This window comes from Ambystoma mexicanum, chromosome 6q, assembly GCF_040938575.1.
Source record: "Ambystoma mexicanum isolate Mex_15411 chromosome 6q, UKY_AmexF1_1, whole genome shotgun sequence".
Taxonomy (NCBI): domain Eukaryota; kingdom Metazoa; phylum Chordata; class Amphibia; order Caudata; family Ambystomatidae; genus Ambystoma; species Ambystoma mexicanum.
Window position 1 is genome coordinate 973,620,746 of NC_090937.1, and position 72,089 is coordinate 973,692,834.

The window sequence follows — 72,089 nt, forward strand, 5'->3', positions numbered from 1 at the left end:
AAGGATTAGTAGATTCCCTGCCAGCACAAGCATAAAGATTATCCCCGTCCTCCATTTTACATTTTCTCCATAGACACATTCTTTTCCAAGTGGCATAGGTAGATAGCGATATTAGACCAAATTTGTACTTTATCAATTCAAAAGGAATACATTTCGGTAAGAAGAATAACACAGACCTCCAAATAATACCTTCTATATAATTAAAGTATTCATTCATTTCATTTGAAAATAATTCCATACCATAAGTAAGACGAGGTATGATTTTTTTTACATAAAACTCCCTTAATGGAACCATAGGGAATTTCCCAAATTTAGTTTCAAAAGCGCGCATTTGCCTGATTGCAACTTTCACTTTTAATTTGAGCTGGCTTTTATTCAGGGTAATAGAACCAACCCCAGAAAAATGATAGCCTAGGTACTTAAAAGCGGGTTGGGCTTTGATCTTTTTGTCTCCACATGTCCATCAAAAGGCATTTTCCCTCTTGTTAGGTCTCGCAAAACGAACAATTACTGTTTTAGATGGATTCATTTTGAGTAGTAAACTAAGTATAAACATCTCAAATGCCTTTAATAATCTTTGGAAACCGATCTTCGTGTTATCCATCAACAGGAAATCATCTCCATAGGCCAACCAAGACAAACAAACGTCGTTCAATTTGGGACAAACCAGACCCTTATTACTTAATGCTTTGTTTGCACCGCTCACAAATAAGTTAAATATAGTGGGAGCCAACATGCCTCCCTGTCGAAGACCGTTAGGAATAATGAGTTCTTTGGAAAGGAGGCCCTCAGAATTGAGTTGAACCTTCAACCTGGTGTCAGAGTACAAGGCCATAACGATATCGAGTAAATGTATAGGAATATCGAGATCTTTTCACAACTGCCATAAGATTTTCCTGTCAACCAGGTCAAAGGCTGAACTCAAGTCCATAGATGCAACACAGATGGGTCTATTTCCTGATTTCATTGATTTGGCGATTAAAGATTTTAAAATTAGGCCTCCACAATCGGTGCCGATGTTCTTTTTGAAACCAATTTGTTTGGGATCTAGAATATGTTTTTCCGTGATCCATTTTTGTAAGTCTAGTAAGACAAGGGAAGCAAACAGTTTAGACTCCGGATCAGCTATAGCGATTGGCCTATAACTAGATGGACACAAATGAGAACCTTTTTAAAACATTGGTATTACAATCGAGACTCTCCACGATTGAGGGATGCATTTACATAATAGAAAATTTTCAAATAGCAAAAACAAAACATTGGCCTAAATGACTGGATCCAGTTTCAAAAGTTTATTCGAAAGATTGTTCGGGCCAGGAGTACCTGAATTTATAGATTTTTTGATAAGACCAACTATGTCTTCTATGGTGAACTTTAATGTCCAATTTGCTCTCCAAGTGGTCTTAATAGATTCCACAGTATCATTATTGGTGTAAAGTTTTGAAAAGTGACGCAGCCATGTATCTTCATTAATTACGTTCAAAGAAATGTCCTTCTGCGGTCTTTCTAACTCATTGATTAGGTTCCAAAAGTTAGTACAATTAGAACCCTGCAAAGATTTTAACATTGCTTCACCATCCAGTTATGAATGAGTTCCTCTATGGTGTATTAACCAGTTTTTATAACTTCGTTTGATTTTCTTTTCAAAATGTTAGATGGCGGTAGACCAGATTTGTGTAAATGTCTAAGTTCTTTCCTGAGAGAACATTTGCGGTCGTGGACTTCAATATCAGTATGATGGTTATGTGATTTATTTGGGCTAGAATTCTTACGTGAATGTTCAACCAACTTCTTTAAAGTAGTATTGATGTAGTATGTAAAATTTTGGGCTGAATAACGGTCCATCCGTTGGTAATGGGACATGATATCATTATCTTTCATCATAGTTGCAGTAAATTTCACATTTTTTTCTTGGGTCCAGTCCATTTGATTCTATTACCCTTAAGGTTGAACAGCAAACCTTGATAATACACATTTGCAATAGATCTATAGTAATTAACAGTTATTTCAATGGTGAGAAAACTATGATCACTGCAACTTGACTCCTTAATTTCAGAATTACGCATGTCCTTTGACAAGCCAACCGACAGGAAAATATAGTCAGTAATTGACTCAAAACCCCTCGCCTTCCACGTAAAATGGTCATTATGCAGGAGATCCAAACCCCATAATTCAGCAAAGTTGTCCATATTCTCCCAGGCAATTTAGGGTTTCCCCCTAGTCTGACCTGAGTTTCACAATTGGCTAAAGCAACATCACCAGACAGACGATCACCATAGCAGTCAGCATTCATATCTCCTGCAATGACAAGCTGCCCACCAAGATTTATTTGGAGCCAGAGTTCAATTGTAGATCCCAATTTTCAATAATTCTTTCACAAATTGTGGATCAGTCAATTTGTTGGGATTCCAGTATACATTTACAATAAGTATAGACGTACACTCTTTTTTAGCCCCCAGCTGAAAAGAGGCCACAAGGAAATGATGGGAGAAACACCATTCTCCAGTTTTTTATCAAGTCGTTGGAGTCTTTAGCAGCTATAATAAGACCTCCCTTAGGGCGGCCCTTGTTTACACCATGTGCACAATTAGATGTCACAATGAAGCCTTCCCAGCATAGTTGAACTCTAGACCATGTTTCCTGTATAAGGATAAAATCAAACAGAGCCAAATAGCAAATCAGTTTTTCATTGTGCATTAGGTTGACTACACTGCATATATAAAAAACAATTGTGGATGGGTCAAATGTAATGATACTAACATTACTGTGAAACAGAGATTACCAGCAAATCTTGTAAACGCTTACTTAATATTCTTAAAACCAACATTTACTAACTAATCTGTGTATGAACTTAAACAAAACGTGACCTTCAAAACTATGACCAGTTAAAAAACGCCAACAGGTACCTAACTGCCCCAAGATTCTGCAACATACAAACAAATAAATGAATACCATTAAAATGAAACAAGAAATAAACAGTTACAATATGCCAACAGGTATCTAACTGCCCTAGAAATCTGCAACAAACCAACAGATAGATAAATACCACTAAAATGGGAAAAGAAATAAACAAATAAAATACACCAACTGCTATCTAATTGCAACAATACTACCACCACCTCCAAATCCAAAACCATACACATATTCAATTCCTCCTACTGAACTCAATGAAAGAAATGTATTGTACCACAACTTAGAAAGGTTTTTTTTATCCAGCATGGTTTCTTTTCCCACACACCCACTAATTTAATCAACTAACACAGGAACTGAGCAAATTGCACAGTACACTGGTTTGAACTATATCACTTCTAAAGTGCTAACTATGAGGGTCTACAAAATACAGAAATATCTACTATGCAATGCAATACTCATTATAAACTACCTACACTATTATGTGTTTTTTTCTTTTATTACAGTGATTGAAAAAAATGTCTGCTCGAACTACCCATGTCATGAAAAAACTGCAAAAAACAACGGGGTTGCTGGGAGTCTCTCTGCTAGACATTAGTCCTGGGTACGAGAGCCTTACCCAGATACTTTAGCTCACTATCTTTCATAATATCCCAATCATATCAGTCTTTGTCCTGCCCAGGGGCAGTCCAGCACCGAAATGCTAGGCAATTCTCCTCTAAACAAGAGTGCCAACAGCAACCCCAGACACGTGTTTCTGTCTGGTTGGACCTCATTAGTAGCGTGGAGGTGTACCTCTCTCAGAATAGTGAGCAAGGGGTCCACGTCTGGGTTCCCCTGTTAACTTAGGGTGAGACCCAAAGTTACTTAAATATGCAAAAAACAAGGGGGATCCTGGGAGTCTCTCTGTCACACATTAGTCCTAGGTGCGAGAGCCTTACCCAGAATCTTTAGCTCACTATCTTTTACAGAAGAGAAATATCCCAATCATATCAGTATTTCTCCTGCCCAGGGGCAGTCCAGCACCGAAATACTAGTCAATTCTCCTCTGACCAACAGTACCAACAGCAACCCCAGACACGTGTTTCGGTCTGGTTGGACCTCATCAGTAGGGTGGAGCTGTGCCTCTCTAAGAATAGTGACTAAGGTATCCAGGTCTGGATTCCCCATGTAACTTAGGGTAGGACCCAAAGTTACTTAAAAATGCAAAACAAAAAAACAAGTGTGTTCCTGGGAGTCTCTCTGCCAGACATTAGACCTGGATGCAAGAGCCTTATCCAGATTCTTTAGCTCACTACCTTTCACACAGGAGAACTATCCCAATCATATCAGTCTTTGCCCTGCCCAGGGGCTTTCCAGTACCGAAAACCTAGGTAATTGTACGATGAACAAGAGTACCAACAGGAACCCAAGACAAGTGTTTTGGTCTGGTTGGACCTCATCAGTAGGGTGGAGCTTTGCCTCTCTAAGAATAGTGACCAAGGGGTCCACGTCTGGATTCCCCTAGTAACTTAGGGTGAGACCCAAAGTTACTTAAATATGCAAAAAACAAGGGGTGTCCTTCGGCCATGCACCCAAGACTCTAGGCCCTGGCCACAACCACAGCAGCATAACACACCCATAGAAACAAACACCTACCAAATAACCACAACCCAAAAACATAATACATCCACCTCAAAACCTACCCACTTCAATTGACATTCTAAAAAAGAATTACAACCAACATAGAAACTCTTCAATACATTCAATACATACCCTCTTCACCCAATGCTCTTCTAATGACCGACTTTTGGTCATTTCTTAAAAAACGACTTGACGGACTTTCACCAAATTTACAAAAGCACGCTTTCGGGACCAAGCCACTGCTCCTGCTGCAAATTTGGTGAAAATCCGTCCAGCGGTTTGGGCTGTAGACGTGACAGAAATGTTTCCTCCATTCAGTCTATGGGAAAAAAAGAAATGTTGGGACCCCCCCTATAACTTTGTCCCCCCGGACCAAACCTCAGCAAACTTTTCAGAGTGGGCCATATACCTTTTCTGCAAAGTCTGGTAAAGATACGTCCAGGGGGAGCAAAGTTATAAACCGCCTAAAAAGTGCTCTTCCTATGGGTTTAGCAACTTAACCATAGCTCCACGCCCACTACTGTGGGCCGTGTAATATATATGAAACCCTCGTTTTATGATAAATGTGTTTTTACAGGAAATTGTATTAATTGAAGTAGGTAATTTATCAATCGGATTATGCAGTTCGAAATTATGTGTTTTATGTGTATTGTAATCATGAGTTATGATTGGGTTTATGAAGTTGTGTGGGTAGTGTTAAAGGTTTTTGAAACTATAAACACAAATATAAAATCCTTAGAGCCCCATGAGAGAACTGAGACTATGGCATGGACTAGGTGTAACTGGAAACCACTTCCTGTGGTCCAGCAGGACAGGAAGTGGTGGGACCGCAGTCATTGAACTTGAGGGAATGAGAAAAGGTAGCTGGCATTTGAGGAGTAGCCTAACATCAACAGGCAATTAATGTAACTACAAGAAAGTGTAACAACGGAGTTGTGTCATTACCATGGGAGTATTATCTGGTGCACCTAAGGTAACACTATAAGCAGAGAATACAGCCACAGCATTTGGGTAGGACACAACATATGCTCACAATAGAGCACATGGTTCCACGGGTCAATGTTACTATATCGAAGCAGTATTGATGCAAGTCTTCCTTGAACAGACTTTATTTACAATAACGCGACATGGAACATTTTCAAAGCTTATGAATGAAAACATATAAAGCCAGCGACAGCTACCAAAAATAGGCCAGAGTTTGTAACATGTTATACCCTCCCACAAACTTCAGAAGCATAAGAAATGCCATGGTATGCAGGAGACAGCATTCTGGCCTCCGAAATACAGTTTGGTATTACAAAACAAAGTACAGATAAAGTTGTTATAAGACGCCAGGAGAGTACCCTGTGCAGCGAGAGGGCACAGCAAAGCACAATTTACAATATCCAATATTATAGGTTATTTATAACAAGCCTAATACCCACAGGTTTCTAAGCGCGGACCCGGGGATAGAATCTGTGCTGCTCCGTGTTGTCTTGTTTCCAAAGCGAACACGTTGCCTCTGAGCTATCCTCCCGGGAGTTACAATATGGACAAGGTTTGGAATACATTTGTTAGTAGAAGAATTAGCACTTTTAAAAATCTTTCAAACTGTGCGTTGATTGGTTTAAAAAGTTCTGGAAGGGAAATGCAACTGAAAAACGTACCCTAGCAGCTAGTGGGGTGCACTAAGTCTTGTGGTATCATATTCGTGGTTGCAGTGGCTTCCAGTGTAAATATCTGATCATGTGTGATGAACTGGACACCTTTATCTGTTGCAGGAGCACTAGCCTACAGACAATTGGTGGTAGATTTTGTACTGTATTGCACTATTTGTCCCAAAATGTTCCAGGGTGTGGGATTACCAACCCCAATCTCGCTGAATGATGTGGGGGTGTTGGGACTATATGCATAATCGGAGGCCTCCTGTCTTGACATGGAATTGAGGCTAGCATCTGGGGGGCACAACCTCTGAGACATTGAACGCTAAATCATGCACAGCAGGATCCACATATAGATGATATCCATGCTAGGCATAAGGGGAATGCGCATTGGGTTACAACAATATGATACAATGCTCGACTTAACTCCTGAATAATGATGGCTTTTGACTGAGAGCATTAAAAGACAATACTAAAACAATCTTAACTTAATCTTAGGTTGCAAAGGAGTGGCCATCTTTGAACTATACCTATTCAGTTGATGAAAACAAATAGATGCATTACATCTGTTTCTTTCTTCGTCTCCTCAGTGCTCAGCTTTGCAGTACCATCCTCCATCGCAGGAACCAATTTCCAAAATTCTTTAGCTGTGCCCTCTCCCCTCTGTGGAGGTATAAAAGTGCTGGCATGCCACAATCATTCAGTTAAAAAATATCCTGTCTGGAAAGGGACCGATGGAAGCAGTCTGTCTTCAACTCCCTGCGGCTGGGCTTTAGGGAACAATTTCAACAGGCTCTCTCCCAGAAGGATTATTATTTGTGAGACAAGATGATTGAAGAGAAGAGGAGATTTCACAGGTCTTCTGTGGGGCAAGGAGGCCCGGTTGAGGTTGAGGGAACAACATGGCCAAGGTGAATGTTGTGGCCTTGTGCACCAATAAATGACTGAACACTCTGTACTGGTTTTACTTACTATGTTTTATTTATTGAGACAGGTTGTAAATCAATCTTGTATGCAAGTATGAAAATGGTCTCTTCATTTGGAGACTCAGATGCGTAGCATACTGCGGGCCAAGCAGCCGCTCTATCCAGTCTCTTCATGCAAATGCCATCCTGGGAGCGCTGTTCACACTCATGCCGCTCTGCTCACACGGGATGGAGTCTTGAGGGGCAACCAAAGCCACCTCCATTGACAGTCTTGACTAAAGCGCCAAGAAGCCACGCATGACATCGTTAGAGACACCATGACATACGAGCATTAGACATGAATCACACGTGCCATGCGCACATCTGGGCACGATCACTCACCCGAATACATGAAGAACACTTGAGTACAGTTCAATAAGTTAAGAGGACAGAAACATCTACATACTGTCTTCAGTTTATTATTTTGCCATTAGCTTGACCACAGCAATGCAGAAACCGCAAGAATCAAGAGATCCTGTGCAAAAGCTTAGATGCTTATATGCAAATAACCCTATGGAACTGCAGGAACACCTGAGGGACCTGACAGAGCCACAGCCATCTAACCTATGGAAACTATACAATAGGACAATGTCGAAGCTCTGTTGTGGTCTATGAAATTACAAAAGACTGCAGACCTTAGGCTGGAGCCGAACGGGGCGAATTCAGGCTGCACAGAGAAGCGAACGAGTGGGACAGGGCTTGCAGCCAAGCCCACCAAGATACGAGTGACATTCCATTCCCTGAACTGCAGTAACACCGGCAGAGCAAATGCAAATAAATCGGAGTAATTCAGAGCTGCAGAAGCCCAAAACACAGTCTCTAGACACGTGACCCGCCGAGCCGATGATGAACAGAAACTAGCAGCTGGGAAAGCGAATCAGTCTCACACAGCCAGACAATGGCTTGCAACAATGTTGTTACAGAAGAAGCCGAGTGTTGCATGATAAGAACAAACACTCTCATAGTCTTTGGTGGTGCACACATGTTACAATGCAGACACATAGTTGTTCTTGTTACCTTGAAAAGGCACACATCGTGCTGAGAACTGATTTGGGTCCCAGGCCTGGGGCGACAGCTCTAGCCAATCACGGTACAGGACCCTAGGGGTGGGTAGCGATGGGCAAGAACCAATGGTAAGACCCTCACACTGCAACATTGTAGAAGTATCATTTTTCGGGGATGATTCAGGCCAGCCATCTGACTTTGGAAAGACAATAAACTAACAGATATAGGGTCCGCCATAGGTGGACTATCACTCAGCGACCAATCCACTTGCACGATAGGTTTACTGGAGAGGGCCATGGTTGTGACATCATTGTGACTTGGATTTGCCTTACAACTGGCCTGCGAGCCAGAGTTTCCTGAGACGTTCCAGGAGCGTGTTCCTTGTTCTGATCCCTGTTGGTTTTGGCTGCAATAAACCACGGTTTGGACTTGCCGCTTGTCTGGGCGTGTGTTCTTTTTGGGAAGGGAAGGGGTTAGGCCTTCCATGAACTCCTAGTAGCCTTCCTGCTTACTTGGGAGTTTATCCTAACAGTATAGTCTCATTATTCGAATTGTTGCATGTTGGGTTTGTTGTGGACTTGAGGCGGGTAGTTGTAGTTGACCGGGAACGTGTGGGGGTGTGGTCACATGTGCTGGTTGTTATGACTGAATTGGTCGAGACCAAACATCAGGTGTCAGTACCTGCAGCAGAACTCAAAAGGTGTAGCGTGTGCAAGGCAAGGGGGTGGGCATTTCAAGTAGAGGGGCATGTTTCATGTGCTGTTTTCATAAGGTGTGATATAGCAGACGCTTCCGTAGGGATATCACCCTCTCGGATTTTAACCTCTCGTATTGCATCATGAACTGTTTGCTGTCCTCTTTAAGTAATTCAAGCTTCACTTTGTGCTCCTGGTTGTCCGCAAATGCAGAGTTACGGGTTCTCGAGTACCGCCACCAACAGCTGCATCAGCTCCTTGACTACATCTTTGGCATGCTCGCTGATGAGCCGTTCAAACTCACTGTACATAGACCTGGCCAGCCTCTCAGACATGACAACTGCGCCCTCACGGTGAGGCAGGCTGGGTCTGAGATCCGGGGACACATATGATGCCAGATCACGGATCCGGCAAGATCTGGCCCATTGACCAGCGCTGGAACTCTAGTAATTTTGCTACAATGCGTGCTAACGTTAGTGTGAAGGTCTTTGTACAACCTAAACTCAATATGTGTATCAATGGTTCATTGTCTGTCACCAAATAGAACTTAATTCCCCACATGAATGTCCTAAAGTACTCAATTGCCCCCTGCACATGTTAGTATATCCTTCTCTATGGTGAAGTCGTTTTTTCTTTGGATCCGACAGTGTCTTGGCTGCAGAGGCAACTATGTCTCCCTTTTTCTGTCTTAAGGTGCCTCCAATGCCATAGGTACTAGCAGCAGTAGTGATTAACGTTTTTATGGTGGATTGAATGGTCTTAAACACAGTGCTTCTTGAATGCTTCTTTTTACATCTGCAAATTCCTTTTCCTGCACACCTGCCAATTCATATTCCTTTTCTTGTTTCAACAGTTCTCTCATTCGTGCTGTCATCTCTGAGAACTGCAGCACAAGCTTTGCATAGTATTCTCTGAGGCCCAAGTAGGAACGCATCCCATCCTTATTGTTTGAATTGAGTCATTTACTGTTGCCTTTAAGATGTCTCTTTTGGATTTAATGTCTTTTGATGATTTTCTGTATGTTAGTTGCTCAGCTTCTTCTCCCTTGATTGTGCATTTTTTGTACCTTAATTTAACTAAGGCATCTTGTAACTATAATGAAACCTCTCAGAGTACTTTGTCATGTGTTCTCATCTTCTGCATAGACCAGAATGTGCAGAAGACATTTCCAATTCTGCTTAATAATGAATCCATCATCCTTTAAAACACTGAAGCAGCTGAGGGCAGCTTGAATAGCATTCAGGTGAATTGGTCTATAACAAATGATGTAATGAACGACTTGAGTGGTTGAGATTCCTTGTGGAACGTGATTTGATGGTAATCATCTCTTAAGTCTAATTTGGAAAAATATTTTGCTTCCTTCATCATCACGATGAAGTCCTTTATACTCGGATTGGGCTAGCTGTCAGTAACAACCTCCTCAATTATGGTGCAAAATTCTATACATAGCCTTAGTGTCTTTGACTGAGGTTTCTTTGTCAGAACTACTGTGCTTAGCCATTTTGAGGGTTCCAGTGCTTCTGTGTTTCCTTCGTTCGACATCTTCTGCAGTTGCTCCTGCAGCACTGTCCTGGTAGTGACAGGTACTGGCACGACCTTGTGCTTGACGGGAATCGCTCTCTGTCATAGACATATTGGGCCTCATAACGGGTCCGGCGGTAACCGTGACGGTACTACCGGAAGGTTACCGCCAGACCCATAATGATTTACCAGTGTCTGACTTCCCGGTTACACTGGGGGATTACAACCCCGGCGGTCCGGGAAGTCAGGCGCCGGCAAATGGTAAGTCCCCATTAACATAGAGTCCTGTCGGACTCTACATGAAAGGGGACCACGGAAGCACCGGCAACGTTAACAAGGGTGCTGGTGCTTCCGTGAAGACTCAGAGTTGTAATATGCCGCTCCGGAAACAACAGTGCTGGTAAGCTTACCGGGACTGTTGTTTCTGACCGGCATAGTTGTAATGAGGACTATTGTGTGCACATAGTTTTTATGAAACCTAACATTTCTGAGAATAAATTGGGGAACTTTTCCTTGGAGAGTGAGGTCTCTTCACTCCTTAAGGAAAATGCCTGTTCCGTTACATTTGAATCGAATTTGATATTCAGTTTAGCTTGATCATCCCATCCCAGCATGGCTGGTCCCTTTTCTGAGAAATACACCTTGGTTTGGTTATCTGACCCTTAAATTCCACACAGCCCGTTCTATCCTAGTAGTCGTATGCTCGCTTAAACAAAGACTTTTGTTTGTTGTTTTGTTCTAAGTACTTACACTGTTTGTTTTCCCATCATTTCCTTACACATATCTATGGGTAGTATGGTTGGGTCTGACCCTGAGTTGGCGATTGCTTTGATTTCCTTGCCATCAACCTTTATGACGTATTGGGGCTTTCCTCTTCTGCCACCTTGTATGCTCACTATTAGTACAGTCGCTTGATATTTTTCAGAGGAATCTTCTTCAGCCTATCATCTTTTAATTCAACTGTCGTCACTTTTCTCTGCTTCCACCTGCACACTCTTTTCTCTTGCTGGACATTGTTTTTCATTGGCCGAATGTCTAGTCTACCAAACCAATGGCATTATAGGGGGTGCCCCCTTTTGTCTCTTTCCTTCCTGGCATTATTCCTTGTTCTGGTCATTTTTCAACCATTGCGGTATTGGAGCTTCAAGTCACTGTTCAGTGTGCTTCCCACCATTTCCTTGTATCTCAGAGTTGTTGCTTCAGCAGCTCTGGCTATTTGAATGGCTTTGTCTAGTTTGAGTTCTTTCTTTAACATGAATTTATCTTGGGTCATTTTGCTTTTTACATACACCCTTACTATTTACGCATTGTTCCCGAAGTCACATAATTTCGCCATTTCTTGCAGTCAGGTGACATCATCATCAATCGGCTCAGTGTTCTCTGGCTTCCTGGTGGAAACCTTATCCTTGGAAGCACTGTGTTTTGTTTATTGGAAAACCTCTTAACTATTCCCTTAATATCTGTATACATGATTACATGTAATCCCTAAAAATATTCTCTGCCCTTCTACGTCTATGGCATTCAACAACATTGCTTTCTTTCTTCCTGGGGCATAATCATCTCCTCCCAATGCATCCAGCAGTTGGGGCCATGGAAATGTTGGCCTACGTGGTGTTGGCAAGAATGGCGGTTTAGGTGTCACTCCTTGCATATTGCTTTGCGGGGATCACATCTTGTTGATGTCCAAATCTTGTCCTCGTCGCCAAATATGTTGCGGTCTTGCACACCAATGAATGACTGAATACTCTATACTGGTGTCACTGTGTTTTATTTATTCACGAATGTAATTCAATCTTGTATACAAGTATAATAATTGTCTCTTTATTTGGAGTCTGGGATGTGCAGCACGCTGGAGCGCCTGAGCCGAGAAGCTGCTCTATCCAATCTCTCCGTGCGAGTGCAGTGCTGGGAGCGCTGTTCGCTCGTGCCACTCTCCTCACACGAGATCTCGTGTTGATGAGATCTCACGAAGTTGCCCCCTTACTTTGAATTATGCAGGGCCAGTGTGTGTACAGTTCAGCAGTTGGGAAAGGGAATCACTCTGCACCCAGAATAGGGGCGAGTCACGCCATTCTCAGTGGCAGCTTGGAGATGAGGCCAGGATGGCATTGAGAGGGCTGAAAAATCCTGTAACAATTTTGCCCTGCAGGGGGTTTGTGACATGCTGACGTTCACCTTAAACAATCTGACAGGTGAGACCACGTGATAGAAGAGTCGCATGGCGCTATCAGGTTTCAAGCATCCATAAAAAAGGTTTATGATTATCCGTATTCACCACTCTATATACAGGAACTATCGGTGCAAACACACAATTTATGAGTCCCCGGGAATGGGGACTCAGAAGTACCGGCACCGTTGCTAATGGTGCCGGTGCTTCCGTGACAACTCTGCCTGCAGGGGCCCTTGCACCCGGCAGGGTCAGACCTGCCGGGCGGAACGGCCCCTGCAGGCAGACTTGTAGTGTGGCGTCCCGGAAACAAGGGTGCCCCTTAAGCTTACCAGCACCCTTGCTTCCAGACCGACACACTCATAATGAGGCCCAATGGGTTTTTTCATTCTTAAAAATGTTTCATACGTATCTTACCTACAGTCTTGAGAAAGCCCACTGAGGGTGAAACACATGTAGACTTACATCATCTTGTTAAGGCCCATAACAATTGGGATCCATCAAATAAATAATGACAGTGTATAATGAACTACAGTAATTATTGATTTTGAAAAAAAAATTGCAAGGATTTTCAAATACTAAATATTTCTGTGTGATTCACATATTTAAACAATGGGTTGATACATCAGCAACTTGTATATTGAATAACAGGTTACAAGAACAATTCTACATGGGTACTGAACTACATAATGTTTGGATATTAATGGAAACAGAGAATGATATTTGGATGATAATTATACATTTGAAGGGGTCTCTGTAGCATAACCTAGAATCCAATACCCGCAGCAATCTACTATCCCTAGAAATTCCCTCATCCGTGTAATCATCTGCGGTTTTGGAATTTTAGAAACATCTTCTTTCCAGGAAGGCGATCTCAGCTGATAACCTTCCAGGAGGTCATGTCCCCAATATTGAACCCTTCACGTGCACACCTGTAGTTTCTGTTTAGAAGCTTTAAGTTCTTTTGTTGCCAAAATCAGTCAATAAAACATGAGTATCATGTTTACAAGCTTCATGAGAGGGAGACGCTATGAACAAATTGTCCACATACTGGATAAGCACTGACTTCCCAAGTAATTTTATGTTGTCCAAATCCTTTTTCATTTGCTGCGAGAAGAGAGTAGGAGACTCGGTGTACACCTTGCAGTAATCTTGTCCTTCTCCACTGGAGTCCTTTATGTGAAAATGCGAATAGATACTGGCTATATTTATGAACAGCCACAGAGAATAAAGCTGAACATAGGTCCACCACAGTAAAATCCGTGAGCTCAGGAGGGATGCAGTAGAGATGGTGGCAGGGTTCAGTACTACTAGGAAAGATGGTAGCACTACTGGGTCAACAGCCCTTATATCTTGAACAAATCAATACATTGATGTCCTGGGCTTTCTTTGCTGGAGAAATCAGAGTCTAACATGGAATACTGGTAGGGACAATAATTCCCTGATTTAAGAGGGATTAAATGACAGGAGTGATACCCGATTCAGCCTCAGACTTCAGTGGGTATTGAGGGATACAAGGTAATTTCTTTATTGGATCTATCTTAATCTGGCATGTCTTCCCCTACATTTGCAGAGGGCACACTCATAAACACTCCATCCGAGGTATAGCATGTGGCACATCCAAGCTTACACTGAAGATATGTGCTAATACATTTACTGGTACAGTCGGACTCCAAAGGGATGCAAGTTGGTCGGTTATAAGTCTCAGTGAAGATGTATGTTATGAGGTGCACCATAGGAGTGCCTGATATGTCCACGGCCTTGACATTTTCTTTAGAGATAGGGATATCCAGGAAAGCATCCATCTGCAAGGCTGATCTATTAGCCCCAATATCTAAAAAAACAGGCAATAGCGTTCCCTTGTTCACAACATCAGAAATATGGGCCTTCTTGATCTACTGGGATCAAAGGGGCTTACAGTGTCCCTCCCTCTTCTGGTTGTCAGAAAGTACCCCGGTCCATCATTGTAGTGTTAGGTTCCTTAGGAGCAAAATAATTGACATTAGGAATGGGGAAAAAGGGTAAAGCCCCCTGTGGGGATTCAGGAATAGTGGTTAATCCTCCATGATGCGGAGTCGGGCCACTCATAGGTCACTCATTTTTGTAATACCCCTCTTGCCTACAATCGTTGTAGACTAAAGGGACAGGTATGGTTGCCCTCAGACCTTGCTGATTCAGCCAAATTCTTGGTCTCCGTCTGCAGGGCCCCAATACCTCTGTTGATCTGGTGGCCCCTTCATCACTGTTAGGCTGGCTGCCCTGGGTAGCCACCCAACTGCCCTGCCTGCATTGTCGGTCCCATTGGAGGCCCCCCCCGACCCATATTCTTCGGTCTGTCCCCCTTTGTTGATAGGCTTATGCATTCTGCATCTGTCTCTGTACCAGCAAGAGCTCTACATCTGTATGGCCATGAGCTTACTCTCAAATGTCTCTTTTTTCTTCTGTTCCTGACGTACAACACAGTGATTCACAATTGCCACCAGCCCCCCCGGTGTTTTTCGTCTGCCATCCAATATGCACATTCTTAAACTGCGCTTGCATTTTAGGTAAGAAGCCAGTAACAAAACAGTTAGCTATTGCTTCCTGTACAGAATCATCTGGTTTAGTGATGCTGAAATGATGGATGAACACCACCACTTTCAATCTGTCCAAATAATTTGCCAGGGATTCACCTTTCTTCTGTTTACAGTTTGATATTTCAGCCCAGTCTGTTTTTCTTGGGCATATTTTGGGAATTGCAGCTACTAGTCTCTCCCTCGTCTGGACTAGTCCGACCCCAGTACCCAGCTCTATTATCCGCTGTCTTACTTCGGGCGGCATAACTATCCTCATAAGCAATTCATGTCTACCCAGAGAAGGGATGTAGTACTGTAAAATCATCGGCAATTCTTCCACAAAGTGGTGCAGCTACTCCCTCATATTTTGGAATTCCCTCACCAAATTTCTTAGATCTCTGGGTGCCCAAGGAACATGTATGCTAAAGAGGTGTGACTGTTGTTACGCTTCTTCCTCATGACCTGTCGGCACTTGCCTAAGAGAGGAGTGAAAGACCTGAAGGTCTATTCAGTACACTGTGCTTCCCCTTGTCAAAGACGGAGTATTAGAGGGAGATGTATCTATTAACATGTGTCCTCCGGTGGCATCCTGACCACTCGGTACTGGTGCCACTGTGGCAAAAGGTAAAACGGATACAGGATCCTGAGTCAGTGCTTCCCCTTTTGGTGGCTATCCTGATTGCAGTTGTCTCTGCCCTGCTCTCAAAGCCGCTTGCATAATAACAAAGAATCCAATAATGCCTTCCATTGAGTCACTGTCCTGATTTCCCTTGTTTGTCTTCCCTGTTGTTACTTTCCTTCTCCTGCCCTATTTGGGGGCATAGATGTGTGTTCTTATCTGCTGCCCCTATTGATTTCAAGACCTTTATCTGTCCTCACAATCTGTCATTAACTTCGCTCAACCCTATGCGATGGTGCCGCTGTCACAGCCTTGTCAGGAGAGCGTGGGAGGGAACAACCCCTGGTGCCCCATTTCTTCCCCTCTTTACCTGTGATTATGACGTCACCGCACCGCAGGAGAATGCTGGCAGTGAAAAGCTGCAACAGGACACCAGCAAAGAACCGATGATCAACGTCACGAGAAGCCGTGAACGTCACCATACGGCCAAGAGAAGGTCTCAGCGGTGGATCTATACCCGGGATATGGCGGATGGAACAACACCGGCTGCTGCAGAGGGAAAAGAGGCTACGCATACATAAAGGCCCCCACTAGCCCACCAAGGATCCGTATATATGAATCAAAGCCTCCACAGGGGCCTCATGGATAGAAATCCCACTAATACACCAGGGATTTTCTAAAGTAATTTTGGTGGAGACCTCCAAGGAGGCCTGGGAAAACACTAGGTACCTGTGAGCCGCTACAGGCTCCAGGTTAGAAGTGCAGCAGAGAAAGAGGCAGGACTTACAAGCCCTTATGAAGCCTCCTGAAACCCAGCGCTCAAGGAAGGTAAGTGATTGGTAAGGTAAGTTGACCAATCCTAGGAGGGGATAGGGTATTTAAGAAGGTGTGTGTGAATGTTTGAGTGTGGGTTAAAAGGGTGCTTGTTGGGGGTCTGTCCTTGGTCCCCCCAGGCGTGCCCGTGAGCCCCCAACCCAACAGAGCTCAGACGCACACGTCCGTTAGGTTCGGGCTCCCCGGTCGCTCTGCGGTTCCGGGAACGCCCCGTTTATTTAAGCCGCACGCGGCGACGTGCAACGTCACGCCGCCGCGTGCGCAGCCCTTACGGGGCAACGCCACACTCCTCCTTTTTCAGGAGGACACACAATTACTTTATTAGATAAACATAACATATCACACATCAAACAAATTGCCCATCCTGGACCCAGGCCTCTTTAATGTCAGCCCCCTCACCCCGGATGACTCTCCAACTGTCCCAACACATACTCACTGAGGTAAGCGGGTTTCCCTCGCCCAGTCCTCTGGGGGTACCTCCCGCTCACCTCCGGCACCGACAGTCCGTCAACAGTAGCCTCCCGACACGGAGAGCCCGGGGCACCGAGAGGGGGGCCATCTTCCTCAGGGATCTCGGCAACACCAGGGTCCAGAGGGGGTTCAGTTCTCGAGTCCCCCAGCTTCTTGAAGAAGCTGACGTTGCGGGTGACAGCCGTCCGCCCATCGGAGGCCGTCACCATGGACCCCTTCACAGCGACCACATCCAGGGGCGCCGGTTCATAAGGCAGTGACAACTTCCCGTGAGGATGGCGGTTCCGGATGAGCACCTCATCCCCGGGTTCCAGCCGCTGGGGCCGCAGGCCCCGTCGCACGTTCTCTTGGCTGATCCTAGCCAGCCGGTCGGCCTCCACCTGCTGGTCGTTGATGACCCCAGGCTCTCTCTCCTGTACCTCCGGCATTAGACCCCGGGGGCATCGCCGGAACAGCACTTCCGCCGGGGCGACACCAGTGGAGGCATGTGGGGTGGTGCGATACACTCGCAGGAATTGATACAAGGCCCGTTGGAGGGGCTGGCCTTGTCCTTGCGCAATCCGAAATGTCTTGTTTAGTGTTCGCATCAGCCTTTCTGCATCGCCGTTGGCCCTCGGCCACAGCGGGGATATCTTTCGATGTTGTACTCCACAGCTGGCCAGGAACTCCGAGAAGCGTTCGCTTTGAAATGGCGACCCATTGTCCGAGCACAGTGTCAGGGGAAACCCATGGGTTGCAAAGATCTTTTCCACGCCGACCACCACATGCTCGAATGCCACCGATTCCACGAACTCCACCTCGGGGTACCGGGAGTACTCATCGACTATGGCCAGAAAATGGGTGCCCACGGACGTGGACCCAAAGTCGGCATGTACGACCTCCCAGGGTCTGGTCCCCCGAGGCATTGCCTCGATAGCCGGTTCCCTCTGCACCGGGGAGGCTGCCTGGCACCATACACATGCCGCCACAAAGTCATCGACCCTTCTCTCTAGCTCCGGGAACCAGACCTTCATCCGCAGCCTCGCCTTCGTCTTGGCAGCACCCTGATGTCCGTGATGGGCCAAAGCGATCACCTCACCCACTTTGGAGTGGGGGACCACTATGCGATCCCCCCGGAGCAGGAGCCCCGACTCAGAGAAGGACAGCTCATCTTTCACCTTCCATAGCTGTTCAAGGGCGGTCTTCGCCTCGTGGGTCCGCCCTGCGAGCGCTTCCAAGACGAGCTTCCAAGACCCGCTCTGCATCGACTGCTTCAGTATCTGGAAGCACCCATCCTCGGCCGCCGCGGCCTCCAGCTCCGACAGGGGCAGTGCATTTGGTGTTGCTCCCTCCACCACCATCCGGACATGGTCGTCCGCTTCTTCTGCACAGGTGTCTCCTGCCACTCCCCCACGCACTCCGGGATGCCGGGAAAGGAAGTCCGCTGCATTGTTGGCCCCTGGCCGGTATACCAGCATGACCCCGTATTCCAGCAATGCGAGCATCCATCTTTCAATTCTGGCCGGGGGCTTAGATGACGAGCCCGCCAGAATCGGGAGCAGGGGTTTATGATCCGTCACCACAGTCACCGGACGTCCCAGCACATATAGGCGAAAATGACGGCATCCCCACAAGACCGCCAGGGCCTCCCTCTCGATCTGGGAGTATCGCTGTTCCGTTTCCGAGAGCGCCTTACTGGCGTATGCAACGGGCCGGAGATTTCCTTCACGGTCCACCTGGGTCAGGACCGCCCCCAGGCCAAACGGACTGGCGTCGACCACGATCTCCGAGGGTAGCGCCGGGTCGAAGAACGCCATGGTGTCCTCCGCTGTTAGGGCGCCTTTGATGTCCTCGAACGCCGACTGTTCCAGTGGACCCCAGTGCCAGGCAGTGTCTTTCTTGGTCAGAGCTCTGAGCGGCTCAGACCTCGAGGCCAGGTTTTGGATAAACCGACCACAGTAGGTCACCATGCCCAGAAAACTCCTCACTTCTGACACGGATTCCGGGGGATGTGCACTCTTAATGTCCTGAACCTTCCGTGGGTCGGGTGACACCCCACCCTCCTTGAACACGAACCCAAAGAATTCTATTGATGGGCGCAGGAATTCGCATTTGTCCCTATGGAGGGTGAGACCCAATGATTGTAGCCTCTCGAAGGTTTTGGCCAGGCGCTTCAGATGGATCACCTCCGTGTTGGCAAACACCAAAATGTCATCACTGATGTTGAGCACCCCTTCAAGATCAGCAAGTGCACCCCGGATAATGTTCTGAAACACTTCGGCAGCCGACGAGACCCCAAAACTCAACCTCTTGTACCTGTAGAGTCCCCAGTGGGTGGTAAATGTCGTTATATACCGGGACTCAGGATGGAGGACAACTTGATGGTACCCTGCTCTGAGGTCGAGTTTAGAGAAGAACCTGGCCCCCTGTACCTCAGCAATTATGTCATCGATGGTCGGGGTCAGGTGTCGCTCCCTTTTTATGGCCTTGTTGGGCAGCCTCATGTCTACGCAGATGCGAACGGAGTCCGGCTGTTTTGGTTTCCTGGCCACGACAATGGGGGACACCCATGGTGTTGGGCCTTCCACCTTCTCGATGATGTCCAAGGCCACCAGGTTGTCCAGTTCCTTATCGACTTGCTCTCTCAGATGAAAAGGAACTCTCCGGTGTTTCAGGGCGATGGGTTGTACTGAGTCGTCGATGTGTAGCCGGACTGGATCACCGGTCATTCTCCCAATGCCATTGAACAGGGCTGCGTACTTGTCCAGTAGGTCGTTGATGTCTTCCAGGTATACTGAGTACGCAAAACTCACTATCCCGAGCGCCTCCGCAGCCGCGCAGCTTAGCAGGGTGTTATTGCTTATGGGGGTGACGTAGAATCGTGCTCTGATCTTCGATCCTTCATGCTCCACCTTCGCCACGAACGCTCCATCCAGCGGTATGGGCTCGAGTCCACCGAAGGCGAAGATGCGAGCTCTTGGCGCAGCCAGGTTCGGCAATGGGTCAAGAGCGTCATAATGTCCCCTGGCAATAACATTGACCGATGCCCCTGTGTCCACCAGCACGGGGACAGGCGAGTGGTTCACCTCCACTACGCATCTTGGCTGCCTCCTGCTCTTGCCTTTCAGGACCCCCATGCTTGAGACGAAGAAGATGTTTTCCTCCTCCTCTGCTTCAGCCTCCTCTGCCTGAGCCTCCTCTTCCGCTTGATCCACCTGGGCCACGTTGGATGGCCGGGTTTGACGCGGAGTCCAGACCCGGGCAGGACCTCTGGGTACCATGACAGGTAGCGCCGACTTGCACACTCTCGCGAAGTGATCCGGCAGGCCACATCGGCCACATGTTCTTCCTGCGGCTGGGCACTCTGTGGGGTGGGGGAGGTCATAGCCACATTTCTGGCATGATTCCCCCGACCTTCCTGCCCTGTCTCGGGGGGCTCCGCCAGGCCTTCTCGTTCCTCTGCCGCCCCGCCACACAGTGCACACCTCTTCGGCTTTGATCGAGCGTGATCCTGCTTCCATCTTGCTCGCCCGTGCCTCAGCCACTTCGTGACATCGACCCAGCTCTAGTATACGGTGCAGAGTGATTCCCGGCTCCCTGAGGACCTGTCTCCTCAGTTTGCCAGAGGAGCATGCTTGTATCAGCATTGTCCGTATCATGTCCTCCGCGTCCCCCCACGCGCACCCTTGGGAGAGGCGGCGTAGGCGGCCGTAAAACGTATCCAAAGTCTCATCCTCCTTCTGCTTGGCCGACAGCATCACGAATCTCTCGAAATCCACGTTGGCAAGTGGAAGGAAGTGCGCAAGGAGAGCCGCTTTCGCCGCACCATAGGTCTGGTCCGCCGGAGTCAGCGACTCGAAGATCTCCTGAACCGCGGCTCCCGCCGAATACAGCATGGTGGCTACCATGCTGTCATCATCATCCACTCGAGCAGCCCTGAAGTACATGTCCAGGCGGGCCACCCACCTCCTCCATCGGGGCCCCAAACTGGAAGGAGGGCCCGTAGGATCGAATTCTGGTATCGGTTGCAGGGCCGCCTGGGCTCTAGCTTGAGCCATGATGGGGCCGACAGGCTGTGCCCCTGGTGGTGCCTGTGGCGGTGGTTGCAGAGCTGCCGGCTGGGCCACCTGACCTTCGTCCTGAGAATCCTCCCCAGGATCCGCGGTGTCGTCGTCCTGTTCACTGTCGGACATGGGACTGAGCGCACAGGCACCCCACTACCAGACCTGAGGCCGCAACTCAGATTCCCACCACCACCATGCGAAAAGATGAAGATGCTGAAAGATGCAGAAGACCTCTGAAACTGCCACCACCTTGTGATGATGAAGAGGATCAAAAAGAGTGTCCTGATGATGAAGGGGGCGGGGAAATGCCCTGTTGCCACCTTGCAGCAAAGCACTGCTGTGTAGAGGTCCCAAAAATTGAGCCACGTGGATGGACTAGGCTAAGCAGGCCCTGCCATCATAGCCCTTGTCCTGGCTAACACTCGACGTAACGATCCCAAAATTTAATGAAAATTCACAAAATGGGCGTGTGGATCATGTCCTCAGCACCCACAAAATCCAAAAATTAGACCCGGATCACCTTCTCGGTCCGAACCGGAGCTCCGAGAAGTTCCGCGGCCTTGTCTACAAAATGGCCGCCAGCCGCGTGTGCGGTCCGCAGCCACGGCATGAAACGAAACGTCCGTGAACGTTCCGATTGTTTCAGAAAAAATTCCGGACGCCTTTCACCGCCGGGCCCGGGCATCCGACATCACTCGTCGCCACTGTTGGGGGTCTGTCCTTGGTCCCCCCAGGCGTGCCCGTGAGCCCCCAACCCAACAGAGCTCAGACGCACACGTCCGTTAGGTTCGGGCTCCCCGGTCGCTCTGCGGTTCCGGGAACGCCCCGTTTATTTAAGCCGCACGCGGCGACGTGCAACGTCACGCCGCCGCGTGCGCAGCCCTTACGGGGCAACGCCACAGTGCTGACAGGAGTTGGTGGACGATGTCAGAGAGACCAGAGGAGGAGAGAGCGACCAGATTGAGGCAGCTATTGGAGATAGGGGGTCTGTGGAGTATTTGGGTGTGAGAGTGGAGATTGTGAGCAGTAGAGGTAGAGTAGGAGTAGGAGTAATTATAATTATAATTACATTTATAATTATACTTGTTCTTTTACAAAGCGATTAATACCAGAGATTGGTTTCTAAGTGCAGGATTGGGATTCAACCCTGTTTTGCGCTGTGTTGTCTTGCTTCTAAGACAAACGCATTGCCCCTGAGGTGGTGGTAGTAATGGCAGAGGTAGTAGTAAACTTGGAGTAGAGATTGTAGGTAGCAGGAGTAGCGGGGTAGCAAGTGATAGGAATAGGTAGTAGACTGACAGTAGTAGTAGGAGGAAGGAAAGTGATAGAGTAAGAAAAGCAGTAGGCAGTTAGTAGGAAGAATGAGAGGGAGTGGGAGAATAGGAGTAGTTGTAGGAAGGAAGAGACCTTATAACAGAAGACGAGTGAGGGGAAGGTGGGAAGAGAAGATAACAGCATAGGTAGATGTAGAGGGGTACAGTGAGGTAAGATTGATAGTAAGAACAGGAGAAAAAAGAGGAGTAAGGTTAGAGTGGAGTTGGAAAGGTGGAGTGAGAGATTAGAGGGATACCTAAGTGGTTGGAAGAGAACATCATGACACCCAGTGTAGAGAGGGTCAGGTGAGCCTGGGATTGCAAGGAGAGCAAGTGGCACCGAGCAGACGAAGGCACCATCCTATCTCTCTAGAACACTAAGCAGGATAGGCCAGGGAAAAACTAGTATGCCCTAGGGTGTCAGACAATCAAATTAGGGAAACCACCATCAGCCTTAGACCATCAGACAGATAGGTGCCAACTTTGATGAGATAATAACACCCAGGTAACCCGGCAGGAGACAGATAGAGAGGGACAGCCCTAATGCCAAACTCCCTAAAGAGCCTGGTAGGCTTGAAAGATCTAATTTTGGAAACTGACAGTCACTTGTTCTTTTGTAAAGTCAATAAACACCCGTGGACTGTCTGATGGCGTACACGTGGTTATAGGTGGCGGGCCACCCATCACACCTGCCATTCCTTTGTGCTATCACCTCCTCCAAACACGCTGCAAATTCTCCCCATTGTTTCAGTATTGTTTTCTCTTTTTGCACCTTTTTGCACCCCCTATCTTGTCTAAATGAAAGGTTCCTTCAGAAACTGTGCATGTTTATTGCGTCGGGTTAAAAAAGGCTGAGAATCTAAAAAATCCTCTGCTTGTTTCGATTGCTCCTTGCACATTTCTTTCCCTAATATTACCACTCCTTCAATTTTCACTTGCCTCGTTACCCAGGCGCCCCTGTTCCATCCACTCATTGACTCCAATCCTTTGCGGGTTCTGAGAAGGGAGGGTGATCAATCAACCAAAAATACAGTGGTGTGTTCCTGACAGGGGATAGGGACTATCACAACTTGCAAACACTCATCTCTTCCTATTTATTCGGACTTCGATATTCAGTATCACAATATCCCCCTTGATTTTCTTTGTTCACTATTAGAAACAGTACTGAAAAACACAGTTCACTTTGGGAGGTCCCTTAAGAAGCCCTCCTCTTCCTGGGAACAAATGCATTAAGTTGACCAGAAAACCATACGATACAACCAGTCCGCCTACCTATTCAATGCCAATACTTTGCAGGTTTATTTCAGGGTAAATGTAAGACCGAATCAATAAAATCACTACTCTAAAACAAGCAAAATGTATTATGATCAATGTAAGGTATCCAACCCAAAATCTCCATCCCGTTTCAGCATATTCCCTAACCAAATACCCTCTTGTTTGTCCATCAAAGGACTGTCGGTTCCCTGTAAGGCCCTGCATGCACCCTCACCAGCCCTGGTATCCTCCCCATGATAGCGCCCTCTTGGAGTATTTAACAAGGGCTCCCTACCTTCGCTTGAGTGCCCTCAGGGGTCTTTGGAAGGAGGCGACTCAGGGTATGGCGGTGGACGGAAGTTTCACGAAAGGTCTGAATCGCAAGCACCATCTATTAACATAGCAGAAAATATTCTGTTTGGGAACATCTAGAATTGGATGATCAAAGGATGGCATTATTTGGATTAAAGAATTATCAAAACAATACAGACTTTGTAGAATGGATGTTCCCTCACAAGTTATTTAGTTTCTTTGCTGGGTTGTGGGATGAATTTGATGATGTTGTCCCTTCTTCCCTAAGAGGGGACCTTCCCCTTAGGGCCAGGGCGGTAGATCCCAAGTACAGTACTCCCCTTGCGGGTGGTCCACTGAAAGAGGATCAATGAGGAGGGAATCACCCTGTGGGATTGGAGATGATGGTCACCAGAGGTATCAACCCCCTTTACCATATCCAACCCCTTTGACAAATTTCCTCCTGCTCCCTCCTCAGATGGAGCTAATATATATTGCTGCCAAGTTAGCCAACCTTTCAATTAACTGAAATGCAAGATAATACAGAGTATTGTACATGTAGCTTTTAGGCTGGTACTGTGACGAAGACAATTACTAATATATATTGTTGCCAAGTTAGTGAACCACAATTACATAACAACAGTGAAAAAACAGATAATACAAGGTATTGTGCATATAACTTTAAGGCTGATACTGTGACAAAGAAGTTGCCCAGGAGTATGAGGATCACTCGCGAGGAAATGAGCGAGCGGTTTAGTTTCCAACGGCCAGTGATTGGCTCTAAGGAATACATTAATCCAACGCAGCACTTCCAAAAGAGTTCAATCTCAGGTTCAAACAAAAGCGCTGAGGAGACGCGAGAGAGTGAGAGCCGTCTCCCAAAGAGGAATAGCGGGAGCCATACCCAGACGCGAGACGAAGCGCGGAAGAGACAGAGCACTCAGCCGAAGGGAAGCCTTAGTCTGCAGGGATGCTGCAGACCACGCTGGACACCCAAACGCTTCCAGAGCCTCAGGAGGAAAACAGCTACCCGGGAACTGCCGGTACCACCAAGAAGAAGGCAGACAGGTAGACAGGTTCCCCAGGAGCTGTAAGAGGTCTGGGGAAGTAACTGGGTGAACTCAGTAACAGGAGAGAGAGGGTCTGGGACCCTGAATAAAATCAGAGACAGTTGTATACTTGGCAGGAGAGTGAGCCAAGCGGATATAACAAAACTGTGCAAGTATGTAACTTGCACCCAAAAGCAAGTGGGTCTGGTACCCTAATAAAAGAGAGGGTCTGGGACCCTGAAGTAAATAAGAGACCATTGTATACTTGGCAGGAGAGTGAACCAAGTGGATACAATGCAAGCGTGCAAGTCTGGGACCCCCACCCAAAACCAAGAGGGACTGGGACCCTGATAACAGAGAGGTTCTGGGACTCTGAGTCAAATGTGAGATAGTTCTATACTTGACAGAAGAGTGAACCAAGTGACACAATGCAATATTGTGAGCCTGAGGTTCACACCCATATGTAAAACCAAAGTTCTGGGCCCCTGATAGAAGCAAAGAGACAGCCCAAAAGAGATCACTTGATTGGCGAGAGAGTGAATCAATCTGTGCAAAGAGGTTGCAAGTCTGAGACCTGCACTCATATAAACGACTGAGAATAAGAGGGTCAAGAACCCTGTGGTGGAAAAGAGGGAGTTCTAAGCTTGGTAGAGGATGTGTCAAGCTGACAGGATATAAGAACTGTGAATCTAAGAAACAATTCCTCTTGATTAGTGATTTAAGATAAGAATCAAGCTAGGAGAAAGGGGCACAACCCTAGCATTGGAAGGAGAAACAGTCTAGGGAAAAGGAGCAGCACCCCAGCATTGTGATTCCACATTTGGTAGCCGAGCATGCAAAATCGGTAGGATACAAGACCTGTGAAAACAAGCAACAGTTCCTTGTCAGTTATCCAGCAACTTAAAGGATAGTTCCGGGACTTTTTTTTTATTGTTCCTATGGTTCGGCCATGTGTTTTTAAGCATAAATCGGTAGATCGTAGAAAACTTTCCTATGGACCTTACCCGACTTTTCGTCCATTAACGCACTCGAAATCAGCCGCCATTTTCTGATAATCCTATCATTTCCCCCCATCGCCCTGGCTCACCTGCTTTTGCGGCACTAAATCAAATCCCCCGCCCCTGAAACAGACTTTATCAAAACATTCATATTCCCCGCCTCTATCCGTGATGTGACTGTGCTGCGTAGGTAAACGCGCCCCGGCGTCTTCTACGCGACTCCACACAGAACCCGGAAACAAACACAGATCAGCTCACAACACAGCGCGCCACAATTCGGAATATGAAACTGTACTTTTAAATCAAACCGCAAGATTGTAAATTTGGTAAAGTACATTTATTTGACATCAAATGTTTAGAGAATATTCAGCGATTTGCATTTTTATTTGCTCACGTTCCAAAAAGTTCGTTTTGAGGCACGCGATGTTCCTTTGCTGTACACAGGGTCTTAGATCATCTCACAATACAGCGCCACAATTCGGAATATGAAACTGTGGTTTAAAAGCAAACGGCAAGATTGTACATTTGGCAAAGTACATTTATTTGACATCAAATGTTTTGAGAATATTCAGCGATTTGCATTTTTCTTTGCTCTCGATCCAAAATAGTTCGTCTTGAGGCAAGCGATGTTCGTGTGCAGTACACAGGATGTTGGTTTACGATAAAATAAGCTCTTCGGTCGCACTGATAATCGCATGGCTGTTCCAACAACGAGGCACTAGGGCACCACAACGGTCTGTATGTTGCATCTAGCCGTTAGTACCGCGTAAGGGCATACTTGTACTTGGCGATCGTCCCATAAAATGGTCAGGGTGGTAACGTTGTTCACGCGGAGAAGCAACTGGCGGTTGAAAAACCCATCCGCCGGTGTCTGGTACTCGTGACACAGACAATAATGGATGATGTACCTGTTTGACAAACATAAAAAATGAAATTAGTCTCACCATCAGATCTTTATTAAAATTATTCATTTTATATATTAGGTCGGGAAATTATTTCATAGCTAGGACAGTGCAACTGGGTATTATACGTCAAGGGGGGGCTGTAGGATACTGAGACAGTCCCCCAGTGCAGGGGTTGACAGGGAGGCAGTGCAGGTGGAGAGTGGAAGGGCCCAGGACCGAGGTCGCAGACAGTGGACCAGTTGTAGCAGGGGAGAGGGAGAGAGAAAGCAGAAGCAAAGAGGAAGGTTTTGAGGTGCTTCCGTGAAAGGAGATGGTTCTCCTCAAGATAGTGCGCGGTACAAAACAATATGCCACATAGAACGAACAAGTACAACTTAACCCGTCTTTAAAGCTACTGTATAGGAATTAAATTGCGGTATAAACTCATCTAAAGAGTTACTTACATTATATTTGCATTTTCCATTGTGTCTGTGCGTAGGGCAGCCCCGAAATACCACTCCTTCTATGCCGACATTATTTCTTCTAATGAACGAACATGAAATGGCTTTCGTTTCTGAAATTATATTCATTATCGTTTCTTACGTTATTGCCCCACACCCCCAAAAAGAAGTCTTTCGGGATGGTCCCGGCCTGTCAAGGTCAAATAACAATAGAACCTTATACTGAGTTGTGGGCCATTCCGGCACCCGAGCAAAAAATCAAAGCAGCTGACCTTCACTTTGAACGAGCACACATTCCTAGTTAGCTACATTCAGTGTAAGGCCATCTCACAGGACTTGAAATTTACACTCCATCTTTGCATTTTGTCTGCGTGCTTTGCAGCCCCAGAGAACCATAAATACGCAGACATTCTATATTTTTTGAAAAATGATTTATATTACTGTTTGGTTGGATAGACACATTGCATGTACACTGAGCAATCACTTTTATTTACACATTACATAGATACACATATTCAATGGGCCTGCGAAATGAGGAGACTCGAGAGAACAGACAATCAAATTACAATCATTTAAACCGTGATGTGTATTTCTCAATGAGCTCTTCTTTAGGTGGACATGGAACAGAGGCAATGTTGGGTGGCAATGCAGTTGTCCCCTGCACAGGTTCGTTCACAACTCCATTTATGTGCCTATCTAGGACGTCAACAATAAGTCTCTCAATAAACTCATATTGCATATCCTCAAACACTGGTTTGATCACCCATTGTTTACTTCTTTTAGTGAAGGCCTTATTGTAGCGAAGCGTCCCTAAAGTTCCGGTCGTCCTACTTTGTTGACGGCCAACATTATGGTTATGTGCCAAGACCGCTAGAAGAGTCCGATTTATCATGCCCTCCATGCCAAAATGCAATCGTTTTGGCCTGTACTTTAGGCACATATTGTGGAACACCTCCAAATCTCCTGTGTGGCAGAATTCCGTGAGTCCCCTCAAATCTCTTGTTATAGTTTTATCAAATACAATCTTTTCAATGGCTTTGTGAGTGGGTGATGAAGGAATCAACCACTTCTTCTTCCGTGCCTCCTCTGTGGACAAATGGCCATGTTCACAATTGTGGAAATGTTGGTTTGTGTTCCAACGGTGAACGTTGGTACAGTGTAACATTACTGACCGCCATTTTTCCAGTAGAATTTCCAACGACCCTCCACATGTTTTTGAGCTCCACCAAAGATGGTTGCTGATTGACTTGGACCACTGTGAAATACCTTGCATTTCTTTTTTTTTACCTGCAGCAGACATTTTTTTATTGATTGTTTTTGCAAGATGCCAAACGTCAAATTGGTGATTTATATTTTTGTACTCTTCTCTCATTGTCTTGGCAATTGAAACGTGTCTGTCCGTGGCTATCAGGTCGATCACCATTCCCCGCGATTGTAGTTCTTGCAATGATGCTACAAAGCCAACTTTCTCCATGGCCACTGAGGATGTACTTTGTGACACCTGCACGACCACCGAACTCACAATTTTCTTACTTTCCATGTCCTGAAAGTGGTAGGTGCAGTACTTGGCTGAAAATCCTGGGCTGTCGCACTGTCCATCACCGGCTAGCCTGAACCGTTTGCCCGCGAATGTACTATCAATAAACATTTTTTCAATTCTCCAAGCTTCGCTAATGGCTGGAAATAGATAATCGGTTTGGTATTTGTAGAACTGAGTTTTCGCAATGAAATGGATTCCCACAAACTGAAAGAAAGACTCTAATTTTTTAAAACTTGAACCACTAAAAAGTGCAGCCGCTGCACAAAGTAGATTGCCTGCTGGCAGTTGTCCCAGCATGGGTTGTGCAGACCATGAGAAAGGATGATATTTTGTACATGTGGCATGTATTTTAAGGTTAGTGCCTCGAATTGCACGAGTCACATTAATCAATGGCTCCCCACATACTTCCCCACCTACCGAATGCCCACATTTCAACCGAATAATAATATCAATCAAACAACTATCGAATACAATGAATTTGGCCTCTTTCCTTATACTGTCACTCTGCATCCCAGCTGGTTCGGCCTGTAACGTTGAGGACATGTCACTCACATGAAAGGTAGAATCTCTGATATCGTCTTCCGCTATGTTCAGTGATATTGATGGTGTTTCATTGTAGTCCACTTCATTCTCTTCCATTGCAACATCTGTTCCTTCTCCGGCGATGGGTGAATAAGACAATTTCTTCAACTTTCTCGCGGTCTTAGTTTTTGCGGGTGTGGATTCTGTGAATTGATCTCCGACTGCATCCGAACTACCAGGAGGACATTCACTATCAATGGCTGGTGGTGGTATTGCTCCGTTGTCAATCACTTCATATTCTTCCCATTGGCACGATGCATCTCCAGTCTCAAGTCCCTGCCAAAAGGTTTGACAAGCAACATCTCTCGTTCGCTTCACTGTCTGTGTAGATCTAGTTCGTACACCCACTCGCAACTAGAGGACAGATTGGAAAAGGGATGTTCAGTTTAAACACAACTTACAGTATTGAACTATTAACAGTGAAAAACAACATAATATAGTGACCAGGACACTAACCTTCTTTTGCTTTCTTTTCTTTGAAACTTTCTTGCCTCGAACTTCAACATCAGGACGCTGTTGCTCCGACTCGTGTGTGCATGTCTCCACTTCCTCTTGCGCTGCAACGACTATATTTTCATGATAAGCACATCCATCACGCACTGACGCTCCATCGACTCCCTGAAACATAGAACTTTCATTAGTATGTATAATAATATCGAAAACACAAAATGTACTTGGGGACCAATACCCACGTACATCTCAATAGCAAAACACAAATGAACGCTTTGTGTAGAACATTCAAACGACAATTATTCACGCATAGTTGATCTAGTTGGATGGAACTGTCAAGATCCATACCTCGGGCTCCTCATAGACTTCCATTGATGATATTATTGAAGATGATGCTTCAGTGACTCCCTGAAACACAGTAATTGCATTAGTATTGTTTTCTATTTTGATAAAAAGAACAGAAACTTTGTGCAGGCGTCAACGGCTCATCTAAATAGACCTGCACAAATGATCAGTTGTCTAAAATAAATAATGGATATGTAAATATGATTCGATTTGCTCGATCGTTGGAAGTGTCACCACCCAGAGATCTGCTTCAACTACTAGGGGTGATGTTCTTGTAGAAGAAGGTCCGTCATCTCCCTGAAACATAGTACTTGCGTTAATAAAGAAGGAAGTATAGCGGATGTAATCACGTCATATGATTTCACTTGTTCGAACTGTCAGTATCCATACCTCGAAATGCATAAGAACATCAAGGGACGATGTAACTGCGGTGCACACTTCTGCAAGCTGTTGCGCCGACCCGTAACTGCATGCTCCCCCTTCTTCTTGGACTAATGCTCCATCGACTCCCTGAAACATAGGACTTTCATTAGTAATGAACACAATATTGAAAAAAGAAGACACATAGGCGGGCGACGACAGAAGGACATATCAATGGCTAAAAACGAAAGAAACATTGTGTGTAACAATCACGCTACAAGAATGCAAGATCTGATGATCTCCATCGATGGAACTGTCCGGAAACGTACCTCGAGCATCTGAGTGACATCAACGGTAGTCGTCAATACGTTGGACTCCTCAGCATCTCCCTGAAAGACAGTACTTGCATTATTTTGGATAACAATAATTATAACTGAAAACAAAGACTAGAGGATGAGTACAAGGGTGTACCATTAGGTAAAATAATTACACGATAAATTAAAACTATTGATTTACATGCCTAAAACAAGTCAGTGGCAGAATAGCCAAGTAAGATTACCCGATAGGCGCTCGAAGTGGCCGATGACTGCAATAACGACACGGATGGAGAATCTTCCGCCTTCATATTGAGTGGATACATAAATGGGGAAATTATTGTTAGCTAATGCTACACACTACCGCAAGGCCGAGAGATAAATACGTAAACTTGACTCACCAGTGGAGGGATGTGGACGAATAGAGTGGGAATAGCGGTTGAGAGCAATTTTCGCCTCGCTCGCGGTGTGTTCTTCTTTATTAGCAATGATGTGGAGTACATGTCTGAGCTAAAGTGCCTGCTGCAGATGCGGTATCGATCACCCCTCTTGTCCGCAAAGACTTCTAGGACTCTACTTTCAAGCTCAGACGGTGGATATCCGCAATATCGGACCCATTCTCTTATCTGATCTATTGTCTTAGGGAAAACATGCATTATAGTACCTTCAGATTTATTATGGGTCTTCGAAGGGCAACCGCCAATGGAACAGGCAGGCATTGTGGAAAGTTCTGAAAAGTAAAGATCAACAATTCTCCATGAATACCAATGTAAACTCAGAACATGTGACTAGTTCCTTGCATGTACTGTCTTGAACGAAAAGAAATTGGACGCAAAATGATTATGGTACATGGCCTTACCTTGACGAACAAACAGTTAGATGCAGGGATCAGAGTAGTTTCTTGTCGTAGAACAGGGAGCAGTTCACAGGTTGCAAACTGAGGAGTTTCCTCGAAGTGTTCACGGAAGTTCACAGAGACGAAGAGCAGATAACCAGCACCTTCACGGGTTGACTAGCAAAGCGCAAAGAAGTGCTCATTAGAAATATGAAGTGAGTTATAAAGAATTCGAAACAGGGGTGTGTTTGTGAATGAATGACGTGTATATGTCGTGGCATTATGCGGTTTGCAGGGGGCCGTCCAGCGTGAGGGGGGATGCTTGGCAGGAGACACGGGGTCTGGAGGTAGACATGGGAACAACAAACCATGCTCTATAGACCACTTTGAAGTGTACATGGTCTTTGGCACCTCTTGGCCTTTATCGCTCCCTGACAGCTCCACTTGGCAGCACAAGTACCCCGGTGCGAACTGGCGAACTGCCTTTGATAGGGCGGGGGGTGGATTGGGGCGGTGGTCGTGCAGACAAGACACAGGAAGACTCGTGAATGGAGACACACTTATGTGGATTGCAGGGGGCCGTCCAGCGTGAGGGGGGATGCTTGGCAGGAGACACGGGGTCTGGAGGTAGACATGGGAACAACAAACCATGCTCTATAGACCACTTTGAAGTGTACATGGTCTTTGGCACCTCTTGGCCTTTATCGCTCCCTGACAGCTCCACTTGGCAGCACAAGTACCCCGGTGCGAACTGGCGAACTGCCTTTGATAGGGCGGGGGGTGGATTGGGGCGGTGGTCGTGCAGACAAGACACAGGAAGACTCGTGAATGGAGACACACTTATGTGGATTGCAGGGGGCCGTCCAGCGTGAGGGGGGATGCTTGGCAGGAGACACGGGGTCTGGAGGTAGACATGGGAACAACAAACCATGCTCTATAGACCACTTTGAAGTGTACATGGTCTTTGGCACCTCTTGGCCTTTATCGCTCCCTGACAGCTCCACTTGGCAGCACAAGTACCCTGGTGCGAACTGGCGAACTGCCTTTGATAGGGCGGGGGGTGGATTGGGGCGGTGGTCGTGCAGACAAGACACAGGAAGACTCGTGAATGGAGACACACTTATGTGGATTGCAGGGGGCCGTCCAGCGTGAGGGGGGATGCTTGGCAGGAGACACGGGGTCTGGAGGTAGACATGGGAACAACAAACCATGCTCTATAGACCACTTTGAAGCGTACATGGTCTTTGGCATCTCTTGGCCTTTATCGCTCCCTGACAGCTCCACTTGGCAGCACAAGTACCCCGGTGCGAACTGGCGAACTGCCTTTAATAGGGCGGGGGGTGGATTGGGGCGGTGGTCGTGCAGACAAGACTCGTTTGCCGCAGGGCCTCACCAAGGAGAGGCCATCTAACTGCATGTAAGAGGCAGGCTGAAGGATCTAGTACATGGAAGGCAGGGGGGTGAGTTTATAAATACCTCAGCCTCCCCGGAGAATATATGGGTGCAGTTCACCCTGGAGACCCTGGATGCCTAGGCAGTTAGTCAGCAGCAGGCTGGCCTGTGGTGGCAAGGCGGCACGGGCCAGAGGGGGTCATCTCTGTACCCGGTGCCCAAAAGGATGATTTATTATGATCAACCATATTGATTATTTACCTATAACCATGTTTTGTATCAATAAAATCCAACGGCCTTCCTTTTATTGCCAACGCTTGAACAAAGTGGTGTGGTAAGTATTTTTGGGGGAGGAGGCAAGGCCGGGAGGCTTGATGCCAACCCGCAAAATAACATATGTATGTCTGCTGCATATGGGTTCAACGGTTATGTGGATTGAAGGTGGGCGGCCAGCGTGAGGGAGGATGCTGGCCGGAGACATGTGGTGTGACAAGACAAGGCACAGGAAGACTATTCAATGGAGACACACTAGATTCATTTAAAAAATCAAAACAACCATTGTTAAAATATATGTTGGGTTTTATTTTAGATCTTAATTTCAATTGAACATAAATAATAAACATTACACATTGTAAAGTTCCGGTTGCAGCACATCCAGGGAAAATCCACGGTATTGTCCACTGTCGCTGGGGAAATGTTGTCTAATGGCAAGTACTGCACAGGCAGGTATTACTCTCCGAACGCGGTGTCCGAGCCTCCCGTGAAGCCACCAAGTGAAGCAACGATAGGCCACCAGCCTGTACCACCTGTGAAAATGAAAGATGCAAACTGTATTAAAATGACAAAACTTTCTTATCACTGTCGATTCAGGTAAAAAATGTCATTCTGCTTTGAAAAAAATTCTATCTAGAAAATGCACAATATGGAACCAATTTACATGCATTCGAATGATATGTAGATGTAATTTTATATGTGGGAGACGACCATGACATAGTAGTGGCATCACTGACATCACAACCAGAGTATACTTACTCGTTACTCGGATTACGCGGACGAACAGTGCCGCGAAGTTCGTGCATAAGCACCATCATCATCCTCAACACGGTCCGTGAGAGGCATGCTTCCCTGAACTCTGGCAGCTCGGTGATGCATTGCAGACTTGGCTCGCCTTCCGAAATGTAGGCCAAGCACCCGGAATTTTCACGGCAGCAGCAGTTCTCCTCCTCAGTTGGCATTAGCTCGCACCGATTGCACGTGCACCAGGTGGAGACGCCGTCCATGCGACATGGTCCAGGCTCTTCATCCGTTGACTGGTCCTCCCAACTGCCGTCCGAATCCCCATCGTTTCCGCGTGCTTGCCTTTCCAGTAGTTCCTCCTCGGTGTACTCGGGCTCGTACATATACGGCATTATTGTAGCCATTGTGTGGTAAAGAAAGTAAAATAATTTACAGAGATGGTACAGGTGTTCACAAGGCCTAGAAGCGGCGAAGGTAGCTGACCAGAGCACAGAAACGAGTCACAGAATACTCAAAGTAACACAGAGAGAGGAATGGAATCGAAAATCTGCTGCTGTGTGTTGTGAAACGGTGTGTTTATACTTATTGAGGAAAGAGGCGTCCTGCCATTTCCATGGCGACACTTCATTAGCTGAGGCGCAGCGATTGTTGACACGAAACGTGCTTTGGCGTTGGGAAATGGGCGGTACGCGTCTGCTGATGTCAGGCTCAGGGGCGGGGGATTTGATTTAGTGCCGCAAAAGCAGGTGAGCCAGGGCGATGGGGGGAAATGATAGGATTATCAGAAAATGGCGGCTGATTTCGAGTGCGTTAATGGACGAAAAGTTGGGTAAGGTCCATAGGAAAGTTTTCTACGATCTACCGATTTATGCTTAAAAACACATGGCCGAACCATAGGAACAATAAAAAAAAAGTCCCGGAACTATCCTTTAAGATACGAAGAAATCTAGGGCAAAGTAGGACTTGGAATCTTGCATTTTGGAACATTATTTTGCGTTACTGAATCTTGCATTTTGAAATATTATTTTGCATCACCTTTTGCTATCAGTGAACCAGGGAACTTTTTTTTAAAACACAATTAACTTTGCTTTGAGAAGGGACCATCCTCGCATAGTTATCTTATATTATTAGTGTTAGGGGCAGTAGTAGGTTATTGGACACAACGGAGACAGCATTTCTAGTTTCAGACTTCATCAGTTTCCTTTAAGGTAGGGAAATCCCTCTTAGCATTGGGGATAGAGAGGCATTTTTCCAACCCCAGTATTATTAATAAAAGTCTGTATCCAAAAATATACAAACATCGTGTCCGAGACTTACTTCTGCACTTATCTTACAGCTGGAAGATCAAAATCACTACGAATGGGTCTCTTACAATGCGGCCATTTCGAAATATTTTTCCACTTACAGAAATGCCCAAGAAGCCCGCAAGGCAACCTACAATTTAATGTGTGCTCAGGATTAATCTCCTAGGGAGTTTGGTCAGGAACGCAATCGCTCCTTTGCCCAGATTTCGCAGTGTGTTGATACCAAAAGTTGAGACTACAAAAGTACATTCGTCCATGCCCTTCCAAAGTACGCAGTGACTCATTATATGATTTTGATGACTTGAAAAGTCTCAAGTGGGTAATCATGCAGGCTATAAGGATCTATGAAGTAGAGAACCCAGCAACAACTTCCAAGAAAAGAACATTTGTGAATGGTGCCGGTGCATCCGACATGGTGAGCTCGCGGAGCGGGTCCACCTGCCAGGTCAGACCTAGCGGGCGAACAGGCACCCGCTCGCAGACCTCGTAGTTTTCCGGTCCGGTAACAACGGTACCAGCAAGCTTACTGGTACTGTTGTTACTGGACTGGCAAACTTATAATGAGGCCCAAAGTAACTCAATGGATCTCATGGATAGAGTGTCTCCGGAGACCCTGATATCTACAGAAGTGCTTGAGACTCTGAACCAAGGGGGAAAAGCCACTGTATCAACCTCAAACCTATCCTTGGAGAACTGCACAACTCTGATGGGAAGCACATCCCTGTAGACGGGGTTACTGAGCTAGAAATAAAAATAGGGCGACACAGACTCACCCATCTTGTGTGTGGGGATCAGAAGAAGGATGCAGATGCTCGAAGGACATTTGCAAGGTATATTTATTAAATAATAGTCTGAAGGCCTAACTATCTTTATAGCTATGGGGTGTTCCTCTCTATATGAATAACTAAGGTGCTGGTCAGTGGTTTGTGACTGTCCAAAAAGAATATATCAGCTGCCCAGAAGCTAATGCTAACTGACTCTATCACTAACTTAACAACTAAGGTCAAGAGAACTACTCCCTTCTCCTGATAGGTGCTTCTTGTACTTGTCTTCTTAATCTTCAGGTTTCTTGTCAATAGGTAACTAGTTCTTCATGACTTTTCTTATAGGGTTATGTAGCTCGCTAATGAGACTCTGAACAGTACTTTTATCTTTAGAAATGGCTTTCCTTGACTCTTGTCAAATCTTTAATTCAATATTAAGTAGCTTTGCATAAGCTGGCGAAATATAGTTTCCTGGATAATTCTGTTTTCTTGGACACTTATAATTCAGCCATTCTTGGCCTTTTGTCCTGAGATTTACTTTCCCTTCTTCCCAGGGTAGTCGTGTCCTTGTCTTATTGGTCCCCCTCCATTCTCTTCCTTTCAGTAAGGCAGTTCAAGTTTCTTAACTTTGGTTCTAAGCCTTTCTCATTTCTACTGAGATGAGTTTCTTCCAGTAATCCAACTCTCTTCGTCTCCCTCTCAGGCACATTTATTATTCTTTCTTTAATTAGAGCAGTTCAACTTTCTTAACTTTATTTCCCAGCTTTTTCACCTTCTACTGGAACGAGGAGTTTTTATCAGCATATCATTTTTTTAAAATGTATTTGCATTTGTATAGCGCACCTGCAGCCCAGAGGCATCATGGTGCTTGTTACATGAAGTGTATAAACATTTTCAGTTGGTAAGGTTTCGTGTGACCGTGAGGTCTCTTAGTTACTGGTACATAATTCAGCACTAATACATACATAAAGTTTAGTAAGACATAAGTAAGCAATTGAGTGGTATTAGATGAAGAGTTGTGTTTTGATTGCTTTGCGGAAGGCTTGGTGATACTCAATCATTCTTAGGTTGGGCGGAAGGGCATTCCATTCTGTGGCGGCTATCGTAGGAAAGCTAGATCCGCCTGCACGGGCCTTTTTGGTTTTAGGAACAAGGATAAGGTTAGAGTACCCCGCTCTGAGAGGTCTTGTGGCGGTGTTTGACAATCCTCTGGACGAGGTATGGAGGGGCAGCATCATGGAGGCATTTGTGTGCCAGGGAGAGTGTTTTGAAAATAATTCTCTGTTTGACAGGGAGCTAGTGGACCTGTCTCCTGATTTCAGAAATGTGTTCTTTCCTTGAGGTCCCAGTGGCTGCCCTGAGGGCATTGTTTTGAGCCAGTTGTAGTTTAGCAAGGTTTTTGCAGGACGTCCCAGATAGTAGGGCATTGCAATAATCGAGTCTGGAGCCAATAATGGCTCTGGCGATGGTGAGACAGTTCTGTCGTGATAGGAATGGTCTGGCTGCATTGATGATTTTCACGTAGTAGGCTGAAGAGGTGGCAATGGAATTCACTTGTGTGTCCATGGTGAGGTTTGAGTCTAGGTAGACGCCAAGTGTTTTGATATCGTCAGAAACCTTGATGGGTGTGTTGTCAATAGTGAAAGAGGAGTATTCCTGACTAAGGTTACCCAAGGTAGAGGGTGAGCCGATAAGTAGGAGTTCTGTTTTCTCGCTATTAAGGCAGAGCCAGTTGTCCGCCATCCAGGATTGGATGGTTGAGTAGATAGCTGTGAGATTGGACATGTCAGTTTTGTAGTCACCTGTAAGTGGGATTAGCACCTATGTGTCATCCGCATAATTAGTGTATGAGATGCCCAGGGAGTCCAGGATGCTAAACAGAGGCCTAGTGAAGAGGTTATATAACGTTGGCGCTATGCTGGACCCTTGTGGGACTCCACATTTGAGGAGGCTGGGGGTGGCGGAGGCTGAGTCCGAGAAAACTTTCATAGCCGAATTTCATAATGCGTGCCAATCCCCATAATGATGTACGCCTATGACATTGTCCTGATGGACAAAACAACCTCCGGCCTACAAAACAGCCTGAAGATGATGGGAGACTATATGGAACTCAATGAACTTCAAATTAACGCAAAGAAAACCAAAATCATGAATCTAACAAACCTACCAACCAAGAAAAAAAGATATCCCACTCTTAGCTTAGATGGCAAAGACCTTATAGCAGTGACCACCTTCAAATATCTTGGCATCCTCATAAACCAATCCAGAACAGAATAACAATGGGTGAACAACCTCGAAGGAAAAATACAGTCTCTAGCCAGACAAGGTTGTTTTCTACACCAAAGATATGGAAAATTTTCACTCAAGCCAACCAATGCATTCTATAGACAAAAAGTAATACCTATAATTACTTATGGGAGCAAAACGATGATCAACTCCTCATATCTCAAGTGGCAAAAGCTTGAAGCAAAGTTCTTGTGGAAGATTCTTGCCTTACCTAAAGATTATCCGATGGCAAGAATAAGATTCGAAATTGCAACACAGTCTCTTGCATCCATTGCTTTATGGAAACAACTTGATCTGTTCTGCAAACTAAAGAAACAATGACAAATTTCCGGCCATGCACATTTTTCAGACAATTCCGAATGCTATGAACAATACTGTAATGAATGCATGGAAACATGATATGGAACAACAACTGATAAAGGAAGACATTTCCATTGCACTCGTGGAAGTACCGGTTAAGTACCGCTTCGCCGCAAAGGTCTGCTGCAGCTCCTGCATTCTGTTGCCTCTAGTTGTGGATTGCTACGCTGATACGTTGTGGACATACAAAGGTGACTTTGGTTCTTGTGACTTCCTGACTGGTTCTTACAAATGCCTAAATGACTAACTGCTACTTCTACGTAGCAGAGCAACCTTTCTGATTGTTTTGTTTCATTCAATTCCAGTTCCTTTGTTTGGCCCACCCTCTGGCCCGCCTCCTGTTCACGTGGACCAAGCACTTCCCCATATTACGAGAACGCACGCGCACAGAGTGTGCGCACTTGTGGAAGTACCGGTTAAGTACCGCTTCGCCACTTAGCCGTGAAGCTGCGGCCGCTGGCTTTTTCTTTATTGTGCTCTTGTGCTCTTGTTGACTCCATCTTTCCTTATGTGAGTCTCACATCAGTGGTCCTGTGGTTTTGGGATAGAGCACAGTCAATCCTACAGTGTGTAAATGGTATTTGTTGCATACTCTTTAAAATCTGACATGCCTGGTCATATGCCCAATATCTTGTCGGCAGTGCCTACTGTTATGTCTACTGTAGCCTCCCAAATGTTCCATTCTGCCTTAACAATCACTCCCATATGTGCACCACTCTCTGCTCGAACCTCATGTGGCCTGAGTAATCCGTCTTCATTTCAATTGAATGCGGCTCCTCAATCAACTTTGGCACTGCCTTCAGCCTTATTGCCCAACACGTCCATGTCCCTGCGCATGCCTCATACAACTAGTTTATGCATGCCTCCTGTGGCCCCTTCTGATCAGATCAATCCTCATCCACTATCTGATAACATAATCCTGGATTCGGTCAAGGGACAGGGCCCAACGCCTATTCCAGCTTTTCCACTACCCCCAATTACATTTCCAACCCTTGGCCATGATTCCACTGGCATTTCAATCTATGCAAGGCAGTGTGAATCGCCAATTTCAATCTTCATAAACCGCCTCCGAGTGAGGCTGCTCAGCATTACTCTTTTATGTTACAACCCGCCCTAATGGCAATTCAAACCACCATCATGAGCCTATTTAAGTTGTTTGATACACTGGATGCAAAATTGACCAGACAAATAAGTCAATTTGATGAGCTAGTCAAATGGCTAAATGCTAACCGTTCAACTCTCATGGTCAATATGATGCATGACTTGCCAGAATCTAGAGAACCAGCATATGCACCTGTCCCTCCTGCACCTTGCATAGATCAAGAGTCCTTGCCAGGTATAGTGGCTCCTTTGGGTCCTTTAGCTAACTCTACATGTCATTTACCAGCAATTACTGGCATAATTCGTCCCATCGAGCATAATCTTGAGCCAAATGGTCCACCTACCGTGGACGAGTCATGGAAATTTTCTGTTCCTCCAACTCTGAGCTCGGCCACCCCAAGTTGTATGGAGGTTTGCCCGATACGAAATCTGAATTCATGTGTGGCTGGTTGTGTGAAGCAAAAACTCAACAGCACAAAGCTGCACAAAGCTGCCCATGAAAGGGCTGCAGACTTTTCTAAAAAAAAATCCAAAAACATGGCTGGGACAAAAACTTCAAAAACCACATTGAACGCCTTCTTACAAGCATTAGACAACTCTACGAAAGTCACAAATAAAAAGAATGCACCTAGAGCACGCTCTCAGGCACATATATTGCCAAAAGTCTCAATTCACCCGATATCCAAGATATTAATACTCCTCTATTCACTCGGCCAGAAATGGACTTACACCCCATTTCTTATTCTCCTCTTAACAATCTTGTCCATTCAATTCCACAGGCGGAGGACTCTGAGAGGACCTCTGCACCTGCTAAACCCGCAAAGAAAGCAGTTACCTTTTGCATGCCTGATCAGTTACCATCTTTAGCTAGTGATCAAAGACAGGTGTCGATCACGGAGCTAAAACATATGGATGATGCATATCTGGCTGCATGTTTATCCAATTCAAGCACACCGCATCCCGGTCCACAACCTCCAGTCATAGGAGACACATGCCTGCGACAACATCCAGGCACCAGCTCTAGTACTGACCAAGACACAAGCATATCCCCAAAGCAAGTATCATGTTCAAAGGATCTCCCTGCGAGTAACAGCCAAATGTTGAGGTTAGGTCAGCATCAATCCAGATGCTTGCCAAATAAGTCTCTTCCTCTTAATTCTTCGAGACAGTCATACTCTATGAATTCAGCCTGTCATTCTCTTATTATGAAATGCTGAGAAGGCAACTTTCCAGCCTATGACCTTAATAGGTGAAGTGTTTTGAACATCTTTAGTGACGTTGTGGAACTCGAAGATGTTGCTGCAAGTGACATTGATCAAATTGAGTTCCTATCTGACTCTATGCGATCAGTTGTCCGGTTATGGATCCCTTCTGGTGTGGTCTTGAACACCATCTGGCAATCTAAACTGCAATTGTTTGAAATGGGATTTTTAATTGCCCAAGACCCGGACCATATTGCAGCCAGGCCCCAATGTGAAAATCCAAAACCCAACATTTATCCAGGAACACAGTCAACAAGTGACAGATGGGTACCGGCCCCTGGCCACCTGAATAATTAACCATCAACTCAGGAGGTGTTATCAGTACTGAAAATTGCGAGCTGGAACACCCAAGGCCATTCACATTTACAATATTCCATTAAAATCTGCCCTGCATTTACCACATCATAGCTCTGCAAGAGACGTGGTTGACCACATGACCTGTATGGGATAATTATGATTCCATCTTGCTTCCAGCGATCTCTGGCAAGGGCAGAACATCATCAGGTCTCTTAGTTGCTGTCAACTCAGCATTGGGTTTCTTCATTTCACGATGGGCCTCTGAGGGTGCATATATTAAGCTTGTAAAAATAATTTGTCAAGACCAAACAATTGCCTTAGTAAACCTCTATCGAAACCCAGCAGGCATGGTTGATGAAGCCTTCAATGCTGGTTTATCTAGTATTCTTGACAGCATATATATATGTGTGCATTTATCACCCATACTATCATTTTGGGTGATTTAAATCTTGATTGCTGGAACAAGGAATGCGCAAACAAAGAGGTTTCCACATGGACTTCATTTATGGATGTCCGTAACTTTCAGATGGTCAATGGGGCTGTTCCAGGCGATCTCCCGCCTCAACACACCTTGCATAGGGGCAATAGTACTAGCATTATCGATTACATTTATGTAGAGGCACAGTTGTTACAGTGCATACAAAAACTGGTAGTTTGTGATCAACATCACAGTGACCACAGACTTCTATCTCTAGACCTTATTTGGAACTCGCTTAAGCCAAGAAAGCACGTTTTCAATCAGGAATTGCTCATCAATGCCTCAGGAACAAGGATACGGTGGAATCCGACAAACCTTGCTGCATTTGGGACAGCTGTTGAGCATAATGTCTTGGCCTCTTAGCCATTGCAATACTTTGATCTATTGCAACCATTTGCGAACACTGTGACTATTCCGCACAAAAACAGTGTTCGACATAATCATGTTTTTGATACTGAGATCCGTGCCAAACGAACCGAGTACAGGAATATTTAAAAAATCCTCCTACAGAACAAATCAGAAAACTGTTGGAAGGATATTAAAACTGCCAAATGCCCATATAAAAACTGGATGAGGAGCAGAACGTCCCTCATGTTCCAAAAAAGCAGTGAAGCTATGGCCTGTACCATGTTGAGTAAAAACTCGGCTGAAATGTGGCAATTATCAAAAAGTCACTCCTGCAACACTCAAGCAGATGCGCAAATTAATGGCTTCAGGAACAACAATGGATCAAGTATTATTCCGATTTATATGCTGACGATCGATATGCCAAGATGTTATATGTTCAACACTCAGCTACATTCTGGTGTGTGGACTTTTCGCCCGAAGTCATGCAAGATTGGATAATGAAGGCCAGCTCATCCAGGGCAGCAGGCCCAGATGGCTTAAGCAACATAATGTTTAAATCAAACCCACATGAATGGGCTTTGATTCTTGACGACATTGTTTCGAGAAGTCCTAAAATCGCACCTGGTCCCTCTATCATGGAAGACCTCAATTATAATTTCTATTTTTAAGAAGGGAGATCGAAGTCTCCCTCACAATTACCACCCAATCGCATTGCTAGATGCCCCTGGAATTTATTTTACAAAACTGATTCTGAGGGACTTCAATGCATGGACATCGAAACATCACTTGCGAGATCCTCAACAGACAGGCTCCGTTGCTGGCAGGGGCACTCACATTAACCTACTTTGCTTGAATGCCATCAAATCACAATGCCTGTCGACAAAACAAGGAGTTTTCTTTGCATTTGTCGATCCCCATGCGACGTTCGATTCGATCTCCTGTGCTATTTTGTTGTCAAATCTAAGCAGAGATCAGTGTCCTCCTACCTTGTTTGATGTAATACAAGCATTGCATTCTGACACCTCTGTCTGCATTAGATTGACTTTGGAAGGCCTACTGTTGGATGACATTCCTACAGCCCGAGGTCTGAAGCAAGGGTGTCTATTGGCGTCTGCAATATTTAATTACTTCATTCATGATGCCAGGTATGTTTTTGAGAAGGTGACTTCAGATTCACCTAAGTTCATTGAGCAGCTGATAAAAACTTTAATGTATGCGGACGATCTGGTCCTAATCTCGAAAACTCAGGTGGGCCTACAAAAACTACTTTCTGTTTTCAATGTGTATATACAACACAACGAACTAAGAATAAACACGGAAAAAACTCAGATAGTGACGTAGTCACCAAATGATCTGGTCATTTAACATTTGCCTGGATCATTAATAAGATTCCTTTGATGGTAGTCCCACAGTATACCTATCTTGGTATGTCTTTTGAAGGTAATATGTATGCAAAGGGCCAGATAGAGCGCGTGGAATCAAAACTAGCCACAGCTATGACCCAGGCGAAAATTATCATGTATAGATATGGCAAATTCTCTATTTAACCGGCATGGCACTTTTGGAATTTGAAGACAGTCCCATGCCTTCTATACAGTCTTGAGACACTACCAATCGATACACATTTTCAATTTGACAAATGGGAGGACACATTTTGGAAGCAGATATTGCATCTACCACAATGTATTCCAGGTGCCTGTGTTAGATATGAGCTGGAGCTGATTTCCCTCCATGTGCTATATCACTGGCGCTTATGTGCATTGTTCAGAAAGTATATTATGTCCACAGAGCTAGCTGTCAACTTAAAATCATTGGCCAACTATGTATTCTCTACGAATCATGCCTTTGTGACTGCCTGGTCGAGTAAAGTTTATCAAGGTTTGGTTGAGGCAGATATGTCTATCGTCGTGCCAATCACCAATAATGACAAAGCTAAAGACAAAGTATATGAGGCAGACTGGATCAGGATAAGAGAATTATGCCTTCAATATAGAGATGGTGATTGTTGTAGATTACCTCCAAAAAAATGGTTTACTCTTCCACCATATCTAGTGAAAGCACCCTCTGTGAAATATCGCATTGGGATATTGCGCTTGCGCTTTAATCTGTGGCTTACAAAAGATGGTCAAGCCAAATGAAAGTTGCTCTCGCCTCAGCACAACTATTGTCGCTTTTGTTTGAAATGTGAGATACGGGAATCCTTGATCCATCTGGTGACAGAATGTGTAGCCCTGAGGAGCATCAGAGAGACACACTTTGCACGCCATTGCAAATACTTAGGAGGGTTGGAAGCTGAACAATGTTGGCCTTTGATTTTATCCTCTTCACACATGTCGAAACAAATTGCAACCATTAATTGTTTGACAAACTTGAAATTAGAAGTTTTGATACATTGATATTTAAAGTTTATTACCACTGTGAAATGTTTAATTCTTCTTTTTATACAGATGGATCGAGCATGGATCAAATAGCAACTACTTAATGTAGATGAACGATGCTTGATTTGATTTTATTTGGTTCTATTTTGTTTCATATTTGAAATATTTTATGTATACATTTTGAAAGGTTGATTTATTTCAGCTAATTCAAATAAAAATAAAAAATTACAATGTCCGCAGCATGCCAAACTAAAGATTCCGCGGATTGACTGGGCTAAGACTATCAGAGAGAAAACAACATATCACATGAACCTGCACTGTGAAATAGACATAAGGGCCATTAATGAACTCCCAAGATACCTGAATATATTTCCAGATCAAAAAATCTGTGACACTTTCATGAAAGTTCACTTGACCACCAGTTTAACGAGACACAGACTTGCAAAAACGAGACAAATTATCATGACAGACCAATACTGCCGCTTTTGCCTCAACCAACAATCGCAAGAAACATTGCACCACATCTTAATGGTGTGCTCAGCACTCGAACAAAAGAGAGAGCTCTTTGGAGAACATTTCAAGTTATCAGCACAGTAAATGGACAAAGAAACCAGATGGGCAAAGATCCTAGCCGGTAAAGACAAAAAAATAATCTACACAATTGTTTAGTTCCTAACTAACATACTGGAACTTGATAAGCCCCGGCCCTGACAAACATGAGTCCCTGTGCCCTATGTTTATTTTTTTTATTTTTTATGTTGTTTCTTTCCTGTTGTTTCTTTCCTATTGCACGTAATTTGGAATAATTTTAAGAAGACCTACTATATTAATGTCGATAAATGAAAAGTTTAATATGTAAACTATATCATTTTAAATAAAAATAAAATAAAAAACGAGTTTCATTGGCTTTCCTGTTGCTCCCGGGTACCCTGTTACCTTCCGGACTGTTAGGGAATGTCGTCAGGATTCTTGTGGGCCTGGATCCTTCTTTGGTTCTCTGGCTTGCATTCTGGTTGCTCTCACTAGCGTCTTTGACCTACAACTCTCGCACATCCTCCCGACTTCTCTGTATCTTGCTGGGGAGCCATGCCACTTGCTGTGGCTTCCCTCAGGTGGGTTCAGCGTAGTTGTACAGGCAGTCTGCAAAACACAATGATTTTGTGGTCACACCATCACTGAATCTCTGACTCCAGTCGCCTCTGCTTTCTGCTTCTTCCACACGCCTTACTTGCAGCATTTGCTTTGCTGGTTCAAGGCAACTTTGCTTCGGTATGTATTCCTCTCTTCTTCCTTTGTTTGACGAGTACTCCTCTTTAAACATACTTGTCGCAGTGAATTTGTAATTTCCATTTAAAGTTACAACTTCTTTTTCTTCCTGATCACAGCACATTTGAACTTTCTCTGCAATCAAGTTTTTGCACTGGGAAGTATTTGACATGTTAGATAGTCTCATGCATACCATCAATTGAATTAGCTTAGGGACTTCCTCACGGGAGCAGGAGTCCTTGTCCCCTAAGAGGGAGTCTCTCCCATTGAGATCCTCCTTGCCTCAACCCCTAAGGAGGGTGTTGCAGAGCAGGCTCACCTCCCCAGCATCACATGGGGGTGCTCACCCTTGGAGAGAAGGGACGAATTCCCTCGATTCGTCACATATCTGTCCCCTTATTTTTGTGGCTTCCTCTTCTTGGTCTATAGGAAAGTGGCTTAAATAATTGAAATTCCATTGTCACTTTTGATGTTCAACAGTAAATCAAAAAGGATGCAATTTCAAGAACCACCTCATTACTCTGACGTCTGTGTCCTTTCGTAAGCTCACCCAATTCAAGGGAGATAATATCTTAGATGTGTGGCAACGCATTTTATAGCTAAGGCCTCTAGATCAACCATAGCATAAGATTGTTCCCTAGGAAAGAGTTTTCTTCTGGTATATTATACTGGATGTTCCATACCTTCTATTCTTGATGGAGTACAGCACCAAATCCCACATTAGGCAAAACAGTTTGTAACAAAAACTCTCTATTGAATTCTAACATATTCAAGAAGGGTTACTTACAAAGTAAACTTAATAATCCCTCCAAACATCGCTTGATGAACTGTCTATAATAGCTGATTAATCCTAGGAAGGCACACAGATTGATCTCGCTCTTCGGGGTGGGACTTAGTCGGCTGGCCTTCATGTTTTCAGTATGGGGTTGAATCAGACCATTCCCAATGAAAAATCTGAAGTACTTCACTGCAGATTGAGTAAGATGACATTCGGGTGGGTTGGCCGTCAGGCCGAATTTTCTTAGAGCACAGGTAATTTCATACAGATGGTGCATGTGAACCACAATCTTGTCTAGGTATACCCCACAAAAGGCAGAATATGGCTTCAACATTCAGTCCATTAGTCGTTGGACGGTGTCTGGTGCCCCATGAAGACCGAAAGGTGGAACTTTAAATTGGAATAGACCTTGTGGTGTTGAAAAGGCTGTCTTTTCTTGGTTGGGTGGATTCAGGGGACTTGCCAATAACCCTTTGTTAGATCAAGGGTAGATATATATATATATAGCCGATCCCAGCTTCTCAATCAGATCATCAATTCTCAGCTTGGGTAGTTATCAAATACTGTGATTGAGCTGAGCTTTCTGAAGTCTATTCAGAACCACCAAGATTGATCTGATTTTGTGACTAGCACAATAGGGGAGGACCATGGACTGGGAGATATCCGTCTTGGGCATCTCTTCTATTTCTTTTTCAATTATTTTCTTCTGGGCTTCAGGAATTCTGTAGGGTTTCAGATTAACCGTTCTCGCTGCTGGGGTTCTGATGTAATGAAAAAATGAAAAGAATTAGCAAACCTGCCTGGCTGTTCTGCAAAAACATCAGGAAACTGTGCTAGCAGGTCATCAATGTCCATCTGTTGGGAGGGTGATAGATCAGAGGGAATTACGACAGCTTGCCTAACGTAGTCAGTCAGGATAGCAGCCATGGTAACAATGGTATTCTCACTATGGCCTGTTCTCCACTCCGTAAGCAAGTTGACGTGATAGATTTGTGCTTTTTGTCTTCTATCAGATTGAGAGATGAGATAGTTTAGAGGGCTTTTTTCCAACAGTTTATATGGTTTCTACCACTTGGAAACCATCTTGTTTTCTGAGGTGGGTATGAGAACCAAGAGGGATTGTCCAACTAAGAAGGCACGGTGTGCGGCATGCTTATTATAGGTAGCCTGTTGGTGTTCATGCACCTGTCCTAGATGGTTTTCAAACTATTTTTCTTACCGTGGCCATATGAGCTCTCTGTTTTCTTGTGGTCTGTGAAATTGGTAAAAAGGTCTCCTCCCTTTCTTCCCGGGTCTCCTTTAGCATGTCTAATATATCAGTTTTTCCCTTCAGTTTATACCAACTTGCTGAGTATTGTTTTTAACGTTTGATTGAAACATTCGACTAACCCCTTAGTTTGTGGTTGGTATACCGACGTCTTCGGTGTTTTAATATTGAGCATCTCTTTTACCTCCTGCATCAACAAAGACATAAAGGTGGTGATCTCCTTTGTAAATCCTACTCTTGAAAGAAAAGGTATATGTTTTAATTTGTGTTGCATCATATTATTATGCAGGGGAAAGGCTTTGGGGTAACGAGTGACATGGTCCACTATTACCAGGACAAAAATGATTTCCTCTTCTAGATGTCTCTAGGGGGCCCACTATAACCACTGCAATCCATGAAAAGGGTACATCAATGAGGGGTAATGGTTGCAATGGGGTGATGCCGACTGGAGTGGTTGCTGTTCTTTTGGCATATCTCACATGTCAGTATGACGTTTTTAATATCTGCAAATATTCCTGGCTAATACAATCTGTGGGTGATTTATCTTTCGGTCTTCCCTACTCCCTGATGGGCTGCTGTTAAATGTGAATGGGCTAAATCTTATACAATTTGTCTGTGACTATGCAGGATCACTAGTTGTGTTCGACATACTCCCTCTGGGTTTACATCACCCCAATACAATAGCCTCTTTTTTAAGAAGAAGATGGGACTGGTCTTACTGCATCCAGCTCTTCTGTGGTCACTCTCGCAAAGGCCCCTGTGAGGACAGGGTCGTTCCCTGGGGGAATTCTAGGTCAGGTAAGGGGGCGACCTCTTCAGACTCTTCTGGGTTTTTCTCGCTCCAGGGAAGATCTGCTTCTTCAAAACATTTGATCCCATGTCTGTTTCGGTTTGTGCTGATACCTCTTAAGGTACCAGGAATAATGCTTTTTCAAGTAACCTTTGTGCCACTTTCTCTCCCTCCTTAAAGTATAGGGATTATTTCTGTGATTGTGTAGGAGAATCTTAATATCCCCTCGAAAGTCAGGCTATGAATGGCACTTTCTACTTTAGAAATGGCTTTCCTTGACTGTTGTTTAATGTTTTGTCCAGTCTTAAGGGGCTTTGCATAAGCTGGTAAAATAGTGTTTCCTGGATAATTCTCTTTTCCTAGAGACTTATAGTTCAGTCCTTCTTGTCCCCTAAGGGGACGTTTCTCCTGTTGAGGTCCCACTTGTTTGACCCCTAGGGAGGGTGTTGCAGAGCGGGCTCACCTACCTAGCCTCATGGGGCTCCCCCTTACGGAGAAGGGACAAATTCCCTCAATTCATCAGAGATTATGGTAGTTTCACTCACGGGGTGCACCGGTTTTACTCGAAACGATTTACTTCTGTGGCTTTTGCCTCTGATAGATTGTGTGAACCAGGTCCTCCAGACCCAAACTCACCACCCGATCAAAATAAAAAGAAGTGCTAACTATGCCGGTTTGAATGGCACCTGCCATTTGATTGAAAAACATCCTGAGTAGAGATTAATTTCCAGAACACTCAAGTCCCAGACATCACTATCATATAGGTGAAATGTGAGGAACCTGAGGGCGTCCTCACTGATTTTACCCCTGGATCCTCCTCTCGGGTGGTCAGTGAAAGGCCATCGTTTTTGGATCCCGGCCGTGGGAGTGGATTTGTGAGTAAGGCTGACCTGGCTGGAGGGAACTTGGGCAGTGGGGAGAGGACGTCCTTAGCTGAGACATTGTATTCCCCTTTCCCTTTTTACAATGAACCCCCTGTCCGAAAGGCTTTTGTAGGGTGTCAATCCTTTCCCTTTTCTTCCTCCCAAACTATTTTCCAGAAACACCACATTAGCACTGGGATGACAAAGAGACCAAGTAGGAGAACAGATCTTCATTTGACTGATACATACACATATCAGAGACAAAACAGAATTATACATGCTCCTTTTATTAAATCAGACAGTTTCAAACACCACTCTGGTACTGAGATGAAGGAGAGGGCTCTGGTGGCATACCACTGAAACAACCAGGCATGTCGGCCTAATGGAGCTCTCCATAGTCAGGCAATTGAACTCAATAGCCCAGACCTGGGGTCATTTAACACACCTGATGGATATAAAAAGGCCAGCTGCTTTGAGGGAAAGGGAAATTAGAAAGAGAGAACTGGCTGGAGAAGGAGAGCGGGCTGGAGAGACGGAAGCTGGAGACCCAGGGACCAGGAGCAGTGTTGTGCAGGAATAAGAGACTCAGAGCCGTGGTTGGCTGTGAGAGGGTGTGGCGGTCCTGTTACCCTCCTAAGCGGGTCTGCTTAACAGATGCTGCAGAACTCCCATTGCCACAGCCGCTGCCGCAGGAAGCCAGGAGAGTGAGCAGTGATTGTAGAGGACGCCTTGAGGGAGAAGGGAAGTCAGTGGAAGCCGGTAAGCTGAAGAATCCTGGAGAAGCCCGTCTCAAAGGACGCTGCTGTGTGCGACCGGTGAGTGTAAAGCAGGGACACACTCATACCGAAGCACTGAAGTAATGCATAACAAAGTCCTTTTGAATGCAGAATGAACTGAGAGTAATTGAAAGCACTTTTGAATGCAGAAGCAAGTACTCTGAAAATATTAAGTGAACAGAAACATATTGGAAGCACTTTTGAATGCCGCGCAGAGCAAAAAGCAAGTTGAATACTCATGAATGGAGTGAAAGAAAAGTACTACATGTGACAGATATCATTGAATGAAACAAGTATTGGCAAAGTCAAGAGAATACCAAGAAGGGTATGAAAATGAGAAACCAAGTACTGGTGCAAAGCTAAGAGGGGCCCATGAAACAAGTGTTGGCAAAGGTAACAGAATACCAAGGAGGGTATGAAAATGAGAAACCAAGTATTGGCCCAAAGCTAATAGGGGCCCAGGAATTGCAGGTTAAGAGGTAACCTGTGTTTACAAGAGCCAGTGGAATACAGAAAAGTATAAGAAAGTGCATGGTGGCTAAGCAAGTCACTGTACAGTGTCTGAAGGGTGTGACAGTGGGGAATCAACTAAACATCACTCAGATGGAAGCAGTAAGAAAGGGTATCGGGTGAGTGTCCTGTAATGGGTGGACCGTGTGGTCTGACAACTGCACCTAGATCAGTGACATGCAAGAAAGAAACCAATGAAAGTATGCAGAAAGAAGCCTGTGTTTTGCAACAGCCTTATATGGGAATTTGAAATTAAGAGACATAACTGCCTAAGTGAACTGGTACAAGGTTTTGATATCAAAAGTGCTCGGAAGTGTCCCAAGGAACTGTGTTGTTTTGTTTAAAACTGGAAGGTTTGAACTCTTGGGGATGGAAACTCTCTTTTGTTGTTTTGTTGAAAGCTGGAAGATGTGAACTCTTGGGGAAAGGAACCCCTGTGTTGTATGAACCATTTTGAACTTGGGGAAGGGGAAGAAGATAACAGAACTGGAAGAAGCTCTGAACTTTATTTTTTGAACACTATTCTTTTGATGCTGACATCCCTACACATTGTATAATATAGCAATGAGGGCAAGTATAGGTTTTGGACACAGACAGTTATTTGATTTGGACATCCTGATGCAGACTATCCTTAGTTTTCTTTAGGTAGGGAAATCCCACCTTAGCATAAAGCAAGTTAGGCTTTAATCCATCCTACATTTTAAGTTAAATAAAAAATTAAATAATTTTAAGTTAAATAAAAAATGTAAACTGAAATTGAATATGCTGTCTGTGTCTTACTTATGATGCCTTGACAGAAAGAACAAGAGGATAGTGAAGAGACTTCCCGAGAACATTTGAGAATAGCTCTTCCTCCAAACAACAAGTGGTTCTCCACTTTGGAAAAAAACATCCATGGCAGACCCCCAGTGAGGACCAAGTTCAACCACAGGATAACTCACAAAACAGATTCCGAAGTTTTACTGCAATGCAAAGAAAAGGAGAACTTATATTTTCCCTTTTCAACAAGTTTGCTTAACTAAAGAAAGAAGTTCCATTAGGATCAGAATATTCCCACGTTTAATCTGATTTATAAAAGGAAATCTGGACTTGATGCAATGAATTCAAAACACTTGATTACCAGCAGGTGCATACTGGATATCCAACTTGGAAATAAAAAAGTAAATCATAATTGTTGGGTTGTGAGCGATGTCAACTCTGATTTTTATATCAGCAATGACATACTCCATCGTTTTGCAATTAATTTGAAACTTAATAACAAAGTCCAGTCCAAAATCAGGGAAAACCCAAAAGACTTCAATGATCTAGAAAAGCCATTTCAGTCAGCCCAATTGCCACCTTATACTGCTGAGGTTCAAATCAAAGAAGTCACTATTTTAGGAAATACACATTGCCTGTACAAATTAGAACAGGACAGACCTTGTTTAACTTAACTGCTTAGAAAAATGATCCTAATGGGACTCCCCATGCACCTAGGACGAGCAATCTCATCCTTAACACTTAAAGGGTTAAGGTAAAAGCTGTAATTAATTTCAACAATATTCTTTAGCAACAGAGCCGGTTCCTACATCCAACTCCATTAGACGATCTCAAAAATGACACAAACAAAATGCTGTTTATTTATTTATTTATTTATTTTGTTTCTTTATTTCTACCACGCCATAGCCCTCAGGCATCAGGGTTGATAAAAATGACCCAGAAGCAGGGGTCAAGTCCTAAAGATTAAAGTGGGGGGACTCACCAACAAATGCACTGGGATGTGACGTCACCAGAAATCAGCATATCAAAGTGAAACATGCACATTTCATTAAATTGGCTTTGCATAACCAGCCAAATTGGATAGGACGAATGGCATTTGCCTTTCATAAAATCAACACGTACACACAACCAAGAGAGGATATTTTCTTCTAATAGTGTTTTTGAACATGTTAAAAGGTGTGCATGTTTTAAACTCCAAGAACCAATACAAATGTTTTCCCTGGCACTTGCACTACCAAAATGGGACATGTTACCTTTAGTTGTTTGTAATTTTTCATCAGTGGTGCAATGGTAAAGTGTCCGGCCTACAAATCTGACTGTGGTTCGATACCCTTGATTGGCATTAATGCATAAATTCAAAGAGGACATTAATTGCTTCTCATTTTAGCTGGGGGGACTGAGTCCACCCTCTGAAAAAAGTGGGTGGACTCTGTCCCCCTGCGTGTACCCTCGACTTGAACCCTGCCCAGATGGTATCATTATATCGCAGATACCATTGGATTGGCTGTTGATTCCAAACACTTTTCCATGGATTTAGTCAATTCTATCATTGGTCCCATACCTAAAGATTGTATGACAATATTGATGGTAGCAGACCAGAAATTCTTTATACTCGACAAGGGAGGAGGTTTATGATATCCATGAGCCCTTATAGAGTGGAGGAAGTTACCAGTGTTCAAAGTCACTAGTGACTACCTTTACACTAAGGAATCAGCCACCGGTGTAAATGTCATAGGCAAATTCCTCTGTACCCACTTAGAAGATACATCAGAAATAGGCATCAAAGAAGTATTTCCAGCCTTCTGGCATATGGTCTAAGAACAGAAAGTTTGGCTGATGCCTGTTAGACAGAAGAGTAGAAACAAAAATTAAGACAGATATTTATGGTTTTTTGAAAGTATTTTTTGTGGGCTATTACGAATGTGGACATACTGCTCTTCATTATACAACCATAACTATGGACCCTAATATGGCTTCAGCATTTTTAAGATAATACTGGTTACCCTTAGCGTCCATGGAATTGCTTTCCTTTGTTTTCTGCATGTTATTTTTGCCATTTGCATTTTCGCCGTGGTTTTTTAAGTGTGGCTTTTTTGCAGCGTTTTTCTCTTTTTGGTAATGGGGGGTCCCCCAGACTTCCTCCTAAACCATCCTCACCACCTCACCCTGCCACCCAACCACCTAATCCCCTACCCCAAAAACACAACACGTTTATTTGTTTTTCACAACGCTGCGAAAACAGCCACAGTAAAAACACCAAGGTAAAAATGCCAATGGCAAAAATAGCAGCGAGGAAAACATGGTAAGCAGAGAAATCACTCACAGAGATGATCAAGAATTTGGAATCTCATGGGATTATTTGACCGATAAACAGTTTTTTTTAAAAACCCAGTACTATGAATATTGAACCCCAATGGACAATGGAGACTCTGTGCAGACCTAAGAGGGGACACATGTTGCAGTGGCATCTTCCTTATATCGATCAGGGCCTTACACAGATCCTATGGATATTAGACTTTGTGAACATCAACATAAATGTACCTTTATGTTTGGGGGCCACAGTACACATGCACTAGAACTCCCTTTGCGTACATTAATAGTGGGCATGAGTTCAATATATTCCTACATAAGTTCATGCCTGACCTTGTAGAAACAGGGAATATGGCTTATTTGGATGCCCTATTAATTAAAAGTAAAACTGTTGAAGAACATCTGGAAAACATCTGCTGTGTGTTGACCCAGATGAAAAATGCAGGTGAAATGTTATCTCTCCAGAAAGCACAGTGATGTAGAACTAAAGTAAACTTTCTAGGCCATAAAATCACAGCTCAGGGTCTTAATCCTCAGGAGAAGAAGGGTGCAGCTCCACTGAAATTAAAGAACCCCGCAAATCTATGTGAATCGCATACGCTTTTAGGATTGACTCACTACAGTCGTAGATTCATAGAGGATTACGTTGAGAGCACTGAACCCTTAGTCCATCTTTTGAAGAAGGAGGGCAAGTAGGAGTGGGGGTCTCCCAAACAGAAGCTGTGAAACAACTAAAAAGATGTTTAGCCCAAGCTCCATGCTTGGCTTATCCCATTAAATATAAGGAATTTTTCCTGGAAGCAATGTTTTCTGACACCTGTTTAATCATTGTCTTATATCAGAAGCATGGCCAGGTAAATAAAGTAAAATGTAAAGAACGCAGGAAATCACTCCTGGCAACGGCATGGGTGTTGAAAAACTACAGTCTTCTGATCCATGGGGAAAATATAATATTTGAAACTAACTTCCCACCAACCTCTGCAATACTTGCAGAGTGACCATATACGAACTAGGAATGTTTCTAACTGAAGGATCTTTTCCGGGATTATTTAAATGCAGGGTTACCCTGTAGAAATCAAATATGGTCAAACTAAAAACAGTCAAATGGCAGAAGGTTAGTCGATCTCATTGACTGTGTCCACAACAATTGTTTAGAGGATAAGGAGCTAAAAACAACCAATAATATGCAGACATACCTAGCTTTTCCTCATAAAGTGTATGACGAGAAGACCTGTCAGGGAATGCCCATAGTTTATGTGAACAGATGTTCCTACCATATTAAAGAAAATGATGAGGAAGAGTTAGTAGCTCGTGTTGGGAAATGCATGGCTGAATGACACAACTGAACCTGCAGATAGTTTTAAAATTGGCCCTCAGAATAGTCATGTGGCAGAACTGATGGCTACATGTGAAGCTGTCCTACTGCCTTAAATCGCCAACTCCGAAAACTAGTAATCATAACTGAATAAAGCCAAAAAGGTATGCTTTGTCCAAACAAACCCCTGAAAGATGTGAAGTTAATCCAATTGATAGATACTTAGTAAAATCAAACAACATGACCCTATTTTGGAAGAAAATAAAGGTTCACTCAAAAGATGATAGTCCTGATAAAACAGGAAATGATTTGGCATATCAACTTGCCAAAACCAGAGCAATCTAAGGTGAGTACATTGATATGGAACATCTCTTTAGCGTGTTATGGTATTTTGTGGTATTGTGATGAGCCTTTTGGGGAATTTCGTGGTGTTTTGGTGAGCCTTTTGGGGTATTTTGTGGTGTTTTGGGGAGCCACAAATATATAGGACTACCTGGTATTGTTCTTATATCAGGATTATAAGCGATGCGCCAACAACCGGACCTGGTGAGCACTAGAGCACAATTTCATTATCATGTGGTAATTGGGATCTGTCTGGCGGTATCTCAGAAAACACTTACCAGGTCACCTGAATACTGCCATCTATGTAACCAGCCCCTTAGGATATGAGCCCATTCACAATGACCTTTCTTAGCTTGCATTTTACCACATGTGGTAAAATGAAAATAACACATGCGGTATGAAGTGGGAGAATGGGACAAACGACTCCCCCCAATCCCCTCGCGCCCCTGGCCTAGAGGATTGCGACCCAGACACCTGCCACGAGATGAATTTGCCTATCTACCAGACGACCAAATACCCTGGTACAGGAACATACGGATGTGCCCACCAGCCTGCCCTGCTCAAGCCGACACCTGCGGCATGGATGAACTCGACTGAACCATTCAACAGTAAATAAACACATCATTAGAGATGCCATGACGACCTAGCCAACGGTCAGAACCCCCGTGCAACCATGCACACTGGACACCCCCACACCAATCCACACGAAGAACATATTCAGTGCTATGACGTAGGTGACGGACACACCCACTGACGCGCATCTTTATTATTTTTCACATAGGTTTTTCAAAATGCAGAAACGCAAGACGCACAAAGCACTCATCTAAAATGCTTGCTGACGCTTCTCCTAACCCATGCATTGTGATGAAAAATGCAACGAAGACATGATACTGGATATGAAGCAATACGATACCGTAACTTAAAGTGCTGTGCATTACACATCCCCACCTATGCACCAGGCCCAAGTAGGCCGCAAGCAAGAGCCTCCACGAACATTGAACGAATAAGAGTACAATTGCTGACCCTGCAGAATGAGCCCAGCGAGAACTGACAGCCAAGGGGGCAATGTTGCAACTCGCATGCCACAAGCCGAAGCCAAGGTCACACCTGCAAACTAAGCCAGACACACAGTGGAAAATACAACATTAAATGTGCAGAATTCTGCCTCAACCATGGTCTCTCCTCACGTGACCAAGCCGAACCTGACAGGGTGCCAGACCCAGGAGAGAGAAGTCGCCTATGTCCCACGTTTCAGACAAAGGCTGCAACAATGAAATGACCCAATGGACACCTACAGCGGTGGGAATAGTCTGCCCTCAGGCATATGAGCAAATCCACGCATTGTCTGCATAAACACATAGTTACATATTGTTGCAAATGACAGGTACACCGCGAGCTGGGAACAACGATGGTCCCAGGCTGGGGTACTCGCGAGTGGACCAATCAGAACATGGGGCACTCATCACTGACGCCACTAACATTAGCCAATCATTAGGGGTCTTCGTGTAACAATTTTTCATGTATCTAATAGAAGGGACAACCCAAGTATACCACCTGACTGACCCTTAACCACTAACAGCATTCTCTATACGTATGCTATACTAACCCTACCACTCGAGGAACCAATCCAGAGTGGCGATAGGTTTTTTGCTAACTTTCCCAGGTGACGCAAGTAGCGCGTCATACTGAGGCAAAAGGGGCCTGCGAGCCCCACGAATTTCGAGAGTCAGGACGGACGCGTACGATCCTAGACCCATCCCTGCCGTTGTTCAATAAACAGCAGAACCACCTTGCTTCTTGTGTGTGTCTCATACTCATTTTTGGGATACGCGGGAGGAGTTGGGGCCTCCCAGCCCAGAGGTCCGCGGACGGCCCAGCCGACCCCGGGAGAATTGCCCCCCAACAAGTTGGAGGCACTGCTGAGATCTGTTTAAGATCTGCATTTTTATTTTTCCGAGTGCTCTCGTTGCGAGAAGGCCCGGCGGCGCCGCCCCCTCTGCCGCTGCCCCCTTTTGAGGACTACAGGACCATCGCGGAACTGCGAGAAGACCGGACAGCGCAATCCGGATATTGGCCTTCGGGAGCCGGTTGAGAAGTATCCCGCCCGCGGTTGGCGAGTGTCCAGACGTGGTCCAGACGAGGGGAGGTGGCAAGCCGCTTGGAGGGGTGCACGCAGTCGAGCGGCCCCGCATCAAGAGAACTTGGTGAGTATGCCACGCCCAACAAGCAATGTGAAATTGTGAGGGAGGGGGGAGGAATAGAATACGGGAGGTGGGAGGTGTTACACAGGTGCGCGGCAAAGGTTTGATAAATTAGTGTTGCCGGTGAAGTGGATGGTAGCTGGACAAGTGCGAGAGCAGTCCGCTACGTTACGAAGAAGGAGGGGGCGGAGCACGAAAACATCATGTGCGGCCGCTCGTAGACACTGATTGGCCTAGGTCGCGACCACCTGTAAGGGTGTGTGTGTGTGTGTGCGCGGTTTCCTACGAATTGGTGATTATTTATCAATGAGTAGATGAGGATCCCTATTGATCGAGCAGGAAACTCGATAGATAGATGAGGTTTCCCTGTAGGCGGTAGCTAGCTGGTTGCCTAATACGGAAGACAATTGGCTGGTTAAGCCCCCCTGTCGAGGGGCGTATCACACGCGAGGCGACGCAGCGTGCACTGTCTGATTATATTGTTGATTACCTTGTTCCAGGCGTGACAAGAGGATAGCTGTGGGGTTAACGGGGATAGATTGCAAACTTATTTCAAACTTTTAAGACATGTAAAGAACTTACCGGTAGTTTTGGAAGAGGTCGGTGACGTCACCAGTAGGGCTTTCATAGGATATCTCGAGCACAAGGCATTGTTGGAGAGTGGTGGGGAAGAGAATAATGGTAAGGGAGTGGAGACGGAGATAAACGGTAACGATTATATCGGGGCAAGGTGGAGAGAGGGACGTGGCCGCGCACGGAGAACGCCGGCCACGACAAGTGAAGAAAGAGGAGGAGGGGTGAACTAAAGTGGGACAGCTGTATGAGAACGTCACACAGGGCACGCAGCCGCAGGGGGCTACGTGCGCCTCGGCCGTAGGGGGCCGTAACGGTGTTAGGGGAAAGAAGAAGAGAGAGAAAAGAATATATAAATGCAAATGCTATATTTTACTGTTTTCATTTAGTGGACAATCGCAAGTCCCCAAAATTACGGGGCCAGGTAAAACATCTGAAATTGTATAGCGTTCATTATTAGCAAGATAACCGCTACCATATAGAGGGAGGATAACAAATCAGTGCTACTATGTCATACGGGACAGGATCGGGAGGGTGGGGGAACACCCTCACTACCCCGCTACAGCATATATGAAAAACACTGTCACCCCATAGGGAGAAACTGATCAAATACAGCATAGAATGGACACAGGGGACGGACAACAAAATGACTACACCATGGCCGCCTAATGGCAGTTTCGACCCATATATCCAACACTCACTATTAACCCATCTGCATAACACATACAAGGGGAAGAAGTTGACACATCACGTGGAGGTGTTTAACTTATGGAGAATGTTCCAGGGGTCCCGACCAGGACCAAACGGAATGTTCACTGTGGGGGAAACAAAGGAGGAGAAGAAGGTTAAGGAGGAAGAACAGAATGGGGAAAAAGAGAGTGAAGGCACACAGTGCACGGGGAAAGGACAAGAGGGAGGAGAAAAGAGTAGCAACCTAAACGAAAAAGAAATAAAAAAGGAACAGGGCGACGACATGCCCCTAGCGAAGGTAGTGAAAAAAGAGGAAGGGGGTTATATCCTTTAACGGAACTACGAGAAATAGTGAGAGAACAATTAAGGGCGGCTGAGGGGTACTCGAACCTGGCCTACAGCCCACCACCATATACAGCTACAGGTGGCTACACGGGAGGGGAGCAGACAAGTACGGCGGGGTCAACTTATACGAAGATGCCCGCAGGGGAGGGGAAGACTAGCGAAGAACAAATTGCAGCAATAGGACATGATGAGTGGGTAGCTGCGCAGGTATTATTAAAATTACGAGGTTCATTAACAGGAGAAGAGAAGGAGGTAGTAAGGAAAATGGACGAGGATAATGAGAGAAAGAGTGAGATGAAAGGGGAAGGGGGGAAAAGAAAGGAGGAAGAGCTGTTACGAAAAAAAGAAGAGATTTTGGAGGAACGATTAGCAGAATTAAGGAATGAGCAAAATGCCCTGATAAAGCAGCTTGAGAGGGAGGAAAGAGAGAGAGCACGGGAAAGGAAAGAAAGTAAGAATGAGTTGGAGAAAATGAGGGAACAAACTGAAGAGCGAAAGAGAGAAGCTGAAAGGGTAAAGGCAGTAGCAGAAAGGGTATCCCGAGCAGCACAGCGCGACAAGAAAAGAGAGGAAGAAGAGAAAGAAAAAGAAATGGAAATATGGAAGAGGAAAATACTATCCGAAACGACCAAGAAATACGAGGAAGGGAGGATGATAGAAAGCATATTAGAGCGGGAAAGAGAGAGATGGGAAAGAAAGAGAGAAGAGGAAAGGATATTGGAAAAGGTGAGTAGTGAAGTAATGGAGGAATTAATTAAGAAAAGAGAGGAAATAGGTAGAGAGATAATGGAGAAAAAAGAAGGGGAAAGAGAAGATAGGAGAGGGGAGAGTGAAGTAAGGAGATATGTACACAGAGACACAGAAGTAGCAACAACATCAGCACAAAGGGGAGCAATTGGTAAAGAAGAACCGGGAGGAACGGATTTAATAGACTTAAAAACAGTAACGATTAGGGGGAAAAAGACAGATTGGGGGTTGTCGCTCCTGGATGACTTTTGTAGCGAGGAAGAAGAAGGAATGGAAAAGGAAGGAAGAAATAGGGAAAGGGAAAGCTTAGATAAATTGTACATCACCCGGACTAGCAGGGAATCACCATGGGCATGCAGAAGAAAGGAAGAACTGGGGGGAAGTGAGGGGGAAGAGCAAGGAATTACGGGAAGGCAGACACGTGCAGCTACACCCTCATCATCCCGTCCAACATGCTCCACCACCCCACACTCATACCGTGCAACATGCCCACCTACACCCGCACCCGCCCCTCACGAACACACACCCTACGCAGGCAGGTTTAGAGATCTCCCTGGACGTAGGCAGGAAGAACGAAAACACACGCCCACATTAAATAAAGGAAATGATACAAGAAGGGGAAGAGATGGAGGTGAAACAGTTACGAGCAGGGGAAATATGGACACGACAGACGATGTAGACGACACGGAAGAAGAGGAGGGGTACACGGACTCGACTCTGGGGAACCCAGGGGGTCAGACAGGACACAACCTAATGCCACTTTTGGAGAGGGGAGGGGTTAGACCACAATACGTCCCTTGGAAGCATGCAGACAAGGAAAATATAAAGTGCAGGCTCCCATCATTAAGTGGAGGTGCGGGGAAATGGATATATGAAATGGAAAAACACATCGCAGGACAGAAACTGGCAGTAGGAGATGTAAAGGGCCTCCTAATATCAATATTGGGGGATGCAGCAGATGACATCTGGAAGAGAGCAGGGTCCCCGGGGTCACAATAACAAACACATCACACGATGGCCGCCATTCGCAAACTGCAGACATGCATTATGGCAAGCGCTGAGGGTACAATACCCAGACACATCAGACATAGGAGCGATTACATCACGCAAGATGCGTGAGAACGAAGATCCTGTTGATTATATCCAGGAAATTCAAGAGAAGTGGCGTATGGAAACTAGAGAGCAATGGGACAAAACACCAGCAATATTCTATCATATACTAATACAAGGGCTCCCAGAAGCAGTGCAGAAACAATTGAAGAAAGTAGTGGGGATGGAAGCAAAAGCATGGCTAGAAATACAGCTGACGATAGTACATCATTGTAGAACATGGCAAGAAAATATGAAACAAAAGGAAGAGGATAGAAAAGCGGAAGAGGCTAAATTGGTGCAGAAAAAACTTACTAAATACACGATGGAAGGTGCACTAATAACTACACCTACAACAATAACACCAAACCCCACGCAAGTAGTGGCTGCACAAGATCCCTCCCAAATACAATCACCACAGATTGTAGCACAACAGCTGCCACCACCCCCACCATACACGACTAACATGGGAGGAGGATACTCAACATCAGGAGCTGGATATTATAATTACAACAGGGGAAGGGGAGGAATGATGAGGGGGAGGGGATACGGCTATAACACACAACAGCAAGGGGGAGGATTCAGAAGTTTCTACCCCACTGGGCAACCAGTATACCAGGACAATTCAGGGAGTTTCCCATGGCAGACCAGGGAACCACCGGTATGTTGGATTTGTGGATTATTGGGACACATGTCACGCACATGTAGAATGAGACCTGGCACACCAGCATGGGGAGAACAGGGACAACAAGGGCCTACAAGGGAACAGCAGGGCCACCAACAACAGCAGGCACTGCAACCGGGAAATGTGCAGCAACAACTAGTAACACAACAACAGCCACAGACATATTCACTACCACATCAACAGGTGGCGATAACACAACAACATCAAGTGCAGCAAGTACAGCAACCCGCTCAAATTCAAGACCATAAAGTAACCTCAACCAATACACAGCTACAGCAAACACAACTGGGAAGGGTGACGGTCCTGGGACACAACCCTTACACAGGAAGTGGTCAATCATTATACCCACAATAGGACAGCCCACAGACGGCCTTGGTGTGTCCCATCCTGTCGGTAACACCTAATAGTGCGGAGGAACCACGCATAGAGGTAACGATAGGTGACAAAAAATTATCATTCCTTGTTGACACCGGGGCAACCCGGTCTTACATAAGGGAAGGTAAATTTAAGATGTCAGGTGAGGCCATGAACACCCAAGGGTTCTCTGGGGCTAGGGGGTTGGTTCCCTTTACTGATAACATCCCCTTATCGATAGGGGATTATGACATGTCCGTCCCGCTTTTATATTCAAGGGACTCACCAGTAAACATACTTGGGAGAGACATAATGAGCAGGTTGAATATGACAATCTCCTTCACGGAGGACGGCATAATTTGTTCCACTCCTGGAATAAACATGCTCACTGCACGGCAAATTATGCAAGCATACTGTGGACAGACAGTGATTAGGGCTGAGCCAGTAGATGGCGAACTGTTCCAGTACGGAACAGACATGGCATTCGCATGGATGCCAGGAATAGAAGGAAAGATTTGGAGGAGGCCAACAGCCTATTTGTTTAGGCCAGAAACACCAGCCAATGAACCAGAAGGAAAGGTGATTTCAGTGAGCATGGAGAGCATTATAGCGACTGCTGATTACATCGCAGTACATGCCCAAGACAGGGAAGGAAGAGCATGGAGGGCAGTGATAGCACTAGCTGAGGGATGCAGGCTCACCCAGGTGTCAGACGAGGAGCTCTTTTCAGAAGAAAAGGAAGAGGGTGAAATGGTATTTATGATGAGTGTAGATATATGGCTAAGAGTGACATACAAACAAGTGGCACAGAAAATTGCAATGGCGCTTGAAGCACCCACATCCACCCCAGTTCCCTTTTATGAGGAGGATATGGCAAAAGTTCCAACATCATTGTGGACTACTAGTCCCTATGACGTGGGGTGTATAAAAAGTATCGGGGGAGTAAGAATAAAATTGAAAAAAGGTGCAATACTTCCTAGAGTGAAGCAATACCCACTATCAAAAGAGACAGATGAGGGCATATATGAAACAATAACGGCCCTTATAAATAATGGCATATTGGTACCATCAGAATCACCATGTAACACAGCCGTGTATCCAGTGCGCAAAGCTAAAGGAGGGCAGCAAACCCGGCCACAATATTGTGTGGAATTCCAGCAGAAGCATCACGATTTACAGTGATTGACCTCAAAAATGCCTTTTTCTCAATACCCCTGCATCCAGATTCACAAGATCTGACAAGCTTCACGTACAGAAACACAAAATGGAAACACACCAGATTGCCACAAGGGTACTGCGAGTCACCCTCAATTTTCAACAGAGTAATACAGATGGACTTGGGAAACATTGAATTGGAAAGTACAGTGTTGCAATATGTTGACGACATAATAATTTGCAGCACAAGCAAAAAAAGATGCAGGGAGGACTCATTGAAGATGCTAACAATATTGGCTGAAAAGGGTTACAAGGTAGACAAAGAAAAGTTACAGTACTGTCAGGAACAGGTATTATACATTGGCCAGCTGATATCCCAACACGGAAGAAAGATTGCACCACAAAGAGCACAGGCTATATCAAAAACGCCATTGCCACAAACAGTGAGGGAGCTGCAGCAGTTCCTGGGATTGTGCAATTATTGTAGAGCATGGGTATTTGATTACAGCTCGTACATAGGACCCCTACTTGAAGCATTGAGAGAAGCTAACAAAGGGGAGAAAAAATTGGGGTGGACAATGGAAATGAAAGAGGCCTTTGATGAATTGAAAGACGCAATATCAACTGCTCCGGTACTGGCCACCCCAGATTATGAACGACAATTCTTTATATTTTCACATTGCGACTCAGCAGTAATGAAAGCAGTGTTAGCTCAAAAAACAAGCATGGGATACAAGGCAGTAGCATTTTACAGCAGTCACTTGGATCCTGTTATGTTAGGTCATTTCCCTTGCGAACAAGGTCTCGCCGCAGCTGCCTTCGCGGTAGAGAAATCATCATCTATTACAATGGGGTGCCCAACCACACTATTTGTGGAGCATGCACTATTTGCAATATTGAACAAGCCTAAGTCCACACTAACCACGCAGAGGGCGTCAGGTTATGAGATCATCTTATCTAGACCAGAATTATCCATTGTTAGATGCAGCACAGTTAATCCTGCAAGGTTTATAGCGGACGTTATTGAGGAAGGTGACTATGCTCATGATTGTACGCAGACTACTGAAATGTACTCATGTACTTAGAAAAGTTGAAGAGGATGCGCTAAATGGAGGAGAGCTCTTGTTCATTGATGGGTCATCAACAATAGACCAGAGTGATGGGATAAGGAGAACTGGGGCAGCAGTTGTAAAAATGACAGAGAAATTGGTGTGTGTGGCGGTGAAATGTGTACAATTACCACAACATTACTCTGCTCAAACAGCAGAGTTGGTTGCACTGATCTTGGCGTTGAAGGAAAGCTTTGACAAAAGAGTAACTATATATTCTGATAGTGCATATGTCACGTCTACTGTCCACTCGGGATTGACAAAATGGAGGAGAAGAGGGTTTAGGAGAGCTGACGGCACCCCAGTGCAGCATGCTCTCTTATTAGCTGAGTTAATTGAAGTAATAAATGATCCCCAAGAGCTAGCTTTGGTTAAATGTCTCGCACACACTAATGGAGAAGATCATATCTCAAAAGGAAATGCAGCAGCAGACGCACATGCGAAGTATGCTGCTTATTTTGGTGAGATATGGAACCCCCCAGAGTCAGAGAGAGGGAGAGGGAGGGGGATAGCTAAAGAGATGTTGATGAGAGAAGGGTACACTCACCTCACAGCCACACAGATAATGGAGTTACTAGCGGCTGCACCAATGGCAGAAAAAGAAATATGGGTAAAAAGAGGATGTACAATGTCGCCAACTGACGCACTATGGCATCAGGGTAACACTGGAAAGATGGTAATGCCATTGGCACTATTGAACACCGCCCTCAGCCAACTCCATCACCCAGCTCATACAGGCAAGGAAGTTATTGCAGCACGAATTAGGGAAGACTGGTTCTGCCCCGAGTTAAATTCCCATGTGACAAATTTTATCAGCAATTGTCTCACGTCTCAACAGTTTACTGCCGGTCACACACTGCAAGTGATAAAAGGTACTATACCCCGGCCAGAGGGACCCTTCCTGCACATCCATATTGATTACGTTGATATGATCAACGTATGTCAAGGAAATAGGTTTATGATTGTAGTGATATGCCCATTCTCCAGGTGGATTGAGGCAGGCCCCTGCTCACATCCAGATGCATTCAGAGCAGCTAAATCTCTAGTGAGGGAGGTTTTCCCCAGTTGGGGAGTGTGCGAGGTACTACGGTCGGATAACGGCCCGCATTTCGCTAATGAAATGTTCCAGCACATCACATCCTTACTGAACATCAAGCATAAATTTGCGTGTGCATATCACCCGCAGGCCAACGGTATATGCGAACGCCTGAATGGCCTACTGAAGGAGGCAATTGCAAAGATACAGCAAACAACAAAGAAGAGTTGGTTGTATTGCCTTCCGCTAGCTCTATTTGAGCTGAGGAATAGACCAGGTTCCGACCACCACCTCACTCCTCACGAGGTGGTGACCGGACGTCAAATGCGCCTTCCCCTAACGCCAACATCAAGAGCATTCACAGACTATGAAAACACTGCAACTGTTCTTGGTGATGAAATGTACCAATATGTGTCTTCTTTGATTACTAGTGTAGTGTTTGTGTCTCAACAGCTGGAGCGCACGCGGGGCGGGTCTAAGAGTTATCAACAAGAAGACGTGGACAAAGAATTGGAAAAGGAAAAACTGTGCAAAATTGCTAAAGGTGACCACGTGCTACTCCGCAATTTCAATCGAAAGTGGAACAGCCCACGTTTCACTGGTCCCCACCTGGTAGAGGAGGTATCTATGAGAGCAGTAAAGTTGCAAGATAAGCGTGCTTGGAATCACCTACACGACGTGAAGATCTGCAAACTCCAGACCCGCCCTAGCGTCACCGACAGGGCCATTGGAAGAGCAGCGACAGCGTCACCTACGGAGAAAGAGACGTCTACCACAGCTGACGACCTCAGTGTCTCCATACCCTGCCACCCCCCAGAATCCCCAGAGACAAGTACTGAAATAGAAACTGGTAATTCCCATACCGCCCACCCCATGGTCACACGATCAAAGAGTAAAGAGACTTCCGCCAGTTGAGCCCCAAACCCTCTGCCCACAAACCCCCTGCCCACTACGGCCACCACCCAATTGAAGGACATTGTTTTGCACTTATACACATGTAAACACTTGTATGTTTTCTTTTCTTTCTCGCACATGCAGGTACTGTGTATTATTGTATTGCTAAGAAAATAAGATAACTAACAGCGTACATTGCCCAGGAGTAGATGCTACCCTCAGACGATAATTACCCTGAAGCCCTATCACACCAATTTGTATATCACATAAAAAGGCCAAAGTACCTAAAAAGAAGGAGGATACGTGTTTACTACACCGCATTTATCTTGGCCATAGAACAATCAATGCCCCATCTTCACCAACACTTACCTGCCCTAAGAGACAGATCGCTTAGATTGGCTTGGGAACAGCTCTTCGCCTGGGCACTGAACGACTACTTGATAGGGAGGGCTTGATAACAACAACTAACAATAATAACAAGCGTATTGAGAATTTTCAGGCGGGCAACTTTAACGTCGCAAGAATAAGCTGCCGGACTGCAGCAAGGTAAGAGCAAATGCCGGTGAGACTAGCTTTTGTAATAAAGATGATAGGGGTTTTGATGATCACTGTTTTTTTGGCTGCCTCTGTATGGCAGAAAAGTTATGCTATCAATATTTTGGCTGACCCCAAACCTAATGTACCCCCACCCACGGCTGCAACAGGTGTTACGTCAGGTGGTACTAGCAAACCTCCACATAAGGGAAATAGAGTTAGACGCAGCACATACTCAGATAATAAAGGCATTGATAATTACATAACAGATTCAGCACACGTCTCGAACAACATGTGGTACCAGCACATGACCCAAATAGGTAAGCAGACAACAGAAGACAGCTGCTATGTCTGCTCATTGATCCCATACGCCATGAGCGCTTCTCGAACATTCGTTGCCACAGAAATAGATGAAAAGACAGCACGATGTATAATATACCTGGCACTATTCCAAACGAGTGGGAGATTTCAAGGGACGGTGGTGAGACTGGTGTGGAAAATGCGAGACACATATCCATACGAAAACAACTTCCTCAAGTCTTATTTGAGTTACCATAAGAGCAGTTTGCATGCTGAAGCATTCAGATACATGACAAGTGGTCCTGAAAAGGGGGAAACGAAGAAAGTAACACTACAATACCTACCATGTGACTGGTACGCCACTGAAGTTCCTGGTACACAAGGATGTTGGGAAAGACCACTGGTAACAATAACAGGGAAGGTGTACATGAACAACAAATGGGACATAGGCCCTCATTACGACCCTGGCGGAAAGGGGTTTAGGCCGGCGTAAACCATGGCGCCCCTTTCCGCCTGAGTACGAGTTCCCGTAGCGCCATGGTGATTTTTACGCCTGCTTTTTGCAGGCGGAAAAATCCATGGCGCTACGGTACTTGTTGTTAATTACGCCACCGTAATTTACGGTGGCGTAATTAACGCCTTCCCCACTCCCATTATACCCTATGGGGCAAAAATGGGAATGGGGAAGGGTAAATGGGGATTGGGGACTTACCGCCCCGCCAAGGTCGGAATGGGGCGGTAAGTCCGCCAACCACCATGGCGGAGTTGGCAGCTTAGCGCCATGGACCATGGTGCAAATTGCACCATGGTTCTCCGCCAGGGTCGTAATGAGGGCCATAGGAGTTGTTGGCAGCAACATGGTAACAAGAGAAAATATGACCACTATTGATGAACACAATAACAGATGTTGGACGATTTGGGGCAAGTACGTACCCATGCTGACGTGGATGGAGAAGGATGAAGACCCAATGAGCATACTACCGCTGTCTGCACCTAAGCTATGCTACCAACATAGAGGAGAAGTGGACGTGGGATACAACACCAACTGTGCAAGCGTGTTAGAGCTACCAGAGGGGGGAGCAGGAACAGCACTATTAATGGACCACTACTGGGCCTGCGGAAACAAGGCATACCACACACTTCCCCCTCTGTGGAACGGTATATGCACAATGGTACACATTAATGTACCATCACTAGTGGTGCCCCAGAAACATGTGAACATGGCAAACTTCCCTAAAATGGATGAAGGAAACAAGAGGAAGAAGAGATCTGTACAATCTCAGAGGGGGTCAGACAACGACAACAACAATAACAATAATGTCCTGAATAGAAAAAAGAGACAAGGAGAACCTCTGACAGGAAATTACCTATGGGGAAGGTCGGAAACAGCACTTACTTCAATCCCACCAGAACACAGACTATTCAGCAGAGCAGCAATGTTTTTCTCGTCAATAATACATCCGGGACTACAAGCTTACGCAAACGCAAAATGGCTCCAGATAACCCGATGGGAGCTGATGATGACAATTAATTCTACAGTAAATGGATTCAACGCAATAAAAGAGGAACTGCGAGCAGTGAGGATGGTAGCACTACAGAACAGATACGTATTAGATCTCCTTACAGCAATGGAAGGAGGAGTTTGCGCAAAGATAGGACAATCATGCTTCACATTTATTCCTGCTAACGATGCTGACAATGGTACACTCACCGAAGCAGTATCACAACTGGCCCAGATGCACTCCAAAATGATGGAAGAAAGTAAAGGAGTGAAGAAGGATGACAGCTGGTTTTCATTGTTATGGTCATGGATGCCATCATGGATGTCGGACGGACTGAAGATTATAGTTGGATGTATAATACTGGCTGGAGCTGCACTGATCATAATAAGGTTCTGGAAAGCCTGGAAAGCACGCACTACAGACGAAATGATCGAAATGGTTGGTATGCACCCCTTGATGCCGACTGATGATGGCCAGCACACAGACACAATAATAAAAGAAAGAGAAAAACTGCGCAAACAGATCATCACCAACCACCTGGACCCGCCATCCGTGAAGCTCGAAAACCCAAGAAACCCGAGGAGCTACATCGGGAAATGGGTATACTGCACACCTGGAGGAAGCTGTGTGTAATGTATTGGTCATTTGAAGACCATGTCAACCATTATGGACACCTGGGAGGAGTAACTAAAATATGGAGAGTAAGAGGAGATAAGGAAAAAGATATGTTTGTGGTCGACAAGTCGACCAGAGGGGGGACTGAAGTGGGAGAATGGGACAAACGACTCCCCCCAATCCCCTCGCGCCCCTGGCCTAGAGGATCGCGACCCAGACACCCGCCACGAGATGAATTTGCCTATCTACCAGACGACCAAATACCCTGGTACAGGAACATATGGATGTGCCCACCAGCCTGCCCACCAACCTGCCCTGCTCAAGCCGACACCTGCGGCATGGATGAACTCGACTGAACCATTCAACAGTAAATAAACACATCGTTAGAGATGCCATGACGACCTAGCCAACGGTCAGAACCCCCGTGCAACCATGCACACTGGACACCCCCACACCAATCCACACGAAGAACATATTCAGTGCTATGACGTAGGTGACGGACACACCCACTGACACGCATCTTTATTATTTTTCACATAGGTTTTTCAAAATGCAGAAACGCAAGACGCACAAAGCACTCATCTAAAATGCTTGCTGACGCTTCTCCTAACCCATGCATTGTGATGAAAAATGCAACGAAGACATGATACTGGATATGAAGCAATACGATACCGTAACTTAAAGTGCTGTGCATTACACATCCCCACCTATGCACCAGGCCCAAGTAGGCCGCAAGCAAGAGCCTCCACGAACATTGAACGAATAAGAGTACAATTGCTGACCCTGCAGAATGAGCCCAGCGAGAACTGACAGCCAAGGGGGCAATGTTGCAACTCGCATGCCACAAGCCGAAGCCAAGGTCACACCTGCAAACTAAGCCAGACACACAGTGGAAAATACAACATTAAATGTGCAGAATTCTGCCTCAACCACGGTCTCTCCTCACGTGACCAAGCCGAACCTGACAGGGTGCCAGACCCAGGAGAGAGAAGTCACCTAGGTCCCACGTTTGAGACACAGGCTGCAACAATGAAATGACCCAATGGACACCTACAGCGGTGGGAATAGTCTGCCCTCAGGCATATGAGCAAATCCACGCATTGTCTGCATAAACACATAGTTACATATTGTTGCAAATGACAGGTACACCGCGAGCTGGGAACAACGATGGTCCCAGGCTGGGGGGCTCGCGAGTGGACCAATCAGAACATGGGGCCCTCATCACTGACGCCACTAACATTAGCCAATCATTAGGGGTCTTCGTGTAACAATTTTTCATGTATCTAATAGAAGGGACAACCCAAGTATACCACCTGACTGACCCTTAACCACTAACAGCGTTCTCTATACGTTGTCGGGGGGAAATTCTGCCGGGGTCGGCCGGGCCGTCCGCAGACCTCCGGGCAGGGAGGCCCCAACTCCTCCCGTATATCCCAAAAGAGATAGAGTATGAGACACACGCAAGAAGCAAGGTGACTCTGCTGTTTATTAGACAAAACGGCAGGGATGGGTCAAGGAGCGTACGCGTCCGTCCTGACACACACACAATCATGGGGCTCGCAGGCCCTTTTTACCTTAGTATGACGCGCTACTTGCGTCACCTTACAAAGTTTAGCAAAAAACCTATTTCCACTCTGGATTGGTTACTCGAGTGGTAGGGTTAGTATAGCATACATATAGAGAACGATGTTAGTGGTTGAGGGTTAGTCAGGTGATATACTTGGGCTGTCCCTTCAATTGGATACATGAAAATTGTTACATGAAGACCTCTGAGGATTGGTCAATGTTAATGGCGTCAGTGATAAGAGCCCCATGTTCTGATTGGTCTGCTCGCGAGCCCCCCAGTCTGAGACTATCGCTGTTCTCAGCTCGCGGTGCACCTGTCATTTGCAACAATGTTTTACTATGGGTAGGTGTAAACAATGTGAGGATTTATTCATATGTTGGGAGGTCGACTACTCCCACTGCTGCAGATGTCCAATGAGTCTTTTAATTGTATCTGCCTGTGTCTTAAAACGTGGGATTCAGGCGTCTCCTTCCTCCTGGGCTTGGCATCCTGTCAGGTTTGGCTTTGTCACGTGAGGTGGGACCGTGTTTGAGGCAAAATTTAGCACAATTAATATTGTTTTTCCCACTGTGTGCCTGGTTTATCTTGCAGGTGTGACCTTGGCGTTGGCTTGCGGCGTGCGAGATTGCAACATCGTGCCCTTGGCGGTGTGCTTTCGCCGGGCTCATTCTGCAGGGTCAGCAACCGAGCTCTTGCTCATTCAATGTTCATGGAAGCTTTTGCTTGCGGCCTACTTGGGCCTGGTGCATAGGTGGAACCGTTTGATGCAGAGCGCTTTAGGTTACGGTATCATATTGCCCTATCCTCAGTATCGTGTCTCCGTTATATTCTTCATTATGGTACATGGTTCTTAGAAGAAGCGTGAGCAAGCCTTTTTAGATAAGTTCATGATGCGTCTTGCGTTTCTGCATTTTGAGAGCCTATGTGGAAAATAATAAAGATGCACGTCCGTGAGTATGTCTGTCGCCTACGTCATAGCACTGAGTATATTCTTCGTGTGGATTGG